This window comes from Musa acuminata, chromosome BXJ1-1, assembly GCF_036884655.1.
Source record: "Musa acuminata AAA Group cultivar baxijiao chromosome BXJ1-1, Cavendish_Baxijiao_AAA, whole genome shotgun sequence".
Taxonomy (NCBI): Eukaryota; Viridiplantae; Streptophyta; class Magnoliopsida; order Zingiberales; family Musaceae; genus Musa; species Musa acuminata.
Window position 1 is genome coordinate 34741862 of NC_088327.1, and position 72089 is coordinate 34813950.

Consider the following 72089-nt stretch of genomic DNA (forward strand, 5'->3'; position numbering starts at 1 on the left):
ATGCTTCTATCTATAGCTTATTGATTTATTATTAGTATCTTATATGTCATCTTTTAGTTTTGTCACAACTCTTGGTGACCTTGGTCTTTTTGGTAGATATCCAATGGATGCATAAGAACCAAGAAACACCATTTACTCAGACCAGATTGGTATGAAATGGACAGCATATTGGCTGGTATGTAGACTGCCTCCATTTTGGGGGGTCCGGATAGACTAATAAAAAAAGAAAAAACAATTTAAGAGGTCTACCTCTTCCTCAACTCAACCTGCTTGTCATTGTTGCTGCTCGTTGTCGTCTTTCATTTCAGGTACTTTCCTGCTCTTTATCCACGACTTCCTCTTTTTTGTTGCTCTTCCTCTTCCTTCTTCCTCTTTCTTCACTGCCTCCTACTCTTCCTTTCTCTTCCTCCTCTTTTCTTTTCCTCCTCCCTCCTCCCCCCTGTTCCTCCACTACATTCTTTTCTTTCCTCTTCCTCTTTCTTCCTTCTCCTTTCTTTTCCTCCTTCCTTTTCCACCACTGCATCCTCCTCTTCTTTCCTCTTCCTCCTCCCCGGTCCTCTTCCTCCACTGCCACATGTTTCTTCTGTCCTACCCCACTGCCATATGTTTCGTTAGTAGGTAGGACCTATGTGCTTGGTCGGTATAACATGGCAAACCTTGTTAAGAACCACATCAATTTTCTACCATGTATAGTTTCAATTATCACAAGGGCATCACATCCCTCGTGTATGTTCTGACTTTTCTTTGCCTTCTTGTGGTTCAAAAGTCGGATTTGATGCAATGAGACTCGTTTGATAGATTACATTTCTATTACCCGATCCAACATCCAAAAGCTCATCTGGATGTGACATGCAGTAGATATCTCCAAATTGAACAAAAGTGATTAATCTAGCTTTATAGATGTTAGAATAAAATTTTTAATTAGCTTTTGCCCCATTCCTTGCTTTTATTTTTTTCATTTATGTTTATTTCTGGTTAATCTGCCAGAAAAGATTGTTTAGTGCGAAATCATATTTATAAGCTTTATGTATCGGATTGACTGCACTAAATATGCTGTTAGTGATCAATATAGATCTTTTGGATTAATTGATGAGGAACAAAATGTGTTGCAAATGGATACCAGGCTTGTGGAGATAAAGAGGCTGAGGTGATGAGAAGTTGTTGCAAGTGAAAAACTAGGCAAGGTGAAATTACTTGTGCATACTTTATTATATTTCTTAAAAGTGTCTTGCAATTTGTGATGACTATAGATATGTTATAACAACGATTAGCATCCCATATTGTTCAACTAGTGATGGCAAAGTAAAGTTACTATCAGTTGAGTTTGTGGTAGATCTCCAATGTTTGTATGTAAATAGCCTTAAGAGGAGGGTGAAATAGATTGCAATGGTATGCTTCTGTTAGACAGTTTCAGTAAATATAAATGTAAGACAACTAAGATGGAGAGAAAGTATGACAAACTCTTCAGGGTGATTCAACTAGATAGAAATTTGGTTTTAGGCGATCAAACTATTTGAAGTTTCCGAAACTCTTGGTGGGATTTGGCAAATAGAAACTAAATATTGTCAGATTCTCATCATGAACCACTGCTATGATAAATGTTGCATTGCATCTCTCGTCTTATGGTATATATTTGGTAATGCAGGTGCAGCAGAAAGCTTTTTAGTCAACTTTCTGGGATACTGAAACCGTGAGAGTTTTTCTATGTTTCGTCCATGAATTGGACCAAAACAAACTCAACCCTGTCCCAATATAGAACATGGGTGACTTGCAAGTATATAGGGACGTTGAGTTCTACGTACAAATGGTTGAACTGAGACATGCATGATCAATTTTCCACCAGTGAAATGGTTGGGCTCTCTTTACAACATAGGAAGCGTGTTTGTAATTTAAGAACATGAAGATGAGAACCGGCGAGGTGGCAAATTCGCTGGAAAAAAAAAAAAAGATAGGCAAAGAAAAGGATACTAAGTCTCTGGAGGGACGGAACTAATTTATCTTTAAACCTGTTGGTGAACTTTTACGCAATGGCCGAGGTGTCAGCACAGCTCGATCCAGTCCTGGATGCGCAAGGTTGCTCATGCGGATGCTTGGGTCATGTTGACGTCGGATCGGGTTAGGTTTATGTATCATCTCCTGAGCGTGGTTCTCTTTCGACGGGTTACTGTTGTTTCGTTGTCAATTCTTGCACAAAGGTAGAGGTCGGGATGAGGATTTCCCGATTTGACCCTTCCGAAGTTCAAGTCAGTGTTGTGGAGTTAAGGGGAGTTGAGTGTCCTCTCTTCCTAATTAAAAGAGGGTTAGCTTTTGTACCTATGATGATGAGTTGATCATACGGGGTCAATTAACTGCGATCGGCTTCTCGGGCGATCGGCTTAAGCTTTTGTGCGAGCGTTGATCGACTTGCACGGATCAGCGTCGCGTGATGTCGCCCCGAGCTTTCGGGGACAACTATACCATGATGATGTTATTCGTACGGAGGGGGCGACGAGCGGCTGCCCGCCATGTGTGTATTATGCACCACATCGGATTTAAAGTTTCACGTCTGCATCGTCGTGGGCGATAACACAATGTGTCCTATCAAAACCCTAGTCTTAGAACAGTGAATATTTGAGGGAGAGGGGACAGGAATTCTACACTATCCTTTCTCTTCTCTCTCGTTCGTCTAAAACAGCACATATTTTTGTTAAAAGAAACAAGTCTACAACTTGGTAAAAATTCTTTTGAAATTTCTTTTTCTACGACAAAGACAGACGACAGCACCAGAAAATGGAGCTAATAACTTGAGAATCTTTTGGATAAGGGAGGGATTCATTTTTCGGATTGTGATCGAAAAGGGGGCGAAGCCATACAATTTCTAAAAGGTAGATGCTTTTTTTTAATGTCATTGTGTTATGTGAGTTTGGATATGCTAACAAACCAATGGTATATTCCCCAGCAGAGTCATGTCTAACAATTATATTTATGAAGCCAACAAGTCCATCATCTTTGCCTCAATTAGCAAGTCAAGTCCTCCCTTTGCTGACTTTTCATTTCTCATTTATAATCTTATCATTAAAATTAAAAAAATAAAATAAAATAAAAATAAAATAAATCCACACATCCTGCCGATTTGCGCCACCCAACGAATTCGCACGTACATTCGACGTGCTTACGAGTGGAAGAATTAAGTGGGGCTCACTTGAGGTGACGAATTATGTTCGTTCGTGAGCCTTACGAGTTCGCGACGGCCATGTCGGCGGAGGAACTGATCTTTTGTGATTGGAAGCTATGGCGGGGACCATGCGGGTAGTCGTGGGCGGCGAAAGATAATTGATTATATTATAAAATAAAAAAACAAATATAATGAGCCAAAACTGGAAAGCTAACAAGAAGATTAAAAATAAATATTTAAATATTAAATAAGGAAACAAATTGAAACAGAGACACTACTAATAAAGACAGATGCTTCGGCTTGCGTATGGTCTCCGCCGCCGCTTCTTCTTTGTCGTCCCGCTTTGGAATCCGGTGTCGGTGTTGACGGCGAACCCTTCCTCCCGCTCTTCCTCTCCTCTGCGCCTCCTCGTCGCCGCTGTTGCTTCTCTCTGTGCCGTCTCCAGTCGCCTTCCCTCCTCCTCTTCTTCTCTCTTCGTTGGTCGCTGGCCCCAAACCCATCACTTCCTCGGACGAATGGAGGTCCCCTTTTTATTAATTTCGTTCTTTCCTTTGCTCATCTTCATTTTCGTGTTAAGTATACAGCGCCTTTTTTGATCTTCTTTTGTATTTCATGGTGTGATGGTTCAAGAGACAAACCGAGAATTGAATTCTCAAGAAAAAAAAGATGGATTCTTGCTAGAGAATACGGGCGATGATTAATCTGTGGTGTTTTATATAGTTTTTGGTTCATCTAAAACAAAAAAAACCTATAATTTGAGAATAGTAACAACAAGCAGATAAGATCGTACTCAGAATCCCTTCTCCAGAATATGCCAGACTTGAATCCTCCCGTTTGTTATTGTTGTTATTTCAAAAACTGAAACCCCAATTTTTTTTTTTTTTTCTATTCACCGTTTCCGTTTCCTTATTTGTTTATTTACTATTTTTTATTATGTCTGATACATTCATTGATAATCTTAATGATTTACTATCATTATTGCTTATCAATCGTTTGGAATAATAATCATCCAAATGGTGGAAGGTCAATGATGTTGGTAAATTTAATAAAATATTAATATTAATTGATGAATGTAATGGTCACGATTAAAGATTGTAAAGAAACATATAAATAAATAGGGAAAGAAAATGATAAATAGAAAAAAATTGGGGATTCTATTTTTAAAATAATAATAATAATAATCTCTCACAAAGCTCAAAAATTGAAAGAAACAAAACTGATCAACAACCTTGGATCCTTGATGCAGTCCTTAAACATTGTTCTTATGCTCTTAGGAAATGTTCTTAAATTCCTAGTGGCTCTAGATGACTTTTCGTCATCTAAGCTCGAGAAGTTTAATGACTTAGGTCTTGCTAGATAAAAAAAACTTGAGGTTTAATTAATGACATTGGACCTTATCAACGTAGTTAAAGCCACCAAGATGTCAAAATGTCCGAGGTGTTAGGAGCTCATGAATATTAAAATTTTAAATATATATTATTATTGAGAAATATGATCATTAAATTAAAACTGACATATCAAATTTTATTTATTTAAGGTATCAAATTATATTGTCCAAATCTAATTACAAAAATAACGAAATAAAACAAAATTAACATCAACGATCGTTAGAATCCACTTAATCATCTTCAACATCGTAAATCTTTTCACCATCCTCCTTTCTAGCTAATTCATATATTTTTGTTCATCTTTATCAGAATAAGATTCCTTCTCTTCGATTCGACAATTACAGGCAATGAACACTTGAGGCATTTGTATTCATGTGAGTTGTCTTATATATGCTCTCATTTCTCAAACATTTGAAACTCTAGCTACATCTCCTTATATCAAACTGTCATCATCAAAGACAAGATTATCTTTATTATTTTACAAGCTCGTAATTTCTCCCATTAACCATATGTTCGAAACATCAATATCACCTAACGTAATGGGATCAATGCTATCTTGCAAATTATAATGAGCCTTGAGTCTTTGATTATATCTTATGTAGAGAAGATGGTGTAATCATTGATGCTTTAACAGAATTTTTTCTTTGTATGAATCTGTCTTGTTAAACGAATTAAACTCCCACCAGCTATTCGTTTGAAACATCAATATCATCTAACAAAATAAGACCAATGGTCTCTCACGAATTATAATGAGCCTGGAACCTTTGATTATATTTTTTATAGACAAGATCTAGCCATTAATTTCTTTTCTTTGTATGTATCTATCATGCCATACGAATTAAAGATGCAATTAATTCTATCAATATTGGTTGAAACTAGATTGTTCTTGATTCTTATGCTAACATTATCAAAACACAAATACTCTAATTGCATTCATAACCCACATCACTACAAGTCAAATTTTGAATCTTGATAGCTAATTGTTGCAACTTGCAAGTTCAGTGTGGAATTTTCAAATAAAATCCACCACTTAGCTGCAAATTATAAACCGTTAGCAATAATATACTTTAAAAATGGATATATGTTTAATTATATGAATTTACGAATACCTGGATACTTAGTATTCCTCGACCAAATTACTATAAGAATTTCAAAGAAGACCAATAGCATTCTTACATAAAGACAATTCATTTGTGATCTTATCTTGAGTTTTAAGATTAGGAACCAATCTTGCAATGCATTGATATAACCCAAAGACAACTATTATATCAAACTCAATGGAGGAGTTATGACCAAAAAAATTAGGTTTAAATAGTGTCTTGTTCCATGTAGCGGATGACGAAGTTGACTGTCTCATCTTTTATGTATGATTGCAAAGATGTCATTACACTTTTCCTCATTCCATATATATATATATATATATATATATATATATTTCCTCATTCCATATATATATATATATATATATATATATATATTTATATATATATCCGCACTTTGTAAGAATAGAGATAAAGGGACAAAACATATGACACCATATTTCACCAATTCCTTATTTGTAAATTCTCTCATTATGTATGATCCTCTAGTACGAGTGTATCTTGCTTCCTTCTTTAAATGAAGTGTGTTGCTTTCCGTGATAGGGTATTTTACATTAAACTTGATGCATTGTCTTCAGATGTTGTCATAGACTACCTTCAACTTTGCAATGAAATATGTGGTTGTGCCTTTTGTTTCTTCAGAAACATTGACTTGTTCTAAGATGTCAAATCAAGCTGTTGGTTTAAACTTCATATATGTCTCATAACTTAGAAGGTCCACTGATAAGTACCACACCTATAAGCCATGTGGGATGCATGTCTGTGTTTGCAATTGGACATATGTCAGAATCTTTAACAATTATTTCAATATCAGACAGTTAAACAATCTGAGTATGATACTTTATGATATTGCGAACTTCTACTATTTCAATACTGTGAATTTCTGATATTTCATGTTCTGATGTGATCACAAATAAGTATTTTATTGAATTTTGTTTTCCTTGCTAGATTAGGCATTTGACTACATGTGTGTATCAAATCTCACGTCTCTATCCATGTAGCACTGGTGTTAAAGGCCTTTCTAGGAGAAGATTAAGTAGACTTAGTTTGGTTAATTCTTGGTATTCAACAATTATTCTTCCAGAAGTTGTGTTTTATAAGCATCTAATAATTTCCTACATCATGAGATCTTAATTCAAGGATTAATATCGACATACATGTTTTTCTAAGCATGTAAGTATTTGATGATGAGCTGCATTGATGTTATTACCATTACAGAGGCTTTGGACTAGTGGATCACTTGGTAGAAACAAAGAACTTGTAGAACGTTTGCAGCTGTATGGAATAATCAAGTCAAAGAAAGTGGCAGAAGTAATGGAGGCAATTGACAGGGGGTTATTTGTACCTCCTGGCAGCGCACCTTATGTTGATACCCCTATTCTGATAGGTTATAATGCAACTATTTCTGCACCTCATATGCATGCAGCTTGTCTAGAGCTACTGAGGGAGCATCTGCAGCCAGGAATGAGAGCTTTGGATGTTGGTTCAGGTCCATCTATATATCTGTTTGTTCTGCTTTGTCACCCTTATTTTGTATATATTTTTTATTTTTTCCCTCACTCATTATTCTCTAACAGGGATGCAAAAAAGAAAAAAAAAACTGGATGTGGATATATGTGGCATCTATAGCTTAAACAATTATCTTTATAATATTTTTGCTGACATTGCATAGCAAGTCCTTAAAATTAGCAAAAGCATTGCCAATCTTTGAATCCAGAGGATCTTTCATTCAGAGCAGTCTTTATTTCTTCCGGTCTAAGTTTTGACTCTTTCGATGATTAAGTTATTATTGTTTTTTGTGTTCTTGGCTCTTGAAATTATTGAAACTTTATTTAATTAACATAGGTTTTGTTTATGCAACATTCATGTAGTCATGTTCTACATTGTTGATGCGTTAATGGAGATTATTTTGTTAGAATTGCAGCTACCACGAGGTTCTTCGAGACTTAGAACAATTATGCTAGTAGTTCTGTTGGAGTTGTCAGTATCCTTCATCCTGTGTTTCTTGATCTTTTGGTTAAAGGGTCCATATTGCAGGTTTTTTATTTTCTGTTAAATTTTATCTAGAAAGAATTGGAATGTCATGTACATAGACATGACATGATAGTCGTACACTTGCACAGTCGATTTTATAAAGTAGTATATGACACAAATTGACATGGCAATTTATGCATATACATTTTCAATATATTATGATAATTTTATACTCTATACAATTTAGAGAATCTATGATCATCATATATTATATCTGTATGAGAATCATAACACTTATATCAGTAGCAAACATTCACAAAGATATGCGAAATGGATATATCTAATGTTAAATTAAATGTCCCAGTGACATAATTGTTGCCAGTATTTGACATAAGGTATTATACCCAACAAGTTTTAATGAACCACAGTGATTTTACAAGGACATAGCACATATTTGAATTGTCCATGCTTCCCAGGTTGTTGTGCACAGAACTATAAAGCCTAATTCATATTGAGTATTTGACATGGATATAGGTATGAATGCTCTTGATTTAACTAGAGTTATTTCTTTTTACATAGCTCAATAGAGGGAAGATTTCTATGTAGGCCATCACTAATAGTTGGGATATCATGACTTGTTGACATGGATGTAGGTTTAGGTTTAACCTTAGTATATTATTTTATAGAAGATGGTTATAGTGTGGTGCATAATGTTTTTAGTTTTCTGAATACAGTTGAAAGTGGACTGTCTGGTTTTTCATAATTTTGTAAAATTTGAAAACAATAATATCCAACTATAATTGCTTGGAGTCTTAAAATAAAGGTTCTACCTTGGCACCATGATCCATGATAAGGTTGTACTTAGTGTAAAGGTCTTGAGTCTTGTAAATAGCATACATGTGTAATAAAAGAAATAAGAGACTTCTTCGTGGCGGTGGCATGATTCATGTCATCGACATGGTAGAAGAAATCATTTTTTCAGGACTCTGCCATTGGTAATTAAATACAGAAAAGAAACCAATGATGATCGATCCAAGTTGTTTAAAATGAAATATACCTTGTAGTTTACTTGCTTTTAAGTGTTAATTATTTCCTTTGACCTATTTAGTACTGGGAAGTAGTAACATGGCATTTTGAGGTGACATTGTCAGTGATAAGGAGGGGAGTTGCTCACAATCAGGGTGAAATATTGAACTCTAGAAGAAATCCCTCAATTTTGTATCCAATATCGCCATTTAATTGATGATTCACTCCTTGTAGATACTAGTTTGGTTATTCCAAGATTGTTCTTTTATAAGCCCAAGCTTCAAGCAAAACCAAATGTTTTGGGCATTGCATCCAAACATTATAAACTCAAATACTTAGTAGGAATTGTTATCTTCAAAGTACCTGACTTAGTTGGGGACTCGAGATGGTAGTAGAACCTGATATCTCGAAAAGCGATCGGGGATGGTTAAACTGATGTGGATTTGAGTAGTTGATGCATAATCGCCACTCTCGAGATGTCAAATGAACATCTATAGAAGATTGATGTTTGGGATTCCCGACTCGATCCATTGGATACTCAAGTCAGTGAGGTGTTCGAAGTGTAGTGGGCTTAGGAGGTGTTGAAGAGAGAGAAATAATAACAGAGAAATACTAATTAATAGTTTGAGATCTCTATCCATTCGTAGTTAGGACAGTTGGAATAGCCATTGAGGGGGCTTGATAATGTGGCCTAATTGCCTCTAAGGTGACACTTTCGATCGCTGAGGTAGCATAATTGTTGTCAAAGTGGCGATGACATGGCCTAACCAATTTTGGGTGGTAGTTCGATCGCTTAGGTCTTATAACGACCACCAAGGCGGTTGATGACATGACCTAAGCACCTCTAGGGTGGTAGTTTGACTATTAAGCTGGCATAACTATCGTTAAATTGTTTGATGATATAGCCTAACACCCTTTGGGGTGGTAGTTCGATTGTTGAGCATAATTTTCGTCGAGGTGGCTGATGACATGGTCATTGAGGTGTCCATGTGTCTACGTTGGGAGGTCATTTTTATCCTCTGAACTAGTCGAAGGAATTAAATCCTAAAAGGCACCAAGGTGGCAAAATCCCCATGGTGCTAAGTGCTCGCCCAAGTGAAACGAGAAGCTCGTAAATATTAAAATTTTAAAAATATAATAAAGAAAAAGAGTAAGGAGGAGGAATTGGATAGGAGCAAGGACGGGGGAGCTGTTGGGGGTCTGGGAAGGCTCACGACTATCAATTGGGAAGGGAGCCATCTGGGAGGAGGGAGGGGGAGGGGGTGATGGTAGACGAGGACAAAGATGGAGTGACGCTGAACTATCTAGCTTTATAAAGGATTTCAGATAAGTTTATTCAAGGCTAAGAAATCATAAAAAAGTCATCAATTAGTTGGCATACAAATTCTAAGAGTTCTATTGAAAAAAAAAAAAAATCTTTTCGTCTTTCTAAGGACTCCTTTGGTATTAAATGCACTCATTTACTATTTAGGTATCCTAGAAGTCACATTTTGGATTTCTAAAACGCATATTAATTCCTTAGGAGATTACTCTTGGGAATCATTTTCATTAATTGTATCAAGGTTCCTAAACCCTTATAAATAATGGAGCTTATCAATAGATCGAGCATTTTCAGATTTGAATGAAAAGAATTGCATCTTCTCTAGTCTTTTACTCTCCTTTCTTATCTCACACATCTCTTTCTTTCTCTTCCTTTCTCTTCCTCTCTCTTTCTCTCTACTTCCTTGCTTTATTCTATATCAGTTTGGTATTAGAGCTCGTCAAGAAACCTATCCTGTTACCCCATTGGGTTTCAACTAGTAGCAAAAACTTTGATTAATACTCAATTATCCTTACACCTCCAACGTCAACCCCTTACATATGGAGTTGGACATTGGGGTGACTAGCCCTATGGAATTGGTGAACCACAGTTCTCGGTGCTGGGTAAATTTTTAAAAACTTTATTAATATAATTTTTTGTCGGAAAGAAAAATTGTATATTTCATTAGACGTGGTTTTTATCGCTTCTCCCCTTGTTTTCTTTGTTTTTTATATGTATCACCCTCTCTCTCCCCTTTAGCTATAACTACAACCTACTAAAATTTGAACCCATGAAAGTTGTCTCAAAAAAAAAAAAAAAAACAAAACAAAACAAAATGTGAGAACCATTTGAAACATTGCATTTTTATCTTATGTATTGCATCAATTAACAATCTTATTACCAAAAGGTAATTTGTTGATAGCATTAGAATTGTGACTTGGCAAGGTGAAAATTAATCCAATCCGGATTCAAACCAACAAAGTGAGGTAGAAACCCTTAAGACCAAACTAGCAGATCATGACAAAATGTTGAACCGATTATATGACCAAATGACCAAAGTCTTAACAGCTCTCCAACATCTTGAAAAACAACTCATGAATGAGGAGGTTGATAAGTTAGTTAGGCAACATGTTTATTCATCACAATCTATGTCTTTAAATTAAGGAATTTTACCTATTTCCTAAGCCTCAATTTGAACAAATCCTAGGTCCATTTATAGGGCACTTGTTCATAATCATGCTCCAACAATTCCTGATGACTAAGCCTTTGACTGTGATGATGAATTCGTAAACCGTACTATAAATCCATAAACCTGAGTAATGGGCGAATAAGTTCGATTGTTGACAATCTGGGGCAAATGGCTAGAAGAGTCAAAGTGGATGTGTCGAACTTTGACAGTAGATTTGACCTAAATGTGTTTGTTGACAGGTTAGATAGCATGGAAGATTACTTTGAGTGGTATGGAATGATTGATATTGAATGTGTACGATTTGCAAAAATAAAATTGATAGGATCTGCTAGGAAATATTGGCAACATGTCCAACGTAGTATCAAACACCTTCGAGAGCCCCTCATTACTTGATGGGAAGTCATTAAATAAAAAATTAAAGAAAAATATTTATCAATTTACTTTCGAAGCCAATTGATTGAACAACTAATAAACCATAAACAATTGAATTCTAGTGTGGTAGAATATTTGGCCCAATTTGAGGAACTTGTACTTAGGTGTGAAGATTTATTAATAGGTTGAGGTTTAATATTTGGCGCAATAGAAGAGGGTCTGAAGATTTATTAATAGGTTGAGGTTTAATATTTAACAAGAAGTCTCCCTTAGTTTCCCTGACACCATGGAGAAAGCTTCCCAATGAGCCCTTGAGATTTAGTAGTACATTAAACTTTATTCAATTTGTCGAGCATCTTCTCAGTCTCTCGACAATAGAACTATTATCCAATCTACCCCAAGTAGTAGCTTTGTCAAGTCAAAAATCCCTACTACTAGTAATAATCCTGGCCTAACTGTGAATCAGTGATTTCAATAGACGCTCGGGCGCTCGCCTAGGCGCTCGGGCGAGGCGAGGCGAGGCGAGGCCCGAGCGCCTCGCTTTATATCCAGGTGCCTCGCTTCAAAGAGGCGCCGCCTGGGCGCTCGCCTGAGCCCAGGCGCCGGGTGCTTCGGGTGAGCGCCTGGGTTAAACCAGGCGACCGAACCAGATTTTTAGGTCTGGTTGGTCTCCGGTGCTTTAGTTAGTTCAATCGAACCAACTAAATCACCAATATCAGGCTCCCTCTCGCGATTTCCCCGACTTCACCAACCCTAACACTTGCGATTTTGCCATTGAGATTTCTTCTCCGCTGTCGCTGCTCTCTGCTGCCGCTGCCATTGTCGCTGATCGCCGCTACTGTCGCTACTTGCCGCTGCCATAATCGCTGCTCGTCGCTGCTGTCGTCGCTCGCCGCTACTGTCGCCGCTCCCGTTGTCGCTTGCCGTTGCCGCTGCTGCTCGTAGCTCCCGCTGTCGCTCGCCGCTCGTCGCTCCCGCTACAGCTGCGGCTGTCGCCTGTTACCGTTGTTGTTGCCTCAGCAGCCTCGGTCTTCTCACTATACTGTTAACAGTATAGTAACAGTATACTGCTAACTGTATACTAATAATAGTATTTTTATTTATTAGATTAATAATATATTATTTTGATTTTAATACTATTAATTTTTATTTATTTAATAGTATATTTTTTATTTAAATAATTAAAAATACTATTATGATTTATTTATTTATTGTGATTTTGTACTCGATTTTCTTAATTTAATAGCATATTTTTTATTTAAATAATTATATTTATTAATTATATTATATATTTTTATATTTTAACGCCTCTCTTCGCTCAGGCGAGCGCCTAATGACTCGGGCGTTTTTGGACCTTGGCGCCTTTTGGCGCCTAGCGTTTTTTAAATCACTGCTATGAATCGTCCAACTCATTCAATTACTGATTTTCAAATTAGTTCGTCTTCAATCCAGTGCATTATTGACATGATAGAGGTTACATTATCTCTCATTGTCCTCCATTTACCCTTATCTTAAAACAAGAACCAGAAGATTCAATTGAGGAAGTAGACCAAGTAGTTGATCCCAAAGCCTACTCAGGTAATGAAAATGAACTAAAAATTGAAGATGCTCATGTTAATGTTGTCTGCATTATTCTCTCTACTTCTAGTGATTCCAATGAATGGAAGAGGACAAGTATCTTCCATACTTTTATTCGAAGCAGGGAAAGAACTTGCAAATTAGTTATTGATAGGGGTACCACTATGAAGGTAGTCTCAAAATCTGCTATCAAGAGACTAAACCTTAAGGTAGAGTCACATCTAAGTCCATTCAAAGTAGCTTAGGCTGACAAAACCACTCTACCCATGATCGAGAGATGTTTAGTACCAATCAAAATGGGTGATTACGAAAATGAGATTTATTGTGACGTCCTAATAATGGACATTGCGCACATTCTTTTAGGTCGGCCTTGGTTGTATGACCTTGATGCTACCAATTACAGAAGAGAAAACACCTATATCTTTCCATACAAGGCAAAAGCATCATCCTGTGACTAGCAAAATTGTTAGAAAAGGACAAATCAAGAATTTTTAAGTCTCCTCCATAAGCCCCAACCACCAAGGGACTCCACTTAATGGGATCCTAAATCTTTTGTAATAGAGAGCCTAGACAACAAATTTTGTGTAGCTATCATTGCTAGAGAAATTCCTAGAACTTGCACTACTCTTGACTTAACTCCTGAGGTCAAGTCTTTATTAGATTAATATTTTGATGTTATACCCTGGAAATTACCTAGTGAGCTGCCACATTTATAGGAAATCCAACGTGTCACTGACCTTGCACTCCTCCTCTGGCTATCGGTGTTCCTATAGGTGATAATCCTCCCAAAGCATTGATTTCTCACAACACAAGGATGACCTAGAGACCATTCTTGGTGATCGCCTTGTCACGCTTGCTATTAGTATTACTCAACACTTTCTTGTTAAGTGGCATGATCGTCCAATTTCCGATGCCACTTGGATTACTTTGGAGGAACTTTGTGACTTTGCACTAGACGTATTAGACCAATACCTTCCATATCACTCTCTGAGTCAAGTTCTTTTCCATCAAGGGAGAATGATGGGGAACCATTTGGCTTTCCAAAAGATTTTACAAAAGTTTATTCTAGGCAAATAAGTCAACAAAAAGTTATCAATTAGTTGGTCTAGAAATTCTAAGAGTTGTGTTGAAAATTAAAAGAAAAAAACTTTTGATCTTTCTAGGGATTCCTTTTGTATTAAGTACACTCATTTACTATTAAGATATCCTAGAAGTCACATTTTGATTTTCTAAAAATCATACTAATTCCTTAGGAGATTACTCTTCAGGATCATTGTCTTCATTAAGTATACTAAGGCTCCTAAGCCCCTATAAATAGTGGAGCTTGTCAATGGATCAAGTATTTTCAGATTTAAATGAAAAGAATTGCATCTTCTCTAGTCTCTTACTCTCCTCTCTTATCTCACACTTCTCTTTCTTTCTCTTCCCCTCTCTTTTTCTCTACTTCCCTGCTTTGTTTTACATTAGGGAGGGGATGGTGAGAGGGAAGGAGAGGGGGAAGAAGTATTGAGGAGTCAAGGCAAGAGGAGGAGGGGGAGAGGGTGATGATAGAGGAGAAAGAGGGAGGGGAAAGTGAGAGGGAAGAAGAGGGTGACAAGTAGAGAGAAGGAGAAGAGGGAGGTGGAGGAATCAGGTAGGAGGAGGATGAGGAGAGAGATGGGGATTGATTGGGTTCAGGGAAGCTCAGCTGAGGGAGGGGAGTCGTTGGGGAGGCTTGACGATGTTCGATGCGACGGAGAAGGGTGAGGAGAGAGAGAGAGAGAGAGAGCAAGGTGGGAAGAAGAGAGAGTTACTGTGAGAAGAAGTTGCTAGAGGGTCGTTGTGTGAGAGGAAGTTGCTCGTTGATCACTGGAGTATCACCTTTGCAGCAGGAGGAAGGTTCGCCATGTCGTGGGAGGAGGAAGCTGTTCTTTGCCACTAGCACAAGGTTTTACAAAGAGGTGGTCATGGTCAATCTCGTGCGTAGGGTGGATGGTGGTTTATGCAATGGGTCATCTGGCTCGATCGAACCAGCATCACTCATCTGATTCGATCAAATCAGTATCAGGTAATGCCCAATTGCAGACACCTGCCCAGCCTACCATCAAGGTGCTCAGGCCTCGCCTCATCTTGCTCGAGCACCTAGGCGAGTGCTCAAGTGGCCGGTGAATTCCCTAGTAGGAACAATATTTGTTATATCTAACCTTCACCACACCTTGAATTAAATGAAGCATTGTGAATTGAGTTATACTTGTTACTTCCTAGAGGACATGTACTGGCAAACACTTGTAAGAATATGGTTTAAGCAGTTTTCAATAATGTCCGTAGTAAGGTGATTATGAGGAAGAAGCTTAGAATATTGGATGCTGATCGATCATATCTGTCTGAAACAACTGCAGACTGAATAGTTTATTTCTATATCGGGTTTATCAATTGATGTTGGCATGTTGCAATCCTGATTGGGTCGATAAATTTGAATCATATTATGAGCAAAAAATATGATCAAGGTAAGCTATTTTCATTTTTGTAGCTTGCTTAGGTGCATAATCATTGCTCATATTAAAAAATAAAAACGTAATAGTTGTTCTTAATGTTTTAAAGGATGTCTTTGTCTTTATCGTCCCATGTCATGGGAGATAAGTAAAAAATGAAGTGCATGATCAGGGACCACAATTTGCAGTAGGGAGAGAGCGACTGGTCATCTGCTTATATTCAGATGAGCGTGATCTATAAGAAAAAAGTGGCTGCACTTATTAGATTTTTGGCAGGCCATTTAAAGTTGGACAAAGATATGCTTTTCTCCTCTTTCTGGGCCTCTGACTATATTTCATTTTTTCCTTGAAAATTACAATTATGTCATAGGGATGACCATAGGAGACTAGTTGACGCATAAGCATGAGAACTTTTCATCTCCTGAATTAAGTCACTTTGTGATTTGTTTGAATAGAGCTGAAGAGTGCTTGGTGTTAATCAGGAGTTGCTTTTTCTGTTTCATTTTTCACTGATTTTAATGGGTTGTGTAGGATTACTTGTTCTTGTATGATTTGACTTCTTGTATTTCCTATAGGATGATGTAAAAAGGGGTCTGACCAAGCTAATACAAACAGGGTAGCATCTGGCTGCAGACTTAGAATTGTTAATTGAGCTTGTGAAGAGAAGAACAGCATATTAGACATGGCAAAGGATGCAATTGCCCTTGCTGTTTTATCATTCTTTTCCATTTGCGATCATTGTTACTTGCTCTGTCCCAAATCATCATTCTCTTGAGATAAGTTTCTGAGAAATATGCAAAACTTTTGATAGGGACAAGATCTGAACTGGATTGAATTAACTTGAAATTTTCATTGTTATGCAAACTACTTGAGACCTTTAAGAGCTGAATAGGATTGTGGTCTTGAACTACATCATCTAGTCTACATCTTCTCACACTTCAACAGGTTGTATTAGCTTCTTGTATGGCAAAAGATGACGTAGCACCAAATAATTATTTTCTAATATGCATCAGACTAAGGACTCTTGCATCATGAGAATAATTTGCAAGATGCATCTATGTTTATTATGCTTATGTTTTTTTATCATAGTTTCATGATGCTTAAATTCTATGGATCTATGAACAGGAAATATAAGGTTTTAGCATGGAAGTTGACATCTTTGCTTGAAAAAGTACCTATTTAACAAATGGTATGAGGTGAAAAAATTATGCCATCTATCCTTTCTGTAGGGACTGGCTACTTAACAGCATGCTTTGCAATGATGCTTGGACCAGAAGGTCGTGCTCTAGGGGTTGAACACATTGCTGAGCTAGTTGATTTCTCAATCAACAACATTAAGAATAGCGCAGCATCATCATTTCTGAAAGAAGGCTCACTGTCTATGCATATTGCTGGTATGCTGAACATAGCCTTTCTTATGGCAAAAACTGAACAAATTTTGTTATGAGAGTACCTATCTTTTAAATTGTACTAAATATATATTTTATGAAAACTCTAGCACATGATTTTGCGGTTTGCATCTTTCTCTATTTCTGTGTTTATCCATTTCTTCATGAAATCTATGCATGACACCTTATGTTCATCTGTATATTCAGTTGTCGGTGACCTTTAACTGTGATTCAAACATAACTATTATTAATTGTAACTTCCTACAGAAGTGAATGCAAGAAAGATTATTTTTTTACATTAGCAATTCGTATCCTCTATCCTCCTGGTACATTAGCACTTTCTTCAAACAGGAATGTTCTTTTTATATCCACATCTTAAAGGATGATTCTATTGCTTGTTTATTTTTCATTTTTTTCACTGGCCAATTCTTGTCAAAAATAAAATAGCTGGTTAGCTTTTCTTCATCATTTTATACTATATAACTAACTAATGCTATCCAAGAATGTTACACTGAAAATAGTTACATGTAAGCAAGAATAGGAATTACAAAATTTTATATGGAGAGTTGGTACTTCACTAATGGTTCTGTGTAAACAAGGGGTTCCTTGATAAATAGCAACTTAAAAATGGTAAAGAAGGGTGAAAAACAATACAGATAAGTCAGAATATGTTTGTTGATGTAGATGACAGGAAAGAGAGCTTCACAAATATACTTGCGCCTGGACGAGTGATTAGTTGAATTATTGTGGTCTTCTAGATTGTTGCATGATAAGTTCAATCTCATCAACAGAGGTTTCTTGTAGGTTTGATGTGTTAAAAATTATGAGTGAATTATCTTGAATGAGGTGGTTGTTTCCTCGATTATAATAGAAGCTTTTCATACATCAGGTATTAGCATCATGTCTTGTGTTGGCAAAATAATTTATGAAGATCAGATTACATCAAATGATGGGGTTGTGTAATGCCACTGATAACTATTAACAATTAGATTGTCGCTTTTTTTTTTAAGGTGAAAAAAAAGCATTTGACTGGTGTATCTGCTGACTGCAGATGGAAGAGAGGGATGGCCAGATCTGGCACCCTATGATGCCATTCATGTTGGTGCTGCTGCACCTGAGATTCCTCAGCCACTGATTGACCAGTTGAAGCCAGGTGGCCGACTGGTGATCCCAGTAGGAACGGTTTTCCAGGATTTGCAGGTGATCGACAAGAAGATGGATGGCTCAGTGAGCATTCGAAGCGAGACATCAGTACGCTATGTTCCGCTGACTAGTAAAGCAGCTCAGTTGCATAGCAACTAATGAAGTTATGATTTTGATGAAAGTATCCTGATGACGAGCTAACCATGTAGCTCAGAAGCATTTGTGAGACTTGGTCAAAATCAAAAGGAATATACGGCAAGACAAGCTGAATAAATTTGTGTATGGGCATTCTTCAGATTGTGCTTCTCCGATTAGATATCTGTTGTGTTTTTTCTCCATAAATAGAAATGGCTTCTTGTTTATATACTGGATGCCTATAATTACTCTTATAAAGTGGCATTTGGTGTACATGACTGCCCATTGGAGTATTCTTTTGCAAAATCCCCTTGGCAGTTATAGCTGGTCATCATTATTTTATGATATGTCCAAGTTTTTTTTTTTTTGGGTCTTGTGATATCTCAGTTTAATCTCATGTTATAAATAAATTACCCTATAAGATAGATGGATTTATTATTATCAATGTAAGTTTAAGTATTTTACATTAGTGATCCAAGTCTATTAATTATCTCATTGGATTGGATTATGATTTTTTCTTTCGGCGAAGAAAAAGATTGTCGCTGACCTCTTAAAACCACAGATGTTGCTGTTGCTGTTGGATCATGTTGCAGGACTGAGTTGCTGTTCAAGCTTCTATCTCAATGATGCTGGAAACGAAATGGCGAAAGCAACGATTTTAAAGGTACACTTTAGCCCATTTGATGTTTTCTTGCATTTCGCGGAATTGTTCTTGGCAGCTCATGCACGCCGCCACTTTTCCACTGCACAATATCTGAGTTAATTCTAAAATTTCAGAATCTATCAGTTTACTTTAACATCTCATCTTTTTCCTTGGCAAGTATTTTAAATGATTGCATTGAGATGGTTGGTTAAGTGGGTAAATGACCAGGCGGTCTATGTTCATGCTACTTTTGCTGGAGTTCATCACAGCACTAATCAATGGGTTGATGAATTCCGAGTGACCTCTGATTCTATTCTGTATGGCTTTTTTTTGTTTTTTTGAAAGAGAATAAATGAATTTATTTTTGAAGGGACAAAAAAAATTCAGCAAACAGAATTTATATAGTGTCTTGAGCTTCCACATTACCATTTACATCTTTGATCCGTAGTTATTGGATTGTTGGACCAGAAAAATTAAGAACTGCACTATCATTGGTTGGTATACTTATTAGATTGGTTTTGATTGAAAAAGGGAATGCACTAGCTAGCCTAGATGGTTTTAAATCACTTACTCAGGTCAAGTCCTGTAGTATGCTCAAAATTACTTATATATCTTTTTTATTATTTATTATCATGAATATTAGGTCAATTTAAAAAATAAAAATATTGGGATGAAGGAAATACTATTTCGTAGAGTTTGTCAAACCAAGTGTCAAACCCAACTCAAAGATTTATCGGGTTAGTATATATCGATTTGTACTAATATATTGACACATGATGCACAGGTAAGTACTAATATTTCAGAGAGAAAAAAAAAAAAGAAAGAAGAGAAAGGGAAGGAGAAAGAAAGATGAAAGAAGAGGAAGCGATGAGAATGCGATCCTAGCTCGGTTCAATAGCCGCCTGTGTGAGCATCGATCGTACCATTGGAGGGAGGCAATTCTCGTGAGCCACGATGCTCGCGAGAGAAATGAGAATTAAGGTTTGCTATTTCTCTTCTACGATAGACCAGATCGAGATGGATTTGTATATCCATCAATATTACATTTTATATTGGTCCAAGCAAAAGGATGTTCCCTCTGCTTTTGATCAAGGTTTGCTATATCCATCGAGGTTTGATCAAGGTTTGCTACATCATATCATATAATGTAAATAAAAGGATGTTCCCTCCTTTGCTTTTGATCAATTTTCTCTCCACCTCTACCTTTCCCTCTCCTTGTTAGGATCAAGAGCACTAAGGGGGGGGGGGGGGGGGGTAAATTAGTGTAGCGGAAAACTTTCGACGACTAAAACAGCGTTCGTACGATTAAAGTGATTTTGATAAGAAAGTCGATTCGTAAATCATTTTAACTTGTGATCAAGCGAGATGTAGTTAAAACAAATATATAGAGGCAGTTTGCAGTTAAGATAGACAACAGAATGTAATAGCAAACTGGAATACGACGTTCGTACGATAAAAGCGATTTCGGTATGAAAGTCGATTCATAAATCACTTGTGATCAAGCGAGATGCAGTTAAAGCAAAGATATAAAAGTAGTTTACAGTTATGATGGAAATCAGAATGTAAGCGCAAACTGAAATATAATGTTCGTACGATAAAATCGATTTCCGTCTTAACGTCGATTCAGAAAATACTTAACTATGAAACACGTTCGTAAATGAGCAGAAGGCAGTAAGCTACTGAGGAGGTTTGCAGTAAAGATAAGATGCTCAAAGTAAATGCAAACCGAGATTTAGAGTGGTTCGGTCAATCTTGACCTACATCCACTTTTGGCTTCTTCCACCAACGAGGTCACCGACGTCCACTAGAGGCCTTCCTTCAATAGGCGAAGGCCAACTACCCTTTTATAGTTTTACTCCTTTTGACGGGCTTAGGAGACAACCCTTACAAAAATTTCTCTCCTCTCTTGAAAGATCAAAACTTGGAAGAAAAGAGGGAGGAGAACTTCTAGCCTTTACAACACTTTTGAGCTCTAAAAATCACAGAGTAAGATTGGATTTTCGGTGCTTTTGGGTTCCCTTTCATACAGGAAAGGGTGGGGTATATATAGGCCCCAAACTGGTTTGAATTTGGAGCTAAAAAATGTCACCTCCCGGATTTCCGAGGTCCTGGCGGTGCTACCTCCTGACTGGGGCGGTACAACCGCCTGGCAGCTCAGAGACTGAGCCTTTGGGTGGTGCCACCGCCTGATAGGGGCGGTTGCACTGCCCAGTCTCGCTCGGAGACTGAACCCAGGCGGTGCCACTGCCTGACTAGGGCGGTTGCATCGCGCAACCGCCCAGTCTCGCTCGGAGATTGAGCCCAGGCGGTGCCACCGCCTGACTGGGGCAGTTGCATTGCCCAGCTTTCCTGGGAGACCATCTCCTGGGCGGTGCCACCGCCGACCCTGGCGGTGCCACCGCTTGGCAGGAATTCTGGTCCAAATGGGTTGATCCATTCGGCCCAATTTGGGTCTATCAAGGGCCCAATTGCCCCCAGATTAAGTTAATGGGATCACCTCCCATTCCTAACTTAATCTACATGCTAACTACGATATTTCTTAAGACATTTACTGCAACTTGCTCCGGTGCGTCGATCGCTTCTTTCGACGAACTTCCGACGAACATCCGACGAACCTTCGGCGATGCTCCGGCGGACTTCCGGCAAACTCCTGGACTTGCGACGATCCACTTGGTGAGTTCCTATGAGCTTCTTTGGCAAGCTCCTGGACTTCTCGGATTTGTTCTCACAGAACCTCCGACGACCGTCCGGACTTCCGTCGAACTCTCGAACCCCCAACGTGATCATAGTCTTGACTCTAGTGCAACTCCTGCTACATGTCTTACTTCCATCGTAGTTAATCCTGCACATGTAAAACAAAACTTCGATCGAGACAATTAATCCTAAGTAATTAACCAAGTTGTCTGGCATGTCATTGGTCCCTTGACGCTTCGTCCGATTCTTCGGCGCATCGTCCTTTCCTAAGGCCTATTACCCAATCGGCCAGTTGACTCTGCAACTCCGATATCCTTGGCACAATACCCACTCTTCTTGGCCTGATGCCCGAGTCCACGGCCCGAAGCCTTCTGTCGATACGTCGACCGATCCACCGGCCCAACGTCCAATCTTCTGACATGTTCCTTCGGCCCAACATGATTTTTTTTGTTTTAATTGTCTCATCTTGATTGAAGCATCCTGCGTTACTCAAAACACAGATTAAAACAGAAACACATATATAGTGGTTTCATCATCAAAATACGAGATTCAACAATCTCCCCCTTTTTGATGATGACAATCACTTGATGACAAAGTTAAACTTAACTCCCGAAGTTTAAACAAACTCCCCCTATCAATATGCCATATTGATAGAACCTTGAATTCAAACTGAATTCAAGTCATTGCAATTTTCATCATGAATATTTGCAACACGTCATCATAAACTTATGCATAACATCATACTTCTCCCCCTTTGTCATCAACAAAAAGGAGAAGTTCCTACTCTTATGTGTTTAGAGATAAAAAGTTCAAATCATTGCATGATAAACATAGTATCAAATTTTATTATTATGCAACCTAGCAATTAAAGATGTGCAAGTTTTAGCATATACAAGCTAGCAAATTCAAAGATATATAAGTTGGCATATTTGCTTTTCTTGAGATAGGCAAATTCAAAGATATATAAGTTGGCATATTTGCTTTTCTTGAGATAGGCACGATAGCACATTTTTGTATTTTCTTGAGATTTCAAGCTAGCAATTCTCGATGATGTTCAAGATAGCAATTTCTCTTTTGAGAAGTGTAATTTTTGCTTTCTTCTTGAATTGTGCAAGCTAGCTATCTTCCCCTTTGTCATTGTCAAAAAGAAGGGAAAACCCTTTCTAAAGAAGGGAAGACCCTTTATGTCAATTTCTAAATCATGACAAAGGTGAGTAATTATTCTTATTTCAAAATTTCATAATTGAGATAAACCTAGAATTCAAATTAAGGTAATTTTAATCATGATTCACATCATATGCAATACATTACATACATCATAATAGAAAGCATAAGTATTGCATGCATCATTTTAGCAACAAATCATAGCATTTCATCATATGGCAAGATATCAGCAAGTAAAATTACGATGCAAGTTCTTGATATCTTAACATGATGCAAACATGGCATATGACAATCATAGCATTTCGATCATCAATTTACCATATATTTCGATACAAGTTTCTTTTGATATCTTAACATAATTCAAATTCAAATATGACACTTATAGCATCAATTCATATATTTCTCGTTCAAATATGATACTCATAGTATCAATTCACATATTTCTCATTCAAATATGACACTCATAGTATCAATTCATATATTTCTCCCCTTTTGTCATCAACAAAAGGAGAAGTAGCTCTAGCTATTTTAAAAGATATGCAAGTTTTTGTAACATGAAGCTAGATTTTCATCACAACATATAAGCACAATAGCATAGCAAGATTCTTAAGTTCAATCATGGTAATTCAACACTTGCTTCTTGTGCAAGATTGCACTTTACTTTTCTTTGTATGTTCTAACTAGCAAAAGTTTTCTCCCCTTTGTTTTTGTCGAAAAGAAGGAGAGGAACCAATGATTTAGACTTTTATATAAACTATGAATTTGCATCAATCAATATTTCAATTTGCAAGATAACAATGCAAAGAAATCATGTCATGAAAGACATCAATTGTTAAACATGATATGATAATAGTCTCAAAAATTTCAATTTGCGATACATGTGATAAATTACGATATACTAAAAAATTTAATACGATGCTTTTAAGGATATCAACCTATTTTTGATACAAAGCATGGCAAGAGCAATTATATTGTAAGTTTTCTAAGTTTTACATTTTTTGCGTCTTTCGAGATAGCAATTCTTTGCTTCTCTTTAGATTGCAAGATTTGTAATTCATTGGTAGTGTTCATGATAGCAAGTTCTTTCAATGAAATGATCGAGCTAGCAAATTTTCCTTCCTTTGAAATATGTAGGCTAGTAAACTAACTCCCCCTTTATCATTATCGAAAAGAAGGGAAGACCCTTATAACAATTTTCAGATTATGACAAAGGTAAGTATCAATCTTATTTGTGCATCATTATATATTCAAATTAAAACATACATAATTTCAAAAATCTTATTTTTCATGCACGATACCGAAAAATAAATCAATCATCATTAATGGGCATATCATATATGATACTCAAATATTAAAATTTTTAAGTATTTATCAACCTGTTGATCATGATACCAAACATTCATCATTTAAAGCATTCATGATACACATCATAAAGCAAATTAATTTTCAATCATCACATAAGGCATTTAAAGAATTTTTGAAACATAGGAGAATGATTAATTTAAGCATGCAATGTTTCAATCAAATTCAAGTCATGAATACCAATACTTTCATATTGTGAGTATCAATTCATGAATACCAAAAGATATTATTTGTGATTCATTTGTATCATTTCATTCGTTCGGAAGATTCTCCTCTTTGGTAAATAAATCCAGGAGAACAAAATGAATTAAGGGAGATGTAACATGATTGAAGCATTGAACATGATTCATATTTAAAATGTGTCTCATGTCATAAGTATGAATCAAGCATTTGTGAAAACTGAAATCATCCTCAAAGTCACATTCAATAAATTCATACATGACAAGCATAGATTTATTGAAAAGACGATCAGATAGAGGATCGCATTTCGTTTTTATAAATTTCTATTCATATGATTTACTTCTTATAAGCATGCCTTTACCTTTAATAAAACAAGTGTCAACATTTAAGATGGAAAGGTAAAAAACAAATCATCAAGCATGATTCTATGATATCATCATTTTAATATCTTGATATTCATCATCAAGTATGATTTCAAAAAGTATGTTCAAGAGAAATCATTAAGACCAAATGCATGATACACTCATTTATTTTCAAAATATTCATCATGTTTATTTTCATGAGATTCACAAGATTAGTAAAATAGATTCATTAATCTCAATAGGATAGAAAATTCATTTCCATTTCATACAATTGATTTCATGTGAGGGTATTCAAGTCTTTTGTGAAAACATATATCATCATTTAAAATCAAAACATAAGTTTCATCATGAAGCCGTCAAGACCAAACACATCATGATATCACATCTATCATCAAAAGACTATCAAGAAATTCATACATAGATGTACATGCACTATGTCATCTTAATATGTCATGAGAATATCATCTTAATTCGTCATAAAAAGACTAGATACACTAAAATGAGAGTTTCAAATCAACATTTCAAAAACTCATGCATGACATAAAATCATCAAGATACACATGCATGGATTAATCCTAAGTATTATCACATATCATATAATTATCATCCCTAATGTTGTATACATCATTCAACATTTCAAAACATAACATGCATGAAACCTTAGCAATATACTTTTCATGATCAAATTTTTAATTTTTCAATGATGCTAAAAAGAAAAATATGATATAATTTTTTAAAAAATAATTTTTTATTTCCTATTATCGAATTCTTATTTGAAAAGAGAACCAACTTAGTTTTATGTGGTCGATTTAGTATTCCTATAATATGTGAAAATTTTATTGTGGAGTGAAAATTCTCACAATTACAATTTATGATTTGAATAATATCTCATTCACCATGTCCAAGAATGTAGTTGATGATCCTCTTCCTACAAGTTAAAAATATTAAAATGTGGATGAATTGATTGTCAACTTGACCGGTTCGAGTCATTTGTTGATTATTTATATTAACAGAATAAAATTTTACAATAAACATTTATAATCTCATGATAATTTAAATCAAAATATGATGTCATCATTTTTTTATTTATGGATAGCAAATCTAAAAATTTGGCAATTATTTATCATCTCATGATAATTTAAATCAAAAATATGATGTTGTCTTTATTTTATTTATGGATAGCAAATCTGAAAATTTGGCAATTATTTATCTTTACTTTTAAGTTAATTATTTTTCTCATATCCTAAAAAAGATAAATTTTAATAATGGATTTTTAGGAGTGAATTAAAAATTTAAAAATATTAAAAATCTAAAATGTCACAATTGTATATAAATTTTACAAAACTTTAGTTTTTCGACTCTAAGATAATAACCACCTAATGTTTTGGATGATTGTATTTTAATGGTTCAATACTAGTTTATCATGTGCAACTAATAAAGTATTGATACTTTCTTTTTATAGGAATGTTTCAACTCAATACCAACCAGTGATTGAAAATTAAAATTTTTTTCTTTCAGCTATCAAGTAAGTTATTCATCATCATAATATAAGTGCTAAGAATATTGTTATATTGTAATGGAGTGAGGATTTTGTTTGTTGATCTACTTTTCTGGTGGAAATTAGAACTCTAACCCACTCAAAAGATTTGTCAATTTATGGAAATAGATTATAAAATTAAATAATATTGAGAAATGATACATCATATTGGAACAATTATGCAATATAATAACATAGCTATATTTTATGTGATAATAGTTATATCAAATCTTTTTTTTGAGAAAACATAGAATCGATTATTATAATAATACTTTTTATTTATGAAAGTTGATTTTTAGAATTTCATTTGGGTTATTTTTTCTGCAAATTTACATTTATCCAGTTAAATTTTATCGATAATATTAGAGAGACATATATATTAATAATTTTTAGTTCATCTAGAAGTAAAATAATGATAACACATAATGCATTATAATATCTTTTTTATGATATTAAGAAAATGAGCCTATTGGGGTATATGGTGTACAGAATTATGTAGATGAGGAATGATAGCAGGTTTTAACTCAAATGATTTGATGTCATCTCTAATGATAGCCTCTTTTATAGCAATGGCTAAAGAATAAAATTAATTCAAGTTAGTAAAATAATTTGAAATAAGATCAAATTTTAACAAGAATACGAAGCAACAAATACTATGGTCTAATATAGCAAAATTAGTGAAAGAAATAAGCTTTTAGGTTGGTATGAAAAGAATTGACAATAACTTTTCACATTATATATTTCCTATATGGTCCACATTGTGTTGAACTTGGTGTTATTTATCATTAGTTTAATATCAAAACTACCATAATATTGGATCATAAGCTATTCTAAATACTATAAACAAATAAATAAAGATTATTACTGACCTATGATTTTTGCCAACTCTTCTAATGCTGAAGATGATGTTGGAGCAATCTCACCAGACGCTACCAAGAAAAATTACATTATCGTAAATAGAAGGAAGACCATCAAGCTAATAAGAAGTTGTCTTAGAAACATTATGGGCTAACACTTGATTATTTGTAAAAAAATTTATAATATTACAGTAATATGTCTTGATAGATGAATTGTTCATCACAACAATAAGTTTCTTTAAAGATTAGGGTCAACTAAATGTTATATATAAGGGTTTAGTCTTTTAAAACTAATCATGGTCATCCAAAAACTGAAATCTTTATTGTATATTGTAACTTTCTTTGTATGCAATAATGTATCTCATGGTAGAAGTGAAATGCATATAAATTAAATAAAGAATTATGACCTTTCATAAATTGTTATATTTGTTAATTAAATATTCTATAGAAATAATGTCATCTTTTAATATAATGCTTATACATTATATAACACTCTAAGATTTTTGTATGGTAAGTTTGAAAAAATCTATTTCATATCCTTCAAGTGCATAAATATAATTGAGGAATAAGCAACTCATTTATGAATTAGCTAGTAATCCTTTAGTCTTATAATACTTTATGCTCTTTTTGGGATCAAGTATACGAGGCATGGTGCTAAACTTTCCACACATAAAAATCTTATTTGAAAATAGAACTAACCTAATTTTTTTTACGATGAATTTTTTATTCATCTAATTTTTGAAAATCTAAACATGGTGCAAAAATTCTCACTCTTAGAATTAATAATTTGAATAATATCTAGTTTACCTTCTCCTTAAACTGAATTGATGATTTTCTATGTACAAATTAAAAATATCAAAATATGGATGAAATTATTATCTATCTGACTTATTCGAGTCCTTTCGTTCATTATTATACATCAAAAGTACAAAACTTTTCAATAAACATCAAGTATGTCATGATAATTTGAGTCATAATATGATGTTATCATGATTGTATACAAGCATGGTAGTGTTAGAAATATTTACAAAAATATATCCTTTGTTTTGTGTTAATTCGTTTGCTCTTTTGCTAAATAATAAAGATGAATTTTAATAATCTATTGTATAAAGGAGAGAACTAAAAAGTTAAATATAATCAAAATCTAAGAAGACAAAATTGATTTTTTATTAAAATATCTTAAATATTTGTTTTGCCTACTTAGATATTACACCCACTTCACTTTCAACATGAGTTTATTCTAATACTCTAAGATTATTTTATCATAAGTAACTTATAATGTATTGATAGTTTTCTTTTAGAAAAATGTTCTGACTTGATACGTACTATTGACTTGAAATGAGAATTTATTTATTTAACTAGCGAATAAGTTAGTCATTATCAAAACCTAAGAGCTAATAATATAATTGTACTTTAATATAGTGAGTGTTATGTACATTAGTTTGCTTTTGTAGAAGAAATTGAAAATCTACCCTTATTACAAGAATTGTTCATTTATAATAATAAACTATATAATTGAATAATATTAATAAAAATATCCATCTTATTGTATAATTTCTGCAATATAATGATACACCTTGATTTCAATTTCTAGAAATAGAAAGAGAGTATTCTTTGATATAATTATATGACTATGGACAATCTATAGTTGCTCAAATTTGATATTTAGAATTTCAATTGGGATATTTTTTCTAAAAGTTAACATTTAACCAAATCGATTTTATCGATAATATTATAGACTTTTTTTTTATCATTTTTTATCCATCACATAGTCTGATATTGATAATGCATAAAGCATTGCAATTTATTTTTTATGTTATTAGATAAATTTGGTCAAGGTGATTTAAGGTGTACTGGATTATAAATAGGAGATATGATTAATGGTTTAATATCAATAGATTTGATTCATCTCCAACTATACCCTCTTTGATAGTAATAACTAAAAAACAAAATTAATTCATGTTAGTAAAATATTTTGAAATAAGATCTAAATTTTAATAATCATAAGATACTATATAAAATGATGAACAATATAGCCAAATTAGTAAAAAAAAAAGCTAGACAAATTTTCACAAACCACTTATCTATATGATCCACATTGAGGTGAACTTAGTGTCATTAATCATAAGTTTTAACATCGAATGATCGTATATTCTTTCAAATATTATAAGTAAGTAAATAATGATTATTCCTAATATATGATTTTAGCCAACTATTCTAATTCTCCAGATTATTTTGGAGTAATCTCTATAGATGCTAGTGCAAAAAATTATATTGTCGTTAAAATAATGAAGATCATTAGGCCAATAAGAATTTACCTTCAATACATGATGGACTAGCCCTTGATTATTCATAAAAATAAATAAATTTTACATTATTGAAGTAATGTCTAGATGGATGAATTATTTATCACAAGAGTGAGGTAAAATAAAGATTATGGTCAATTAAATTTTATACCTATGACTATATTATTTTAAAACAATCTATGTAAACTGAAATCTTCATTCTTTATAGCAGCTTCCTTAGTATGTAATAATTTATAAAGTGGTAGAGGTGAAATGTATAAAAGTTGAATAAAGAATTGTGACCTTATACAATTTATAATATATGCCTATTATATCCATAAAGTAAATATTTTATAAGAACATTATCATCTTATAACATGATACTTATACTTTGTGTGACACTATTAAGATTGTGGTTTGGTAAATTAAAAAAGAATTATTTCATATCTTTCAAGTGCATAAATGTAACTATAAGAGTAATGAGCATCTACTTTGTGAATTTGCAAGTAAAACCATAGTCATTTAATAAGTTATGCTTTTCTTGAGACAAAGTATATAAAGCAGCATGGTGCAAAATTCTTCACGCATAGAATTCTTATTTGAAAAGAGAACCAACTTAGTTTTTTATGTGGTCGATTTAGTATTCCTGAAATATGTGAAAATCTAAATGTGGAGTGAAAATTCTCACTATTACAATTTATGATTTGAATAATATCTCATTCACCATGTCAAGGAATGTAGTTGATGATCCTCTTCCTATAAGTTAAAAATATTAAAATGTGAATGAATTGATTATCAACTTGACCAGTTCGAGTCCTTTGTTGATTATTTTATATCAAGAAAATAAAATTATACAATAAACATTTATCATCTCATCAAAATTTAAATCAAAATATGATATTATCATTATTTTATTTATGGATTGCAAATCTAAAAATTTGGCAATTATTTATCTTTTCTTTTATGTTATTTCTTTTACTCATATCCTAAAAAAGATAAATTTTAATAATGGGTTTTCAAAAGGAGTGAATTAAAAATTTAAACATATTAAAAATCTAAAATGTCACAATTGTATATAAATTTTACATTAATTTATTTTTCTGACTCTAAGATAAAAACCACATAATGTTTTGGATGATTGTATTTTAATGGTTCAATACTAGTTTATCATGGGCAACTAATAAGGTATTGATACTTTCTTTTTAAAATAATGTTTCAACTCAATACCAACTAGTGACTTGGAGTGATCTAACCCACTCTCGTGATTTGTCAATTTATGGTATTATATTATAAAATTAAATAATATTGAGAAACGATACATCATATTGGAACAATTATGCAATATAATAACATAGCTATATTTCATGTGATAATAGTTATATCCAACCTTCTTTTCGAGAAAACATAGAACCGATTGTTATAATAATAACTTTTTATTTATAAAGTTGATTTTTGGAATTTCATTTGGGCTATTTTTTCTGCAAATTCACATTTGTCCATTTCAATTTTATCGATAATATTAGAGAGGCATATATTTTAATAATTTTTCTTTCATCAAGAAGTAAAATAATGACACCACATAATGCATTATAATATTTGTTTTATGATACTAAGAAAATGAGCCTACTAGGGTATTGGGTGTACAGGATTATGTAGAGGAGGAATGATAGCAGGTTTTAACTCGAATGATTTGATGTCATTTCCAGCGATAGCCTCTTTTATAGCAATGGCTAAAAAATAAAATTAATTCAAGTTAGTAAAATAATTTGAAATAATGTCAAAATTTTAACACAAATATGAAGCAACAAAAACTATGGTCTAATATAGCAAAATTAGTGAAAGAAACAAGCTTTTAGGTTGGTATGAAAAGAATTGAAGATAACTTTCACATTACATATTTCCTATATGTTCCACATTGTGTTGAACTTGGTGTTATTTATCATTAGTTTAATATCAAAACTACCATAATGTTGGATCGTATGCTATTCCAAATACTATAAATAAATAAATAATGATTATTACTAACCTATGATTTTTGCCAACTCTTCTAATGCTGAAGACGATGTTGGAGCAATCTCATTAGACGCTACCAGGAAAAATTGCATTGTCGTAAAGTGAAGGAAGACCATCAAAGTAATGAGAAGTTGTCTTAGAAACATTATGGGCTAACACTTGATTATTTGTAAAAAAAAATTATAATATTGAAGTAATATGTCTTATTGGATGAATTGTTCATCACAAGAGTGAGTTGCTTTAAAGATTAGGGTCAACTAAACGTTATACATAATATTTTAGTCTTTTAAAACTGACCATGGTCATCTAGAAACTGAATTCTTTATTGTATGCATATAAATTAAATCAAGAATTATGACCTTATACAACTTGTTATATTTATTAATTAAATATTCTATAGAAATAATGTCATCTTTTAATATAATGCTTATACTTTATATAGCACTCTAAGATTGTTGTATAGTAAGTTTGAAAATATCTATTCCATATCCTTCAAGTGCATAAATATAACTGAGAGAGGAATAAGCAACTCATTTATGAATTTGCTAGTAATCCTTTAGTCATCTAATACTTTATGCTCTTTTTTGTGTTAGGTATACGATGCATTATGCTAAACTTTCCCAACATAGAAATCTTATTTGAACATAGCACAAACTTTATTTTTTTGATGATGAATTTTTTATTCTTGTAATTTCTGAAAATCTAAACATGGTGCAAAAATTCTTACTCTTAAAATTTATAATTTGAATAATATCTTGTTCAACTTCTTCATGAACCTAGTTGATGATCCTCTTCGTATAAGTTAAAAATATTAAAATGTGGATGAAATTATTATCAATTTGACTTTTTCGAGACCTTCGTTCATTATTATATATCAATAGAACCAAACTTTTCAATAAACATCAAGTATATAAGCATGGCTGAGTTAGAAATATTTACAAAAATATATCTTTTGTTTTGTGTTATTTTATTTGCCCTTAAGCTTAATAAGAAAGATGAATTTTAATAATCAATTGTATAAAGGGTAGAACTAAAATTCAAACAAAATCAAAATCTAAGAAGACTAAATTATTATTTTATTAAAATTTCTTAAATATTTGTTTTTCCTACTTCGACATTACAACCACTTTAATTTCAATATAAGTATATTTTAATGCTCTAAGATTATTTTATGATAAGTAACTTATAATGTATTGATAGTTTCCTTTTAGAGGAATGTTTCGACTTGGTACCTGTTAGTGACTTGAAATAAGAATTTGTTCATTTAACTAATGAATAAGTTATTCATTATTGAAACCTAGGAGCTAATAATATAATTATACTTTAATAGAGTGAGTGTTATGTACATTGGTTTGCATTTGTAGAAGAAATTGAAAATCTACCCTTATTACATGAATTGTTTATTTAAAATAATAAACTATATAATTGAATAATATAAAATAATATCCATCTTGTTGTATAATTTCGACAATATAATGATATAACTTGATTTCATGTGCTAATAGTAATGTCAAAACTTGTTTTCTTATAAACTTGTATGTTTCTATTTCTAGAAATAGGAAGAGGGCATTCTTTGATATAATTATACTTGTCATGACCGACAAACTATAGTTGCTCAAAGTTGATATTTAGAATTTAAATTGGGGTATTTTTTCTACAAGTTAGCATTTAACCATATCGATTTTATCGATAATATTAGTGATTTTTATTTTATCATTTTTTATCCATCACATAGTAAGATATTGATAATGCATAAAGCATTACAATTTATTTTTTATGATATTAGATACATTAGCTTAAGGAGATTTAAGGTGTACTGGATTATAAAGAGGAGGTATGATCAATGGTTTAATATCAATAGATCTGATGTCATCTCCAACTATATCCTCTTTGATAGAAATAGCTAAAAAATAAAAGTAATTCATGTTAGTAAAATATTTTGAAACAAGATCTAAATTTTATGAATCATAAGATACTATCTAAAATGTTGAATAATATAGCCAAATTAGTAAAAACAAAAAAAGCTTTCTTGATGGCATTAAAAAAGCTAGACAGATTTTCACAAACCACTTATCTATATGGTCCACATTGATGTGAACTTGGTGTTATTAACCATAAGTTTTAATATTGAAACTACCATAATGCTTGATCGTATATTATTTCAAATATCATAAGCAAGTAAATACTGATTATTACAAATATAATATTTTAGCCAACTATTCTAATTCTCAAGATGATCTTGGAGTAATCTCTATAGATGCTGGAGTAATCTCTATAGATGCTAGTACAAAACATTATATTTCCATTAAGATAATTAAGATCATTAGGCTAATAAGAATTTACCTTCGATACATGATGGACTAGCACTTGATTATTCATAGAAAAAATAAATTTTACATTATTGAAGTAATGTCTAGATGGATGAATTATTTATCACAAGAGTGAGGTAATATAAAGATTATGGTCAATAAATTTTATGCATATGACTATATTATTTTAAAACAATCCATGCAAACTGAAACCTTCATTGTATATAGTGACTTCCTTAGTATGTAATAATTTATAAATTGGTAGAGGTGAAATGTATAAAAGTTGACTAAAGAATTGTGACCATATACAATTTATAATATATGCATTTTATATCCATAAATTAAATATTTTATAAGAACATTATCATCTTTTAACATGATACTTATACCTTGTATAACACTATTAAGATTGTGGTTTGGTAAATTAAAAAATAATTATTTCATATCTTTCAAGTGCATAAATGTAACTAAGAGAGTAATGAGCATCTACTTTATGAATTAGCAAGTAATACCATAGTCATTTAATAAGTTATGCTCTTCTTGAGATAAAGTATACAAAGCAGCATGGTGCAAAACTCTCCACACATAGAATTCTTATTTAAAAAGAGAACCAACTTAGTTTTTATGTTGTCGATTTAGTATTCTTGTAATATGTGAAAATCTAAATGTGGAGTAAAAATTCTCACTATTACAATTTATGATTTGAATAATATCTCATTCACCATGTCTAGGAATGTAGTTGATGATCCTCTTCCTACAAATTAAAAATATTAAAATATGGATGAATCGATTGTCAACTTGACTTGGAGTCCTTTGTTGATTATTTTATATCAAGAGAATAAAATTTTACAATAAACATTTATCATGTAATGATAATTTAAATCAAAATATTATGTTGTCATTATTTTATTGATGGATAGCAAATCTAAAAATTTGGCAATTATTTATCTTTGCTTTTATGTTAATTCTTTTACTCATATTCAAAAAAAGATAAATTTTAATAATAGATTTTTAAAAGGAGTGAATTAAAAATTTAAACATATTAAAAATCTAAAATGTCACAATTGTATATAAATTTTACAAAACTTTAGTTTTCCGACTCTAAGATAATAACCACCTAATGTTTTGGATGATTGTATTTTAATGGTTCAATACTAGTTTATCATGAGCAACTAATATGGTATTGATCATTTCTTTTTATAGGAATGTTTCAACTCAATACCAACTAGTGATTTGAAATTAAAATTTTTTTTATTTAACTATCAAGTAAATTATTCATCATCAAAATATAAGAGCTATGAATATTATTATATTGTAATGGAGTGAGGATTTTGTTTGTTGATCTACTTTTGTGGTGGAAATTGGAAATCTAACCCACTCTCAAGATTTGTCAATTTATGTTAATAGATTATAAAATTAAATAATATTGAGAAACGATACATCATATTGGAACAATTATGCAATATAATAACATAGCTATATTTCATGTGGTAATAGTTATATCCAACCTTCTTTTCGAGAAAACATATAACCGATTGTTATAATAATTCTTTTCATTTATGAAAGTTAATTTTTGGAACTTCATTTGGGTTCTTTTTTCTGCAAATTCACATTTGTTCATTTTAATTTTATCGATAATATTATAGAGACATATATTTTAATAATTTTTAGTTCATCTAGAAGTAAAATAATGACAACACATAATGCATTATAATATATTTTTTATGATATTAATAAAATGAGCCTATTGGGGTATAGGGTGTACAGGATTATGTAGAGGAGGAATGATAGCAGGTTTTAACTCGAATGATTTGATGTCATCTCTAGCGATAGCCTCTTTTATAGCAATTGCTAAAGAATAAAATTAATTCAAGTTAGTAAAATAATTTGAAATACGATCAAATTTTAAAAAGAATGTGAAGCAACAAAAACTATGGTCAAATATACCAAAATTAGTGAAAGAAACAAGATTTTAGGTTGGTATGAAAAGAATTGAAGATAACTTTTCACATTACATATTTCCTATATGGTCCACATTATGTTGAACTTGGTATTATTTATTATTAGATTCATATCAAAACTACCATAATGCTGGATCGTATGATATTCCAAATACTATAAATAAATAAATAATGATTATTACTGACCTATGATTTTTGCCAACTCTTCTAATGCTGAAGATGATGTTGGAGCAATTTCAACATACGCTACCAGGAAAATTTGCATTGTCGTAAAGAGAAGGAAAACCATCATACTAATAAGAAGTTGTCTTAGAAACATTGTGGGCTAACACTTAATTATTTGAAAAAAATTTATAATATCGAAGTAATATGTCTTGATGGATGAATTGTTCATTACAAGAGTGAGTTACTTTAAAGATAAGGGCTAACTAAACGTTATATATAAGGGTTTAGTCTTTTAAAATTGACCATGGTCATCTAGAAACTGAAATCTTTATTGTATATTGTAACTTTCTTTGTATGCAATAATGTATCTCATGTTAGAAGTGAAATGCATATAAATTAAATAAAGAATTATGACCTTATACAACTTGTTATATTTATTAATTAAATATTCTATAAAATAATGTCATCTTTTAATGTAATGCTTATACTTTATATAACACTCTAAGATTGTTGTATGGTATGTTTGAAACAATCTATTCCATATCCTTCAAGTGCATAAATATAACTAAGAGAGGAATAAGCAACTCATTTTTGAATTAGCTAGTAATCCTGTAGTAATCTAATACTTTATTCTCTTTTTGGGATCAAGTATACAAGCCATGGTGCTAAACTTTCCGCACATAGAAATCTTATTTGAAAATAGAACCAACTTAATTTTTTTGATGATAAATTTTTTATTCTTGTAATTTTTGAAAATCTAAAAATGGTGCAAAAATTCTCACTATTAGAATTTATAATTTGAATAATATCTAGTTAACCTTCTTCATGATCTGAGTTAATGATCCTCTTCGTATAAGTTAAAAATATCAAAATGTCGATAAAATTATTGTCAATTTGACTTATTATAGTCCTTTCGTTCGTTATTATAAATCAAAAGCACAAAACGTTATATCATGATTGTATACAAGCATGGTAGAGTTTGAAATATTTAAAAAAATATATCATTTATTTCATGTTAATTTGTTTGCTCTCTTGCTAAATAATAAAGATGAATTTTAATAATCAATTATATAAAGGAGAGAAGTAAAAAGTTAAATATAATCAAAATCTAAGAAGACAAAATTGATATTTTATTAAAATATCTTAAAATTTTGTTTTGCCTACTTTGACATTACAACCACTAAAATTTTAATATGAGTATATTTTAATGCTCTAAGATTATTTTATCATAAGTAAATTATAATGTATTGATAGTTTATTTTTAGAGGAATATTTCGACTTGGTACCTACTAGTGACTTGAAGTGAGAATTTGTTATTTAACTAGTGAATAAGTTATTCACAATCAAAACCTTGGAGCTAATAATATAATTGTACTTTAATAGAGTGAGTGTTATGTATATTGGTTTTCCTTTGTAGAAGAAATTGAAAATCTACCCCTATTACAAGAATTGCTCATTTACAATAATAAACTATATAATATCAATAAAAATATTTATCTTGTTGTATAATTTCTATAATATAATGATATAACTTGATTTCATGTGGTAATAGAAATGTCTAAACTTCCTTTCTTATAAACTTGTATGTTTCTATTTCTAGAATAGTAAGAGAGCATTCTTTGATATAATTATACTTGTCATGACTATGGATAATCTATAGTTGCTCAAAGTAGATATTTAGAATTTCATTTGGAACATTTTTTCTACATGTTAACATCTAACCATATTGATTTTATCGATAATATTAGAGACTTTTATTTTATCATTTTTTATTCATCACATAGTAAGATATTGACAATGCATAAAGCATTACAATTTATTTTTTATGATATTAGATAATTTAGCTCAAGGAGATTTAATGTGTACTAGATTATAAATAGGAGGTATGATCAATTGTTTAATATCAATAGATCTTATGTCATCTTCAACTATATCCTCTTTGACAATAATAGCTAAAAAACAAAAGTAATTCATGTTAGTAAAATATTTTGAAACAAGATCTAAATTTGAAGAATCATAAGATACTATCTAAAATGTTAAATAATATAGCAAAATTAGTATAAAAAAAAAAAAGCTTTCTTGATGGCATTAAAAAAACTAGATAAAATTTCACAAACCACTTATCTATATGGTCCACATTGAGGTAAACTTGGTTTTATTAATCAAAAGTTTTAATATTGAAACTACCATAATGCTTGATCGTATATTATTTCAAATATCATAAGCAAGTGAATATTGATGATTACTAATAATATTGAAAGTTTTTATTTATGAAAGTTGTTTTTTGGAATTTCATTTGGGTTCTTTTTTCTGCAAATTCACATTTGTCCATTTCAATTTTATCGATAATATTAGAGAGACATATATTTTAATAATTTTTAGTTCCTCTTGAATTAAAATAATGACAACACATAATGCATTATAATTTTATTTTTATGATATTAAGAAAATGAGCCCATTGGGGTATAGGGTGTATAGGATTATGTAGAGGAGGAATGATAGTAGATTTTAACTCGAATGATTTGATGTCATCTCCAGCGATAGCCTCTTTTATAGCAATGACTAAAAAACAAAATTAATTCAAGTTAGTAAAATAATTTGAAATAAGATCAAAATTTTAACATGAATATGAAGCAACAAAAACTATGGTCTAATATAGCAAAATTAGTGAAAGAAACAAGATTTTAGGTTGGTACGAAAAGAATTGAAGATAACTTTTCACATTACATATTTTGGTCCACATTGTGTTGAACTTGGTGTTATTTATCAATAGTTTAATATCAAAACTCCCATAATGCTGGATCGTATGATATTCCAAATACTATAAATAAATAAATAATGATTATTACTGACCTATTATTTTTGCCAACTCTTCTAATGCTGAAGATGATGTTGGAGCAATCTTATCAGACACTACCAGGAAAAATTATATTATCGTAAAGAGAAGAAATACCATCAGGCTATTGAGAAGTTGTGTTAGAAACATGATAGGCTAACACTTGATTATTTGTAAAAAAAAAATTATAATATTAAAGTAATATGTCTTAATGGATGAATTGTTAATCACAAGAGTGAGTTGCTTTAAAGATTAGGGTCAACTAAACGTTATACATAAGGTTTTAGTATTTTAAAACTGAACATGGTCATCTAGAAACTAAAGTATTTATTGTATATTATAATTTTCTTTGTATGCAATAATGTATCTCATGGTAGAAGTGAAATGCTTATAAATTAAATAAAAAATTATGACCTTATACAACTTGTTATATTTATTAATTAAATATTATATAGAAATAATGTCATCTTTTAATATAATGCTTATACTTTATATAACACTATAAGATTGTTGTATGTTAAGTTTGAAAAAATCTATTCCATATCCTTCAAATGCATAAATATAATTGAGAGAGGAATAAGCAACTCATTTATGAATTAGCTAGTAATTCTTTAGTCATATAATACTTTATGCACTTTTTTGGATCAAGTATATAAGGCATGGTGCTAAACTTTCCACACATAGAAATTTTATTTAAAAATAGAACCAACTTAATTTTTTTAATGATGAATTTTTTATTATTATAATTTTTAAAAATCTAAATATGGTGCAAAAATTCTAACTCTTAGAATTTATAATTTGAATAATATCTAGTTCACCTTCTCCATGAACCGAGTTGATGATCTTCTTCGTATAAGTTAAAAATATCAAAATGTGAAAGAAATTATTGTCAATTTGACTTATTCTAGTCCTTTCGTTCGTTATTATAAATCAGAAGCATAAAACTTTTCAATAAACATCAAGTATGTAATGATAATTTGAGTCATAATATGATATTATCATAATTGTATACAAGCATGGCAGAGTTAGAAATATTTACAAAAATATATCCTTTATTTTGTGTTAATTCGTTTGCTCTCTTGCTAAATAACAAAGATGAATTTTAATAATCAATTGTATAAAAGAGAGAACTAAAAAGTTAAACATAATCAAAATCTAGGAAGACAAAATTGATATTTTATTAAAATATCTTAAATATTTGTGTTGCCTACTTTGACATTACAACTACTTAAATTTCAAGATAAGTATATTCTAATGCTCTAAGATTATTTTATCATAAGTAACTTATAATGTATTGATAGTTTCCTTTTAGAGGAATGTTTGGACTTGGTACCTTTTAGTTAGTGACTTGAAATAAGAATTTGTTCATTTAACTAGCGAATAAGTTATTCATTATTGAAACCTAAGAGCTAATAATATAATTATACTTTATAGAGTGAGTGTTATGTACATTGGTTTGCATTTGTAGAAGAAATTGAAAATCTACCCCTATTATAAGAATTGCTCATTTACAATAATAAACTATATAATTGAATAATATCAAAAAAAATATCCATCTTGTTGTATAATTTCTGCAATATAATGATATAACTTGATTTCATATGGTAATAGTAATGTCAAAACTTCTTTTCTTATAAACTTGTATGTTTCTATTTCTAGAAATAAAAAGAGAGCATTTTTTGATATAATTATACGTGTCATCACTATGGACAATCTATAGTTGCTCAAAGTTGATATTTAGAATTTTATTTGGGATATTTTTTCTACAAGTTGACATATAACCATATCGATTTTATTGATAATATTAGAGACTTTTATTTTATTATTTTTTATTCATCACATAGTACGATATTGACAATGCATAAAGCATTACAATTTATTTTTTATGATATTAGATAAATTAGTTCAAGGAGATTTAAGATGTACTGGATTATAAAGAAGTCGGTATGATCAATGGTTTAATATCAATAGATATAATGTCATCTCCAATAATATCGTCTTTGATAGCCATAACTAAAAAACAAAAGTAATTCATGTTAGTAAAATATTTTGAAACAAGATTTAAATTTTAAGAATCAAACGATACTATCTAAAATATTGAATAATATAGCCAAATTAGTAAAAGAAAAATAAGCTTTCCTGATAGCATTAAAAAAGGTATACAAATTTTCACAAACTACTTATCTATATGGTCCACATTGAGGTGAACTTGGTGTTATTAATCATAAGTTTCAACATCGAAACTACCATAATGCTTGATCGTATATTATCTCAAATATCATAAGTGAATAATGATTATTACTAATATAAGATTTTAGCCAACTATTCTAATTCTCAAGATGATGTTGGAGTAATCTCTATAGATGCTAGTGCAAAAAATTACTTTGTCATTAAGAGAATGAAGATCGTTAGGCTAATAAGAAGTTGCCTTCGATACATGATGGACTAACACTTGATTATTAATAGAAAAAATAAATTTTGCATTATTGAAGTAATGTCTAGGTGGATGAATTATTCATCACAAGAGTGAGGTAATATAAAAATTAGGGTCAATTAAATTTTATGCATAAGGCTATATTATTTTAAAATAATCCAAGCAAATTGAAATCTTCATTATATATAGCAACTTCCTTAGTAAGTAATAATTTATAAAATGGTAGTGGTGAAATGCATAAAAGTTGAATAAAAAATTGTGACCTTATACAATTTATAATATATACTTATTATATCCATAAAGTAAATATTTTATAAGAATATAATCATCTTTTAACATGATACTTATACCTTATATAACACTATTAAAATTGTGGTTTGTTAAAGTTAAAAAAATTATTTCATATCTTTCAAGTGCATAAATATAACTAAGAGAGTAATGAGCATCTACTTTGTGAATTAACAAATAATACCATAATAATTCAATAAGTTATGCTCTTCTTGAGATGAAGTATACAAAACATGGTGCAAAACTCTCTATGCATAGAATTCTTCTTTGAAAAAAGAACCAACTTAGTTTTTTATGTGGTCGATTTAGGATTCCTGTAATATGTGAAAATCTAAATGTAGATTAAAAATCCTCACTATTACAATTTATGATTTGAATAATATCTCATTCACCATATCTAGGAATGTAGTTGATGATCCTCATCGTATAAGTTAAAAATATTAAAATGTGGTTGAATTGATTGTCAACTTGACTTGTTCGAGTCCTTTATTGATTATTTTATTTCAAAATAATAAAATTTTATAATAAGCATCTATTATCTCTTGATAATTTAAATCAAAATATGATGTTGTCATTATTTTATTTATGGATAGCAAACCTAAAAATTTGGCAATTATTTATCTTTGCTTTTATGTTAATTCTTTTACTTATATTCTAAAAATGATAAATTTTAAGAATAGATTTTTAAAAGGAGTGAACTAAAAATTTAAACATATTAAAAATCTAAAATTTCACAATTGTATATAAATTTTACAAAACTTTAGTTTTGCCTACTCTAAGATAATAACCACCTAATGTTCTGGATGATTGTATTTTAATGGTCAAATACTAGTTTATCATGGGCAACTAATAAGATATTGATACTTTCCTTTTATAGGAATGTTTAATCGCAATACCAACTAGTGACTTGAATTTAAAATTTTTTTATTTAACTATCAAATAAGTTATTCATTATCAAAATATAAGAGCTAAGAATATTGTTATATTGTAATGGAGTGAGGATTTTGTTTGTTGGTCTACTTTTGTGGTGGAAATTGAAACTCTAACTCACTCTAAAGATTTGTCAATTTATGGTAATAGATTATATAATTAAATAAATTTGAGAAACAATATATCATATTGGAACAATTTTACAATATAATGACATAGCTATATTTCATGTGGTAATAGTTATATCCAACCTTCTTTTCGAGAAAATATAGAACCAATTGTTATAATAATGCTTGTCATTTAAGAAAGTTGAATTTTGAAATTTCATTTGGGTTGTTTTTTCTATAAATTCACATTTATCCATTTCAATTTTATCGATAATATTAGATAGACATGTATTTTAATAATTTTTAGTTCATCTTAAAGTAAAATAATGACAACACATAATGCATTACAATTTCTTTTTTATGATATTAAGAAAATGAGCTTATTGGGGTATAGGGTGTAGAGGACTATGTAGAGGAGGAATGATAGCAGGTTTTAACTCGAATGATTTGATGTTATCTCCAGTGATAGTCTCTTTTATAGCAATGGCTAAAGAACAAAATTAATTCAAGTTAATAAAATAATTTGAAATAAGATCAAAATTCTAACAAGAATATAAAGCAATGAAAACTATGGTCTAATATAGCAAAATTAGTGAAAGAAACAAGCTTTTAGGTTGGTACGAAAAGAATTGAAGATAACTTTTCATATTACATATTTCCTATATGGTCCACATTTTGTTGAACTTGGTGTTATTTATCATTAGTTTAATATCAAAACTACCATAATGTTAGATCGTATGATATTCCAAATACTATAAACAAATAAATAATGATTATTACTGACCTAAGATTTTTGCCAACTCTTCTAATGCTGAAGATGATGTTAGAGTAATCTCATCAGAAGCTACCAGGAAAAATTGTATTGTCGTAAAGAGAATGATGACCATCATGCTAATGAGAAGTTGTCTTAGAAACATGATGGGCTAACACTTGATTATTTGTAAAAAAAATTTATAATATTGAAGTAGTATGTCTTATTGGATGAATTGTTAATCACAAGAGTGAGTTGCTTTAAAGATTAGTTTCAACTAAACGTTATACATAAGGTTTTAGTCTTTTAAAACTGACCATGGTCATCTAGAAACTGAAATCTTTATTGTATATTGTAATTTTGTTTTGTATGCAATAACGTGTCTCATGGTAGAAGTGAAATGTATATAAATTAAATCAAGAATTATGACCTTATACAACTTGTTATATTTATTAATTAAATATTCTATAGAAACAATATCATCTTTTAATATAATGCTTATACTTTATATAGCACTCTAAGATTGTTGTATGGTAAGTTTGAAAAAATCTATTCCATATCCTTCATGTGCATAAATATAACTGAGAAAGGAATAAGCAACTCATTTATGAATTAGCTAGTAATCCTTTAGTCATCTAATACTTTATGTTTTTTTGTGTCAGGTATACGAGGCATTATGCTAAACTTTCCCAACATAGAAATCTTATTTGAAAATATCACAAACTTTATTTTTTTGATGATGAATTTTTTATTCTTGTAATTTCTGAAAATCTAAACATGGTGCAAAAATTCTTACTCTTAAAATTTATAATTTGAATAATATCTTGTTCACCTTCTTCATGAACCTAGTTGATGATTCTCTTGGTATAAGTTAAAAATATTAAAATGTGGATGAAATTATTATCAATTTGACTTATTCAAGACCTTCGTTCATTATTATATATCAATAGAACCAAACTTTTCAATAAACATCAAGTATGTCATGATAATTTGAGACATAATATGATATTATCATGATTGTATATAAGCATGGTAGAGTTAGAAATATTTACAAAAATATATCTTTTATTTTGTGTTAATTTGTTAGCCCTCATGCTAAATAACAAAGATGAATTTTAATAATCAATTGTATAAAGAGTAGAACTTAAAATTCAAACAAAATCAAAATCTAAGAAGACAAAATTATTATTTTATTAAAATTTCTTAAATATTTGTTTTGCCTACTTTGACATTACAACCACTTCAATTTCAATATGAGTATATTCTAATGCTCTAAGATTATTTTATCATAAGTAACTTATAATGTTTTGATAGTTTCTTTTTAGCGGAATGTTTTGACTTGGTACTTGCTAGTGACTTGAAATGAGAATTTATTCATTTAACTAGCAAATAAGTTATTGATTATCAAAACCTCAAAGCTAATAATATAATTGTACTTTAATAGAGTGAGTGTTGTGTACAATGGTTTGCATTTGTAGAAGAAATTGAAAATCATCCCCTATTACAAGAATTGCTCATTTACAATAATAAACTATATAATTGAATAATATCAATAAAAATACCCATCTTATTGTAAATTTCTGTAATATAATGATATAATATGATTTCACGTGGTAATAGTAATGTCAAAACTTCTTTTCTTAAAAACTTGGATGTTTCTATTTCTAGAAATAGAAAGAGAATATTTTTTGATATAATTATACTTGTCATGACTATGGACAATCTATAATTGCTCAAATTTGATATTTAGAATTTCATTTGGGACATTTTTTCTATAAGTTGAAATCTAACCATATCGATTTTATCGATTGTATTAGAGACTTTTATTTTATCATTTTTTATTCATCACATAGTAAGATATTGATAATGCATAATGCATTACAATTTATTTTTTATGATATTAGAAAAATTAGCTCAAGGAGATTTAAGGTGTATTGGATTATAAAGAGGAGGTATGATTAAAGGTTTAGTATCAACAGATCTGATGCCATCTCCAACTATATCCTCTTTGATAGCAATGACTAAAAATAAAAGTAATTCATGTTAGTAAAATATTTTATAACAAGATCTAAATTTTAATAATCATACAATACTATCTAAACTGTTGAATAATATAGCTAAATCAGTATAAAAAAAAAAGCTTTCTAGATGGCATTAAAAAAACTAGATAAATTTTTACAAACTACTTATCTATATGGTCCACATTGCGGTGAACTTGGTGTTATTAATCATAAGTTTTAACATCGAAACTATCATAATGCTTGATCATATATTATTCCAAATATCATAAGCAAGTGAATAATGATGATTAATAATATAAGATTTTAGCCAACTATTCGAATTCTCAAGATGATGTTAGAGCAATCTCTTTAGATGCTAGAGCAAAAAATTACATTATTATTGAGAGAAGCGAGATCGTTAGGCTAATAAGAAGATGCCTTTGAAACATGATGGACTAACACTTGATTATTCGTAAAAAAAAAAAAAATTACTTTATTGAAGTAATGTCGAGATGGATGAATTATTCATCATAAGAGTGAGGTAAGCTAAAGATTAGGGTGAATTGAATTTTATACATAAGGCTATATTATTTTTAAACTATCTATGTAAACTGAAATCTTTATTATATATAGCAACTTCCTTAGTATGTAATAATGTATAAAACTAAAGCGTCACGGCAGAACTCACAAAGATAGTTTGATATTTTATTTGAAGGAACTGATTCAACCTGTTAAAACTAAACTGTCACGAAAGAACTTACAAGGGTTTTTTGATATTTTATGTCATAGAAAAATGAATAGTACATTATGACATGGGAGTATCTAATTTGTTACAATATGTTCATATGGATCTTGTTGATGTTATGGTATATTTTTCCATAATGGTGTCTTATATTTTTCAACTCAGTACACTCAATTATGACAGCTCATAAGCATATTCCCTATATAAAGATACAACTATCTCAAGATGTTTTTCTTCGTGACTAAGGAATGCATTAAAGAAGTTGGTTACCAATTGTAAAACATTTAATTTCGAAGTTCTCTATGCATGAAGGGTTGTTTCATACACTAGTACTTATTTTGGTGTTTAGGGATTAGAAAAGACTTTTAGAAACTAATGATATTTTGACAGAAACGCTCTTGGAGTGCTTCCTTAAAACTCTGTATCTCTTGAATGCTTCCTTGAGTGGTGTGTTCTTTATTTTCTAGTTCTATATCTGTATTCTTGTTTAATTTCATTTGGGTGGTGAATTTTTTATGTCCCTTTGTGATTTTAAATTTGGTCATGAGCTATTTTTCGTTTTTATCAAAGTTGCTTCGTTAGTTCGCTCCCTTTTCTATTTGACAAACTGTACATCGGTTTTCTTTCGAATTATATTCTACTATACCTCCCAGTGTGCATCATACCGGTATCACTAAAGGTTTACCAATTGACAACAAACACTATAGAACTTAATGTAGAAGATTTGTAATTAGAAGAAACATAACAAGAAGAATCAAAGTTGATACTATGCAAAGAGAATATGTTGCTTAGGTAGTCACTAATTCGACAAGAGATTTAACAGAAACAATTTGTAATTCAAAAAGGAAAGAGATTGTTTAACAATACCATGCTTACATAACAAATGATACCATCATTCTTGTTATAAATATACTCATATTTCAAACCCCATTAGTTTGAAATGTCACACTAAGACTAAACTAATAGGAAATGTGACCAAATTGGCAAACATAAAACTTAAATGAAATCACACGTTAAAGCTGAAGGGTCACGAGAGATATTTCCTCGTGAACAGAAGATAGTTATGTCAAGAAAAATGATTGAAACTAGGACTCACAAGAAAAGTTAGAACATATAATAGCAAGATAGTTTGACACTTTATACCGAGGAAAAGTGAACAGAAGAAGGACTCACAAGGGTATTTTTGATATTTATGTCAAGAAAAAATGAACCGGATTCAGTTCGTCAGAACTAAAAGGTCACAAAGGTAGTTTGGTATTTTATGTCGAGGAAAAATGATTGAAACAATTCTTTTTTTATTTAGCCAAAAATGATTGAACTGATGGTATAAGGTTATTTTGGTATTTAAACAAATGTGGTGTGAAAAGATAAAAAGGACTCTACGTAAAATAAAAAAAAAGGAAAATCGAGGGGTGTTTTTGGGAATAAAAAATATAGCCTTCCCCAAACCCCAACCCCCCACTCCTGTCGCGCTTGCCGTCTCTGTTATCGATGCTCCGCTCCGCTCCGCCTGTCCCCCTTTCATCAAATCCCAAAAGATATGGTGTTTATTCCTTGACATTGTTTTACGGAGTTGTGCGTGGTCAAAGGGGTCCACTCGCCGCATTGTTGTACATCTTTGTTTCACTTCGGGCCCCTTTTCTGGTTATTTTCTATTTACATTTATTTTTATTTCCACCCTCTAAAAAGATCCCACCCGCAACACAAACAAAAACCCTACTCGCCCGGTATCCCTCTCCGTCCCTCTTCCCCCCAGCAGCCCCCTGCTTCCCGTCCTTCGCTTCAAAGGTACGCCATATGTGTGTTCGCGAGTAGATTTTCAATCGCCTTTTTTCCTGATCTTCTCGGGATTGCTGTTCGTTTTCTTCGTTTTCCTCAAGTTTGAATCTTTCCTGTCTCATCTCATCCCACATGCCGTAGTTATGATCAAAACATGCTCAAAGATGATGTTTTGTTGTTGCTTTACCCGGTTTAGTTGGTCAAGAAAGCTGTTATCTTGGTTGTTGCAGTGATCTCATGGTGGTTCTCGGGGACACGACAGCGACCGGGTTCCTCCGCCTCCAAGCTTCCTCAATTCCTGCGGTAGGCATCCTTGATTTGGGTCTCTGATCCTGTTCCTCCTTCAGTAGGTCTTGCTATGTGTTTGCGAGTGTGTGTTTTAAAGGCTGCCCTTTTGTCTGTTTTAGGGATGGCGAGGGTCTAATGGTGTTCTTTGGCGCATGTATCATCGTCGTATGAAGTGCCATGTGACTCGATGCAGTTTTGATCGTCGGCAGCTCCCTGGATTGGCCACTGGCAGAGGTTTGATGCCAAGGTCACCGCTTTTGTTGAATCCGAGAGCTGTTCGGTCAAAGGGCTTACAGGACCCGGTAGTGGAGGAACCTGATGCATTGGGACTGGCCCCCGAGATCATGCACTTCTACCGTCGCCCTCTGCTTCAGGAAAGTGCTGTGGCGGAGCTGCTGAGGCAGGTTCAAATAAGGGTTTCTGCTGACGTCGTGGACATAGAAACTGAGCAGTGCTTCAACGTTGGTCTGAATGGTATGCTGTCAGGCGAGCAGCTCAGAATACTTAAGTGGCTTCTTCAAGAAACATTTGAGCCTGAGAACTTGCAGGCAGAGAGCTTCCTGGAAAAAGAGGCTTCAAAGAATGTTGGTGCCATGATCGTTGAGGTTGGACCTCGCATGTCCTTTACCACAGCCTGGTCAACGAATGCTGTATCGATCTGCCAGGCTTGCTCTTTGGCAGAAGTGACTCGGATGGAGAGGTCAAGAAGATATCTTCTGCGTGTTAGGACAGGAAGCAAGCCACTGGATGAGAGCCAAATTAATGATTTTGCAGCCATTGTTCATGATAGAATGACAGAGTGTGTTTATTCAAAAAGGCTAGTGACATTCCACTCTAGTGCTGTACCAGAGCCTGTTACGGTAATTCCAGTTATCGAGAGGGGGAGGGAGGCATTGGAAGAAATTAATTTGAAGATGGGACTTGCTTTTGATGAGCAAGATATTCAGTACTACACCCGCCTTTTTAGAGATGACATCAAACGGAATCCAACTACCGTTGAGCTCTTTGACATTGCTCAATCGAACAGTGAGCATAGCAGGCACTGGTTCTTTAATGGGAAACTCATTATAGATGGTGAGCCAATGAGCAAAACATTAATGCAGATTGTGAAGAGCACTTTGAAGGCAAACCCAAAGAATTCTGTTATTGGATTCAAGGACAACTCAAGTGCAATAAAGGGATTTCCAGTAACCCAATTGCGTCCAGCCTCACCTGGCTTGACATCTCCACTATGCAATTTAACGTGTGAGCTTGATGTATTATTTACTGCAGAGACTCATAACTTTCCTTGTGCTGTGGCTCCTTACCCTGGGGCAGAAACAGGTGCTGGAGGCCGCATAAGGGACACACATGCCACAGGAAGGGGATCCTTTGTTGTTGCTTCCACGGCTGGCTATTGTGTTGGCAACCTTCATATTGAAGGGGCCTATGCTCCATGGGAAGATCCATCCTTCACATACCCATCAAATTTGGCTTCTCCTCTGCATATTTTAATTGATGCAAGTGATGGAGCATCTGACTATGGCAACAAGTTCGGAGAGCCTCTTATTCAGGGCTACATGAGGACTTTCGGGATGAGACTTCCAAGCGGTGAGCGGCGTGAATGGCTGAAACCTATTATGTTCAGTGCAGGAATTGGACAGATTGATCATTCACACATATCAAAGGGAGAGCCAGAAGTGGGCATGCTTGTTGTCAAGATTGGAGGTCCAGCTTATCGGATTGGAATGGGAGGTGGCGCGGCCTCAAGCATGGTCAGCGGGCAGAATGATGCAGAGCTAGATTTTAATGCGGTGCAGCGAGGAGATGCTGAGATGGCACAGAAGCTATACCGTGTAGTCCGTGCTTGTGCTGAAATGGGAGACAAAAATCCTATCATTAGCATCCATGATCAGGGAGCTGGGGGAAATTGTAACGTTGTGAAAGAAATTATCTACCCTGAAGGAGCTGAAATTGACATTCGCTCTATAGTAGTCGGTGATCATACCATGTCAGTTTTAGAGATTTGGGGTGCAGAGTACCAAGAACAGGATGCACTGTTAATAAAACCTGAGAGTCGGAGCTTGTTGGAGTCTGTATGTAAGAGGGAAAGGGTCTCCATGGCTGTTATCGGTACCATCAGCGGTAGTGGGCGAATCATGTTGATAGACAGCTCAGCTGTTGAGCATTGCCAGATAAATGGACTCCCTCCCCCACCTCCTGTTGAGAATCTTGAGCTTGAAAAGGTGCTTGGAGACATGCCCCAAAAAAGCTTTGAGTTCAAGCGGGTAACACCTGTGGTTGAGCCGCTTGATATTGCCCCTGGCACTACATTAATGGATTGCCTGAAAAGGATCTTGAAATTACCTTCAGTTTGTTCTAAACGGTTTTTAACAACAAAAGTTGACAGGTGTGTGACTGGACTTGTGGCGCAACAGCAGACTGTGGGTCCCCTCCAACTTCCTCTTTCTGATGTTGCTGTTATCTCTCAGACATACACAGACCTGACTGGTGGTGCTTGTGCAATAGGTGAGCAGCCAATAAAGGGTTTATTAAACCCAAAATCTATGGCAAGGTTGGCTGTTGGGGAAGCATTGACAAATTTAGTCTGGGCGAAGGTTACATCCCTTGGAGATGTGAAGGCTAGCGGTAACTGGATGTATGCTGCCAAGCTAGATGGAGAAGGAGCAGCCATGTATGATGCTGCTGTGGCTCTGTCAGAATCCATGATTCAACTAGGTATAGCCATTGATGGGGGAAAGGATAGTCTTTCTATGGCAGCACATGCTTCCGGTGAGCTTGTTAAGGCTCCCGGTAACCTGGTCATCAGCACATATGTGACTTGCCCTGATATAACACTGACTGTGACTCCTGACTTGAAACTTGGAGATGATGGCGTTCTTCTACACATTGATCTAGCGAAAGGAATTCGTCGCTTAGGTGGTTCTGCACTTGCCCAGGTGTTTGACCAAGTTGGTGATGGGTGCCCTGACCTTGATGATGTTTTATACCTGAAAATTGTGTTTGAGGCTGTTCAGGAGCTACTAAGTGAACGACTAATTTCTGCCGGCCATGACATCAGTGATGGTGGGATTATTGTTTGTATTCTTGAGATGGCATTTGCTGGTAACTGTGGTGTGCAGTTGAACTTGAGTTCCAAGGGCCATAACCTTCTCCAAGAACTGTTTGCAGAAGAGCTAGGTCTCGTTCTTGAGGTCAGCTCGCAGAACATTAACAAAGTTGTGAAAAGGCTTGAAGCAGCTGGAATCTCTGGGGAGATAATTGGAAATGTTACTGCATCACCAACCATAGAGTTGTCTGTTGATGGGATTAACCAACTAAAGGAAGAGACATCCTACCTTAGGGACTTGTGGGAGGAGACAAGTTTTCAGCTGGAGGGTCTTCAAAGGCTGGCTTCTTGTGTCAAATTGGAGAAGGAAGGCTTGAAGAGCAGACACGTACCATTGTGGAGATTATCCTTTACTCCGAGGTTCACTGATGAAAAGCTGATGTCTGCTACCTTAAAACCCAAGGTAGCTGTCATTCGAGAGGAAGGGAGCAATGGTGATAGAGAAATGTCAGCTGCATTCTATGCTGCTGGATTTGAACCTTGGGACATCACCATGTTGGACCTTTTGCATGGACAAATTTCTTTAAATGATTTCAATGGAATTGTATTTGTTGGTGGATTTAGTTATGCTGATGTGCTGGATTCAGCAAAAGGTTGGTCAGCAACAATAAGGTTTAATCAGCCTCTCCTACAACAATTTCAAGATTTCTACAATCGTCCAGACACTTTCAGCCTTGGTGTTTGCAATGGGTGTCAGCTCATGGCTCTTCTTGGATGGGTGCCTGGTGCCAGTGTTGGTGGTTCCCTTGGTAATGGTGGAGATATGTCACAACCTAGGTTCATTCACAATGAATCTGGTCGCTTTGAGTGCCGCTTTACAAGTGTAACGATTGGAGAATCTCCAGCCATAATGTTCAAAGGAATGGAGGGCAGTACATTGGGTGTTTGGGCTGCTCATGGTGAGGGAAGAGCGTACTTCCCTGATGATGGCATTCTAAATAATGTTCTTAAGTCTAGATTGGCCCCTCTACGGTATTGCGATGATGATGGCAGCATAACTGAGATTTATCCTTTCAACCCAAATGGTTCTCCGCTGGGGGTTGCTGCTCTTTGTTCTCCTGATGGAAGGCACCTCGCCATGATGCCACATCCAGAACGATGCTTCATGATGTGGCAATTCCCGTGGTATCCGAAGGAATGGGATGTCGAAAAGAGAGGGCCAAGTCCATGGTTACGCATGTTTCAGAATGCTCGCGAATGGTGTTCTTGAAAGAGGTACATTCACCTTTTGTTTGCCTGAAGTCTTAGATTTTTGCAAACAAATCTGCATTACCAACCACAATCAATATAAAAGCTGACTCTTACTCCTGATCTTTTATCTGCTTTTTGTCCAAATATTTGGTCCTAACTTTTGAAACTTGAGTTTATGCAGAGAAATGGAGTTTCATACTGTCAGTCTTCTGTTTCCTTGGCTATTCTTCACAATATTTAATTATCTGATATGGTACTCGAGAAGTGTCCACCAAAAAGGCATTTCAAGACAATAATGAAGGAACCCATTGATTCCCTGATGAAAATGACTGGGTTACATTGGACTTGTTTTTTTTCGAACTCCATCGGACCTATGCGAAACAAATAATCCAGAATGGCTTTTATTTACTCGTGTTTTGGAACTCCATCTTGTCTGTTTTCTGTTTCATGGATATAAACCACATGAGAACTGGCATCTTTTGGTTACTTATTCCATTTTGCATCTGATTTGTGGAACTAAACAATGAAATTTGAGTAAATAATATGAGGCTTAATCACAAGGATAAATTTAGCTCTCTTTGGATACGTAGAATGGAGGTATCTTCGTTCAGCATTGTTATTGATTTTGAGCGGGGAGATTCTGAGGAAATGTTTTTCTTTGTTGAAACAAGAAAACTATTGACGATGATTAAAATGACTGATATGTCAATTTTTTAATGTGTCCTTGTGGCTGCACACACATTCTAAATATTGTAGATTAAGGACAAATGTCTATTTCTTTTCCTTTTAGTGTTCCAACTCTTCACCTCGGGTGTCATTCATCGGAATGTTTGATGAAAGGTAGTCACTGGTTTAGCCATGGTCATTGTTTGCTTGGCGATGCTTATTATGTTCTAGATGGAGTTGGTCACAAAGTCACTACCAAGTGTATTACTGATATAATAGAAAAGGCAAGTAACATTAACTTTTTATCTTCTATTTTAATCATAATTACAGGTAATTTATAACATTAACCCCCAGTGTGCGTAGTGTGATCTTAAAAATTAAATTTTAATTAGCTAATATAATCCCAACTATTTTTACGCGATATATCTTTTCCATGCCACTTTCAGATTCTTTTCAAGATTGTCAGCATGAGAAAGGGTAGGCGTTTTACAAAACTGAGACAATATGCAGTCTCAACAGACATTTTCTTAATATTAAATTGGATTAATTATATATAACTGTTGGTCTAAACTTATATTTTTATCCAAAAGAAAAAAAAGTAGTTGATATTGAGCCTCAAATTAGAGTTCCAAGTTGGTGATCTCATCAATCGCATGTTTTTTAATTGCATATTATACGTTTAAAGTTTCAAGGGTAAATTCTCTCGGAAAGTTTCTTATTTTGAAAAATTCTCAGTTTGTGTCTTTTTTTTTTGTAAATATTCTTACATAGACCTTTACATTTTCAAAATGATAAAATTAATCCTAAACAATTTTCATTTTTTTTTTATGAGTGACATCCTCTCTCTCTCTCCCCTGTTACAAGTTTATTACATTTGAACCAAATAATTAAATTAAACCAACACGAAACTTGGACTGATTAAAAATATAATATTTTATTAATATTTATCAATTCATATTAAGAAAATAATAATATATAAATATATATAAAATTAAAACATAATAAAATATAAATAATAATTTAAAAATAATGTCATCAACTATAAAGTAAAAAAATAAAAACAATGTTTATTTATTTTTTTAAAATAAATAAATATATAAAATTTTTAAATATTAGAAAATCTACAAAATAAATTTAAAAGGTCTAGATTACCATTATATATTTTAGCCTTTAAAATAGTTCTTTTATTGGTTTTGACCCTTAAATGTATTTTCAACCCATTAACTTTAATAAATTCGTCAAAATTTATCAAAATAACTGAATTTGAAAAAACATTCAGCTTATTAACAAGCTAAATTAACCAGAAAAGTATCATTTAAATTAGGTCTAGACCCAGTTACATTATTTTTTTAAAAAAATAAAAATAATATAATTGGGTCTAAATCTTTATGTTTTTAAACTAAACATTTGGAAAATCATTCAAAACAAATAACAAATGCAAATGTTACAAAATATTTAATATAATGATCAAAATTTATGAAATTTAACTGAACTTAAAAAAAAAAAATCCATCCTATTAACAAGATGAATTATAAAAAAAATATCATTTAAATTCTTAAAAATAGGAATATTATATTTTTCTCTATCTAGGACTCTTTTGCTAACGATTCAAGTAAGCATGGCAATGTTTTGCTAAAGTTTATATCCAATTGCTTTTTTTTTTAAAAGGGGCTTAAAATAATATAAGTGGGTCTAAATCTTGGTGTTTTTGAACCAAACATTTAGAATACCTTTAAAGCCAATTAATAAGTCCAAATGTTACAAAAGATTTAATGGAATCAACAAAATTCTTGCAATTTAGCTGAATTTAAAAAATCAACCTATTAACATGTTGAATTTACCAAGAAATTATCATTCAATTTTTAAAAATTAAAATATTAAAAAATTATCCATATGGGACCATTGCCAAACTTTTCATAAAGTTTGGCCTTGTTTTGTCCGGGTTTAGACCTAACTGTCCTATTTTTTGAACTACACTTTCTAAATACCTTTCAACCAATTAATGAGTCCAAATGTTACAAAATATTTTATGGAAGCATCAAGATTTATAAAATTTAGCTTAATTTAGAATTATTTAGCCAAATTACAAACTAAATTAACTAAAAAATTATCATTTATATTCTTAAATATAAAAAATATGTTTCTTTTCTATTTAGGACCATTGTCAAGGTTTCCATGAAGTTTGGCCTTGTCTTGATCAGGTTAGACTCGATTACACTATTTTTTGAAATTAGACCAAAGTGTTTTTCAATCAAACTTTCAGAATGTATTTCAAACTAATTAAAAAGTCCAAGTATTTACAAAAGAGTGCATAGAAGCATCGAAATCTGTGAAATTTAGTTGAATTTAGAAAAATCAACCTATTCACAAGTGAATTAACCATAAAATGATCATTTCAATTCTCAAAAGGAGAAAATATATATATATTTTTCATTTGGGACCATTGCCAAGGTTTTCCTGAAGTTTGACTATAGCTTGACCAAGTTTAGACCCAGTTACAATGTTTTTTAATAGGGTCCAAAAATAGTATAACTTAATCTAAATCTTGATGTTTTTGATTGAACCAAACTTTCATAATACATTTCCAACCTATTAACAAGTGCAAATGTGACAATATGTTTCATGGACTCATCAAAATTTATAAAAATTAATTGAATTCAAAAAATTAACTTATTAACAAGCTAAATTTACCAAATAATTGTCGTTTAAATTCCTAACAATAGAAAATATTGTATTTTATCTATCTAGGATCATTGCCAAGGTCTCTATAAAGTTTGACCTTGTTTTGATCAGGTTTAGACACAATTATACTGTTTTTGAAAGGGGCTAAAATAGTATAGTTGGATCTAAATCTTGATATCCTTGAACCAAACTTTTAAAATACCTTTCAAACCAATTAACAAGTCCAAATGTTACAGCATATTTCAGGGAAGTATCAAAATTTATGAAATTTAGCTAAATTTGGAAAATTTTAACCTATTAACAAAATAAATTAATCAAAAAATTATCAGTTAAATTCATAAAATTAAAAAAAATATTTTTGTCCATCTGAGACCATTTAAAAGGTTTTCCTGAAAGTTTGGTCTTATATTTTGGCCAGATTTAGATCTAGTTATACTATTTCGAAAAGGGCTAAAAACATAGCACAATTGGGTTTGAATCTAGGAATTTTTGGACCAAACTTTAAGAATACTTTTAAATCACTTAATAAGTAAATGTTACAAAAGAATTAATTAAAGCATCAAAATTTATGAAATTTTGCTGAATTTAAAAAAATTCAACCTATTATCAAGTTGAATTAACCAAAAAATTATTTATTAAATTCTAAAAAATTAGAACATATTGTATTTTTATCCATCAAGGATCATTGCCAAGGTTTCCATGAAATTTTGCCTTGTTTTAACTAGTTTAGACTCAGTTATATTATTTTTTAGAAAGAGTAAAAAATAATATGATTTGACTTAAATCTTAGAGTTTTTAACCAAACTTTCAGAAGACTTATCAAATCAATTAACAAGTTCAAATATTATAAACGATTTCATTATACAAATCCATGAACATTATTATGTAATAGATAATATAAAGTAAAAAAAAATTAAATAAATAAAAAATAAAAAGATTATGTGTCATGTCACATGCGTCATCATTCACATAATTGGCTTGTAGGTGTATGACTAGCATTGATTAGTGGTTAATGATATCAATCAAAATTTGAAGCCATAAGGATATTTCTTGACTATGCATGTTATAAACATTTTAAGTTATTTCAAATGAATGTCAAAACTGATTTTCCTAATGATTTTTTTTCCGAAGAAGTTTACGTTGAGCAACCACTTAGATTTGTTAATGTTTTTTTTTCAAACCATATTTATAAGTTATCTAAGGCTCTTTGTGGGTTGAAGTAAGCCCCAAGGGCATAGTATGAGAGGCTTAGTTCTTTTGTTATTCAAAATAATTTTTTGAAAGACAAGGTCGATACCACATTATTTATTAAATATTTTTAAATTATTATTATTATTATTTAAATTTAGATTAATGATATTATTTTTTGTTCTACAAATGAATCTTTACGTGAATCATTTGCCAAAAGTATAAGTCAAGAATTTGAAATGAGTTTAATGGATGAATTATAATTTTTCTTAGGATTACAAATTAAGCAACTAAGTGATGAAACTTTTATTAATCAAACTAATTATGCTTTGGATCTTCTAAAATGGTTTCATTTAGATAGTGCTAAGGCTATTAACACACCAACGAGTACTTCTATTAAATTAGATATAGACAATAAAAGAGAATGATTTGATCAAAAGACTTATAGAGGTATGATAAATAGCTTGTTATATCTTACTATAACTAGACCTTATTGTTAGGATCCTTTTTCTGAGCTTTTGAATAATATTTATTAAGTCTGTTTAGTTCAATTGTTTATTGAGTCAGTTTGGTTCAGTTAGAGTCAAGTAGAGGTTTATTTAATATTTATTTATTATTAGAGTTCAAGTCTTAATGGACTTTGGGTGGAACTTTATAAATAGGGATGTAATTACTTCTTTTCAGTTGTCTATGAAAAATACTATTCTGTCTTTTGACAAACCCTAGGAGGCCGATCCCCTCGAAGCGATCAAGGAGGGCCGATCCCCTCGAAATGATCATCCCCTTTCTCTTCTTCTTTTTTTACAATAAGACTTTAGGGTCTTATCATTTGGTATCAGAGCGACGATAAGACTTTAGGATCTTATCATTTGGTATCAGAGAAACGATCCTTGGTGTCCTCGCTACATCGTAACTAAAAAAAAAAAAAAAAAAAAAAGAAAGAAAGAAATAAAGAAAGAAAGAAAGAAAGAAAGAGAGAAGAAGAAGCAACAACCGCAGCCACGCACCCCTACTTCCCCTGCTTTCGGCCAGCCCACCCGCCGCTTGTCGCTACTCTCCGGCTAGCAACCGACTTTGCCCCACTTCTGGCCAGAGTCCACCGGCGCCTCCCACCTGAGCCACCACCGCTGCCAGGAGACGATGTTGCCAGCGTCCCACTCTACCGCAACCCTGCTCCTCTTCTCCAGCGCCGCTGCAGGGCAACTCCTTCTCCACCGCCGCTACTGCTTCCCGACCCATCGATTAGCATCGCCCGCCTCCCAGCCATAACCCTAGTCGTGCCCCCCCCGGTTGCCGCAGCCCCTGCTTACCGGCCGCTCGATCACCGCCGCCCGCCTTCCAACCGCAACCCTAGCTGTGCCCCCCCTTGGGTAGCAGTCGCAGCCGTCGGTTGCCGCAGCCCCTCATTGCAACGGTTGCAGAAATAGAGCCACGACCCTCGCTGCCTCCTTCTCCACCGCCGCCGCTGCGCTTCGGCCAGCAACCACCGCTACTGTCAGCCATCGCAGCCTTCACCTCAACCCCCTCGCTCTGCACCATTGCTGCAGCCCCCTTGCTCTACATCACAGCCTTCACCTCAACCCCCCCGCCGGTTGCCACCACTGCAGCCTCAACCCCGACCGCTTCGATGCCACCTCCCTCTTGTTTTGCCTCCGCTGCTGCAGTTGTCGGTTGCCATCACCGCAGCCTCAACCCGGCTGCTCGGCGATTGCTTCCTTGGGTCACAGTAGTCGCAACCATTACCTTTCAGCCTTAGCGCTCTCATCTCATGCAGTGACAAAAACATAGGGCAGTAACTCTTCCTCCGTCACAGCCACCGCATCAGCGAGCCCTTGCCGACGCTGCCCCCAACCACACCACCATCGCTACCTCTCAGCCCTCAGCAACAGCGATCCCTCCACGCAGTGACCACAGCAAGCATCGTTGCCTCCCATGTAGCGAACGCAGCTACATCCCCATATCCTCGCAGCAACCCTTCATTCCAATAGTGCTACCATTGATTGCATCATAACAACAGCACCGAGTAGGGCAGTGATTTATGCCCTAGTCTTGACACCAGAAACAGGAGTTGAGATTATAGATTTGCAGTCTTACAAAATGGCCACTGATAACTCAATGAAAGCACAAATGGAAGCATTGGAAATCAGAATTAAGTACTGGCTGTAAGAAACACTTAATGATTAAAAAAAAAAGCCTACTAGAGAGCCTCAGCAAATTTCAACAAGATGGGAGCTCAAGTTCTATGTTACACAGATATGAAAATACTGGAAAAGGGACTCAAGATTGTGACACAATCTGCTCATACATGAAGGTGGATGGACAACTTGCCAAAATTTGTCAGACTTCTATAGTGTTGGAATATCATAGTATGTTTAAAAGATTATCAAATCAAGCTAGAGATTGGTCGGAATGATAACTTCTGGATATAATTATTGAAGGGCTTATTCTAGAGATCCGGTGTGAAGTTAAGGCTCGTTAACCCCGCACTATGATAGCTGCGATCTCATTTGCACATCTACATGAGAAAAAAATCAACAGGAAAAATCATGGAAACAGAAGTGACAACCACTAGATGATCAGTAAGCCACCCACCATATCTATTCCCAACCAAAGCCTTGATACCCGAGGACTAACCCAAGAAGAACTCAAGAAAAATTCAGCAAAGGGTTTGTACTATGATGAAAAGTGGAGTATGGAGTACCAATATAAACAAGGGCAACATATGATGATTGAGCTAATTGAAGAGGAACCGAAAGTAGAAGAGTTGGACTCCGATCATGAAGGTATAAATTCTAATAAAGACATTGAACCTACCGTACATACAATGCATACATTAGCCGACTACTCTAACCCGCAAACTATGAAAGTTACCGGAACTCTAGAGCATCAGCCTATTATAGTTTTGATTGATACTGGTAGCACTAACAATTTTATGGATAGTGAGACTATTGACCGATTGGCTCACCACGTTGAAGACTATGACAGATTCGAAGTAAAGATCGTTGATGGATGGATTTTCACTTGTGATAGCAAAGGTTCAAAGATAAAATTGATTATACAGGGCCAGAAGTTTCATGCAACAATTACTACACTGAAAGACCGACCTGTTGCTTACACTATCAAAAAGTGTAGACCATACTTACTTGATCAATGGGTTGTGATGCGTTGCAGATAGTCTATGGCTAAAGTGCTGAAAGAGAAGCTCCTTGAGATTGATGCTGCTCAGCCTTGAGGACAAGGCTGATTTGAAGAGAGAGGAACTATTAGGACCCTTTTTCTGAGCTTTTGAATAATGTTTATTGAGTCGGTTTGGTTCAGTTAGAGTCAAGTAGAGGTTTATTTAATATTTATTTATTATTAGAGTTCAAGTCCTGATGGACTCTAGGTGGAACTCTATAAATAGGGATGTAACTACTTCTTTTCAGTTATTTATGAAAAATACTATTCTGTCTTTTGACAAACCCTAGAAGCCGATCCCCTCGAAGCGATCAAGGAGGCCGATCCCCTCGAAATGATCATCCCCTTTTTCTTCTTCTTTTTTAACGATAAGACTTTAGGGTCTTATCATTTGGTATCAGAGCGACGATAAGACTTTAGGATCTTATCACTGATATAATGTTTAGTGTTAGGTTTTATGAAAGATTTCAATCAAATTCTAAATAATCTCCTTATAAAGTAGTTAAAAGGATTTTTATATACTTATACTTAAAAGAAACTTCTGATTTAGGATTATGGTATCCTAAATCTAATAACTTTGACTTGAATGCTTATATTGATACTGACTTTGGAAGATGTAAAATAGATAGAAAAAGTACCTCTGAAACAAGTCAACTTCTAGGTCATGCACTTGTTTCTTAGTTTTCCAAGAAACAAAATTCTATTGCATTATCTACAACTGAGGCTAAATATATAGTGACACGTGCATGCTGTGCACAAGTAATTTGGATGAAAAACTCTTTACAAGATTATGGACTATGCCTAAAAAACATTTCTATAAAGTGTGATAATGCTAGTGTAATTTTCTTATCAAAGAATCCTATTAAGCATTCACGAACCAAACACATTGATATTAGACATCATTTTATTAGACATCATTTGAATCATATGAATTATTCTGATATGATTTTTTTCAAATGGATTATTATCTTGATTTCTCACAATTTAAATTGATCTCTCATTATTTAAATTTATCTTTGATATTAATATCTTTTATTTTATAATTAGAATATTAATGTAAAGGGAGAAAAATTGCACCATTGTATTCTTCCCTAGTATTTGATAGTGACAAAAGGGGAAAGAGAAATAGTAACTTACATTTCAAATAGAAGCAAAAACTTGCTAGTTTGCATATTTAAAAGAGAAGCAAAAATTTGCTAGCTTGCATATTTCAAAGAGAGGTAAAAATTTATACATTTCTCCTTTTTGTTGATGATATAGGGGGAGAAGTTGACTATACTATTTGATAATTTAAAATTTTGATGATTTGAAATTTTACATGCAATGATATTTTAACTCATACTTTGATATTATGATACATGTAATGATATTTTAACTATACATATGAAGTGTAAAATAAAATGACATTTGAAAGAAAGTCACTATTGATAGGGGAATCACCATGAAAGTCAACGGGGACACGGACCATGACCCCAGCCATCCCAGGGCGGGACAGTAGAAAAGACTCCCCTCAGGGAGTGATGACGACGCAACATGTCACGCCATCCTCCGCGCGCAGGCCGCACCCTGTCCGAGTGTACGGGCATTAATGTCGACCCGACGTCTCCAACGTCACCCCCTCAGCCAGCGACTCCCTCGCCCATACCCTGCGATCGGATGATCCGACACGCCACCCTAATGGCAACGTCAAATCCAGTTAGAGGCACGACCCCGTTCTGACAAGCAGGAACACCAGGTAATATCAGACCGAAACTATAAGAGTCCGGGGCCAAAAAGGCCAGGGAGGGGAGGAACCCCTTTTGATTCACTAACAAGACCGTCGGAGGGGTCGGGCCCAGAAGACGGTCCGACCTTTGTGCAGGTACTCGGCGACCACGTTGCCAGGGGATTGCAGCTGACCACCTCGGGGGATCACCCGCGGATCGACCGGCCGTGATCGCCCACCCCGAAGACACCAGGAGGCTCTACGCGCGATCTTCGGCATCCGGACCCCTGAACCAAGCCGTAACGTCCCGAGGTCACGGCTTAAACAGGTGCAGACGGCATCAGATTGGCGCTAGAAGGAGGGCCCGGAATGTCGGTACGTTAGCCTTCTCCTTGGTTGCTTCAATGCAACCGACCTGCACCAGTAGCAGCGACTTCTTGGGCTGGTCTCGGCTCCTCGGCCCCACGCGCGCGACCAGCCCGCGCGTGTCGACCCCTCGGCCCCGTGCGTAGCAACACGCTGCAGCCAACACGCTGCACGCTGCCGCGGCTCCTCAGCCTCATGCGGAGCAAGTAGCGCGCTGCCTTGCTACCTCGCTGCCTCGGCTCCTCGGCCTCACGCGCAGCCAGCAAGCAGCCTCGCTGCCTCGGCCACTCGGCCTCGTGCGCAGCCAACACGCTGCTACCTCGGCCTCATGCGCAGCCAACACGCTGCCTCGGCCACTCGGCCCCGTGCGCAGCAACACGCTGCCTCGGCCCCTCGGCCCCGTGCGCAGCAACACGCTGCAGCCAACACGCTGCACGCTGCCTCGGCTCCTCGGCCCCATGCGCGGCAGCAGCCACGCTGCCTCGGCCCCTCGGCCCCGTGCGCAGCCAACACGCTGCCTCGGCCCCTCGGCCCCGTGCGCAGCAACACGTTGCACGCTGCCGCGGCTCCTCAGCCTCATGCGCAGCAAGTAGCACGCTGCCTTGCTACCTCGCTGCCTCGGCTCCTCGGCCTCACGCGCAGCCAGCAAGCAGCCTCGCTGCCTCGGCCACTCGGCCTCGTGCGCAGCCAGCAAGCAGCCTCGCTGCCTCGGCCACTCGGCCTCGTGCGCAGCCAGCAAGCAGCCTCGGCCACTCGGCCTCATGCGCAGCCAACACGCTGCACGCTGCCTCGGCTCCTCGGCCCCATGCGCAGCAAAGCAGTCCGCTGCCTCAGCACCTCGGCAACATCCTGCCGAGCCCCCCCTTAGAGCGGCCTGCCTGCGCCGAGCTTCTCGACCATGCACTACCGAGCTCCTCTCAGGGCGACCTATCCGCCTGCGTCGCGTCACTCGGCCGCATGGCCCTCGCGACCACGCCTGCGCGGTCAGCCCGACGCACGTCGTGCTACTCGGCCGCATGGCCCTTGCGACCACACCTGCGCGGTCAGCCCGACGCACATCGTGCCACTCGGCCGCATGGCCCTCGCGACCATGCCTGCGCGGTCTGCCCGCCTGCATCGTGCTCCTCGGCTCTTCGGCTTTACGCCACCCGAGACCACACCTGCGCGGCCCCAGCCCGCCTGCGCCATGTTCCTTGGCCCCATGTTCCCGAGACAGACCTGCGCGGTCTGCCCGCCTGCGTCGTGCTCCTTGGCCCCATGTTCCCGAGACAGACCTGCGCGATCTGCCCGCCTGCGTCGTGTTCCTTGGCCCCATGTTCCCGAGACACACCGACGCGGTCGGCCCTCTTGCGCCGAGCCCCTCAGCCATACACCGCCAAGCCCCCCTCAGAGCGGCTTGCCCGCGCGTCTCGACTCCTCGGCCCCACGTGCGGCCGCCTGCCTCAGCTTGCTCGGCTGACGGCGCAGCTTGCTGCCTCAGCCCCTTGCGCGGCCAGCCCGCATCAACAGCTTGCTGACGACGCAGCTTGCTGACTCGGCCCCATGCGCGGCCAGCCTGCGTCAACAGCTCGGCTGACGGCGCAGCCCGCTGCGCCGAGCTTCTCGGCCATACACCGCCGAGTTCACCTCAGCGCGGCCTGCCCGCCCGCGTCATACCCCTCGGCAACGTGTTGCCTGAGACCACCTCTGATCGGCTTGCCCAACGGAGTTGTGCTCCTCGGCTGTGTGTCGATCGAGACACGCCCACACGGCCTGCCCGCCTGTCGTGCTCCTCGCCGGCTTAGCTCATAGCCCGAGTCGCTCCAGTTCGACCACCGACTGGCGACTCGCCGCCCCGGCCCATAACCCGAGACACGCCTACACGGTCCGCCCGCTTGGTCGTCCTCCTCGATCGCACGCCAGCCGAGACCACGACCTCTGCTCGGCTTCCCGATTGAGATGTGCTCATCGGTCGCACATTGCCAATGACCCAAGACACCCGCGCGGCCTGCCCGCCTGCGTCATGCTCCTCGGCTCTTCGACTTTACGCCACCCGAGACCACACCTGCGCGGCCCCAGCCCGCCTGCGCCGTGTTCCTTGGCCCCATGTTCCCGAGACAGACCTGCGCGGTCTGCCCGCTTGATCGTGCTCGTCGCCCGCACGTTGTCCAAGATCATGACCTCTGCTCGGCTTCCCGATTGAGATGAGCTCATCGGTCGCACGTCGCCCATAACCCAAGACACCCGCGCGGCCTCCCCGTCTGCGTCGTGCTCTTTGGTGCATATCCCGAGCCGCTCCAGTTCATTTCCCGACTCGCGGCTCGGCGATCCAGTCATGTTACGAGTCGCTCCAGTTCGCTTCACGACTTGCGACTCGCCAGTCTAAAAGCTATCCCGAGCTGCTCCAGTTCATTTCTCGACTCGCGGCTCGGCGATCCAGTCATGTTACGAGTCGCTCCAGTTCGCTTCACGACTTGCGACTCGCTAGTCCAAAAGCTATCCCGAGCTGCTCCAGTCCAGTTCCCGACCCTCGACTCGTCGAGCCAGTCATTACGAATCGCTCCAGTCCAGTTCCCGACCCTCGACTCGTCGAGCCAGTCATTACGAGTCGCTCCAGTTCGCTTCACGACTTACGACTCGCCAGTCCAAAAGCTATCCCGAGCCGCTCCAGTTCATTTCCCGACTCACGGCTCGGCGATCCAGTCATGTTACGAGTCGCTCCAGTTCGATCTTCGACTTGAGATTCGCCGGCTCAGACCATAACCCGAGTCGCTCCAGTTCGATCTTCGACTTGCAACTCGCCGCCTCGGCCCATAACCCGAGACACGCCTACGCGGTCTGCTCGCTCCAGTTCGATCTCCGACTTGCGACTCGCCGACTCAATTCATAGCCCAAGTCGCTCCAGTTCGATCTCCGACTTGCGACTTGTCGGCCCAACCTGTCCAATAGCCTTATGCTCCTCGGCTCCATTCTCCCCAAAATTGCGACCGCACGGCCAGCCCACCTGAAGACAAGAGCCATGCATCGGACTCCCCTTGCGTGACAACCGACGCATAGCTCCTTTCAAGGGGGGGAATATGATGAGGGAAATAATGGCGACAAGACGGGCTGACGTCACCTGTCCCATCACGCCTCAGCACTTGGTCAAACTGATCAGAACGCTGACCGAGGCACATTAATGTCCTGCAAAAGCCAAGTCCAACACACTAACCAAGGCACATTAATATCCTGCAAAAGCCAGGTCCAACACGCTGACCGAGGTACATACTGCAGAATACTCCCCTATAAATACCCTCGCATGCTAAAGAGAAGGGGACTCCCACTTCAGAGGACACACTCACACTCCACACTTGTATGGAGGCATCTCTTCCTCCAAAACCCCCTCCACATCGCTAACTTAGCCGTCGGAGGGGTCGGGCCGAGCGCCTCGGCCCGACCTTTGTGCAGGTACCAGACGGTCGACTCTTCCAGGTGCTGTGGCCGACCTGCCGACCCAAGCTGCGGCCGACTTGCCGACCCGACGTCCCGACCCGAACCACCGCGCGCGGCCGCCGGAAGACCCCGACGGACGCCGCTAGAGACCCCCGACTTCCGGACCCAGAACCGAGCCGCGACGGCCCCGAGGCCACGGCTTAAACAGATGCCTTGCCGCATCAGATTGGCGCCGGGCGGAACTTCCCCCCGCTTTTAAGGACTCGCCCCCCGGGGACAAATGCCTGACCCCGGGGCCCTCAGAAGAAGAGGTGGAGGATGAGGAAGAGGAGGAAGACGAAGACATCCTAAGGACTCGCCCCCCGGGGACAAATGCCTAACCCCGGGGCCCTCAGAAGAAGAGGTGGAGGATGAGGAAGAGGAGGAAGACGAAGACATCCTAACCTCAGAAACGATGTAGAAGGCCTGAGTCGAAGGACAAGGTGAACGAGGGACAGCAGCAACCCAACGGAGCGACAGCAGCTAAACGACGATCAGCGAAACCCCTTTAAGGAAGGCTTATATAAAATGAGCCAGAGGTAACGGTCGAGCTTCCCGAGAAAGGGGAAATCAATCACAGCCGGCAGCGCGCCTCAGCGCCCCAGATCTGCCGATCCCGCGCGACCGCGCCTGATCCCTAGAAACGGCGCCACCCCCCCCCAAAGCGCCACGTGGCGCATGACGCCGCACGATCCACTCAAGACGCCCGCGTTCCCGCCAGTAGGAAACAGCGGGGCGGTATGTCCCAAGCAATAAAGGTCCGCACCTCGAACGCAGCGCCAACGCGTGACAGCACGCAATCAGTTTCCGACCGACGACTCGACGACCTCGCCGTCCCGAATCGTTCCAGTTTAGTTCCCGACCCGCGACCCCTCGATCCAGTCATTTCGAGTCGTTTCAGTTCAGGTTCCGACCTGCGACTCGACGATCCAGTCATTTCGAGTCGCTCCAGTGCCGTTTCCGACCGACGACTCGACGACCTCGCCGTCCCGAATCGCTCCGGTTCAGTTCCCGACCCGCGACCCCTCGATCCAGTCATTTCGAGTCGTTTCAGTTCAGGTTCCGACCTGCGACTCGACGATCCAGTCATTTCGAGTCGCTCCAGTGCCGTTTCCGACCAACGACTCGACAAACTCGCCGTCCCGAATCGTTCCAGTTCAGTTCCCGTCCCGCGACCCCTCGATCCAGTCATTTCGAGTCGTCCCAGTTCAGGTTCCGACCTGCGACTCGACGATCCAGTCATTTCGAGTCGCTCCAGTGCCGTTTCCGACCAACGACTCGATGACCTCGCCGTCCCGAATCGCTCCAGTTCAGTTCCCGACCCTCGACCCCTCGATCCAGTCATTCCGAGTCGCTCGGACTTATGGTTTCCCTGTCCAAACGCACGAGGGCGCCCTCCGTCCGCGAAACTCAAAAGACCAATGCAGCAAACCTCCGCCTGGGGGGGGGGGGGAAGTGATAGGGGAATCACCATGAAAGTCAACGGGGACACGGACCATGACCCCAGCCATCCCAGGGCGGGACAGTAGAAAAGACTCCCCTCAGGGAGTGATGACGACACAACATGTCACGCCATCCTCCGCGCGCAGGCCGCACCCTGTCCGAGTGTACGGGCATTAATGTCGACCCGACGTCTCCAACGTCACCCCCTCAGCCAGCGACTCCCTCGCCCATACCCTGCGATCAGATGATCCGACACGCCACCCTAATGGCAACGTCAAATCCAGTCAGAGGCACGACCCCGTTCTGACAAGTAGGAACACCAGGTAATATCAGACCGAAACTATAAGAGTCCGGGGCCAAAAAGGCCAGGGAGGGGAGGAACCCCTTTTGATTCACTAACAAGACCGTCGGAGGGGTCGGGCCCAGAAGACGGTCCGACCTTTGTGCAGGTACTCGGCGACCACGTTGCCAGGGGATTGCAGCTGACCACCTCGGGGGATCACCCGCGGATCGACCGGCCGTGATCGCCCACCCCGAAGACACCAGGAGGCTCTACGCGCGATCTTCGGCATCCGGACCCCTGAACCAAGCCGTAACGTCCCGAGGTCACGGCTTAAACAGGTGCAGACGGCATCAACTATCATTCTAAATTCAAGTTTATTTCAATATGACATATAAAAAGGAGGAGTTTAGTTAAAATTCTATCATCAATTTATTACTGATATGACAAAAAATGGCAGACCCAGCACAGCCGGACGAGACAAAAGCGGGTAACGGTTGAAGCTCGCCCATACCCTGCGATCCCCCGGTCTCCCACGCAACCCCCTGAGCGACACGCTGCCCGAGGCTCTCCATACCCTGCAGCAGCTCGGCCTCCCACGCGACCCCAGCGGTAACATCAAACCTCCTCTATAAATACCCCTGAGTCCTAAGCAAAAAGGAAAAAAACTCACTGAGACAGAGAACACTGAGAGGCTCTTCTTCTGCCTCATCCCCAACACCCTCCACATCCTTCTCTAACTTGATCGTCGGAGGGGTCGGGCCGAGCTCCCGGCCCGACCTGTGTGCAGGTGCGAGACGGTGTCGCCTCTTCCCGAAGCTGCGACGGAGCTGCCTCCCGACCCGAGCCGCCGACCCGAACCGCCGACCCGACCTGCCGAACCGGCCTCCCGACCCGAACCACCGAGCTCGGCCGCCGGGAGACCTCGAGGAGCGCCCCCACGGAGATCACCGCCTTCCGGACCCGAACCAAGCCGCGACGGCCCCGAGGCCACGGCTAAAAAAAGTTACTTACCGTAACAATTACCATCATAAAAAAGGGGGAGATTATTGAATCCCATATTTTGATGATGAAATCAATTGATGAGTCTATGAACTAATGAGCATGGGAGAAAAGTGATATAGGACAAATTTTTATCATGGAAAGATAAATCAATTGAAGTAGAAGAATCAAATATTGGGTCGGAGTTTATCATGTCAAAGATTGTGCATCAGGCCAGAAGGAGCGAGCATTGTGCCAAGAAGATCAGATATTGCGGGAGGTCAATATATTGATGAATCAAGCAATACGCCGAAGGAAAGGACGATGCATCGGAAGTTCGAATGAAGTATTGGATGAACTAATGACATGCCAGACAATATAGGCTTCATGATTGTAATTGTTATGTCTTGATCGAAGTAGTTTAGAGTCTAATTGAGTTAGTTTTAAATGTAACCATGCCAACTTAATTAGGAGCTCATTGGGCTTAAATTAAGGTTGAATTGGGCCTATTAGAAGGCAAATTCAGTGACCTAAGGTTAGGCTAAGTGGTGGTACTACTTGTGAGCTAGAAAATACGAATTATACTTTTTCAAAAAGCCTGATAGTAGTACTACCAAGGTTAGCGATAGTACCACCCATTGTTTGGCAGTAGTATTGCCTAATTAGGTGGTGGTACCGTTATAACACAATCTCTAAGCTGTGTTAGGCAGTGGTATCGCCCATGCAAGTAGTGGCACTACTAGTGCTAAGGCTGTCAAGTGGTAGTACCACCTAGTGCAGATGGTGGTACTACTAGTACCTCAAAAATATGGAATCTTAAATTTTTGGCTTCATTTCTGAAGTCATTTGGGGCCTATAAATACTCCACTCATGCTTACCTGACAAAATAATGAAAAGCTTATGATTAAAAGTGTTGTAAACTCTTGAAAAGTGTTAAGTCTCTTCCTCCTTGAGTTTAAAAATTATTCTATAGGAGGTGTGAGGTCTTTCATAGAAGAGTGGTGTAAGGGTTCTCTCCTAAGCCTATGAAAAGAAGAAAAAGTTGTAACAAGGGTAGTTGACCTTCGCCCATTGAAAGAAGATCAGTAGTGAAAGCCGATGGTCTTGAGAGAAGAGAAATCAGGAGTGGACATGGGTTGGGACAACTGAACTACTATAAATATAATTGGTATTTCTCCTTATGCTTTTCCTTCCTATTACTAACTGCTTTAGTTGCTCGCTACCTTTACTTACGTTCTAAGTTAAACGCATTTCTAATACGTATTTTTATTAATTGAACTTTCGAATCAAAATTTTTCGAAAGCACTAATTCACCCCCCCCTCTTAGTACCTTTAGATCCTAACACCTACTACTTAGTTCATAAATAAAATGTCTAAAATGGTCAATGTAACAACAACAATTAGCTATGTATTGTGGAGGAGGTGACGTGGTAGTTAAGAAAATACATAGTGGTAAATGAAGGATGACCCAAGAGGGGGTGAAGATGGTGTTAGGATCGAGTGGGCAATAAGAGAGAGGGTGGGGGGGGGGGTGGGTATGTGAATTAGTGCTTATGATAAAAATAACGTCGGTTCTGAAAATCTTCATTTCGATAAAAATCGATATCAGAAAGATGAGTTTAACTTGAGTTTAACTTGAAAGCTCGTTCATAAGCATAGTGAAAGAAGTAAGCAAGTAAGGTAGTTTATAGTAAAGATAAATAGCAAGAATAGAAATGCAAACCAAGTTTTATAGTGGTTTGGTCATCGTGACCTACATCCACTCCCGATTCCTCTTCACTCAAGGCCATCAACTTCCACTACCAATTTTCTTTTAATGGACGAAGATCAACTACCCTTATAACTCGATTCTTATTTTGATAGGTTCAAGAGAGAACCTTTACACCCTCAATATCTCCTCTCTTAAACTTCCCCAACACTTAGAGCTTGAGAGGAGTTCTCATAAGATTATAACAACATTTTTCTTTCTTTTTGCTCTTAGTTCTTATGTAATCTATGTAGGGATAAGAGGGGTATTTATATGGCCTAAGTGGATTCAAACTTGAAGCCAAAAAGTATCTCATCCTTGATTTTCAGGATACTGGCGGTATCATCGCCTATGCTGGGCGGTACCATCGTTTGCAGCACTAACACTGGGTAGTACCACCATCCTGTCTGATGGTACCACCGCTTGACATAGTTTGGGAGACTGTGTCCTGCCCAGATTGACGGTACCACCGCTTGACACTAGGTGGTACCACCGCTCAATCTAACAGTATTGCCACCTGACACACTGACACAATCTTCGAGATTGAGCCATTGGCGGTGCCATTGCTTGACCCAACTTTTGGGTCACTGAATGAGCCTTTTTCTTGGCCCAAAATAGCCCCACTTTAGGCCCAATTGGTCCATAATTGAGTTAGTCTAATTATATTCTAAATCGACTCAATTAGACTCAAAACTAACTCGATCTAAACATAATCGATTACAAGCGAATCCTATGTTGTCCAGCATGTCATTGGTTCATCTAGCGCTTCGTCCAATCCTTTGGTGTATCGTCCTCTCCTTCGGCATATTACTCAATCAGTATGTTGACTCCTGCAACTTCCGATCTCCTTGGAGCAATATCCGATCCTTCGGCCTGATGCCCGAATTCATGGAACGAAGCCTTCTACCGATACGTTGACCGATCCTCTGGCTTGCTATTCAATCTTCTGACATGTTTCCTCCGGCCCAACGTCTAATTCTTCCTGCTTTAATCGATTTGCCTTTTCTGATCATAGCTAGTCCTGCATCACTTTAACACACATTAGATGATAAACATATCAATTGATTTCATCATCAAAATCCGAGATTCAACAATCTTCCCCTTTTTGATAATGACAACCAATTGATGATGGAGTTTAAACTAAACTCCCTCTATTAGTATGTCGTATTGATAGAATATTTGAATTCAAAAAATTATGTAATATTTTAAAATATAAAAATACATCATATCACACATGATTCAAATCGTCATCATTACTTCTTCCCCTTTGTCATCAACAAAAAGGAGAAGTGCATCTAGCAAGTTTTTGATATATGCAAGTTTTACAACATACAAGCTAGCAACAATTTTAAATTGTGCAAGTTTACAAATTTAACTTCTTTTTGATATATGTAAGTTTACAAGTTTTGCTTCTTGAGATAGGCAAAATAGCACTTTTGTTTATCTTGAGATTGCAAGCTAGCAATTCTTAGTGATGTTCAAGATAGCAAGTTCTTTCTTCTCTTTTGAGAAGTGTAAGCTAGCAATTTTATCTTCTCCTTTGTCATTGTCAAAAAGAAGGGAAGAATACAATGTTGTAATTCTTTTCCCTTTATATTAATTTTCAAATCATGATAAGGATAAATTATCAATCTTATTTCAATATGGCATATTGAAATAAGGTATCATTTCATAAAATGATAGTTGTTGACTTTCATATCGTTTCATCAAAAAAATCATAAGTATTGCATGCATTATTCCAAATCATAAATATTTTAAATCATGATGGAATCAAAATGTCAAATTACATTACATCCTATCATTCATGATAATAACTTCTTATATGTATGCATCAACATAATATCATGAGTATTTCATGTATAATTTCATATCATCACATGAAGAATATCAAGAAAAATTAATTGGGTGATGAGATATACACTTCATGAATACAAGGGAGTCATGAACCAAATTTCAAATTGTGAATATCGAAAAATCAAGAGAAAGATTATGATTCTTTTTGGACGACTCAAATAGCGAAAAGAAGAATCATAGTAAATGATCTTGGTTCATAAAAATCTCATGTTATAATTCTAAAAAAAATCAAAATCTTGTTATAGATACGACTCATTCAAATTCAAATCGTCAAATCATCAAAATCACTTTTAAGAGATTCAAAATGAAATAAATAGATTTATCAATTTCTTATTAAAAATCGAT

General features: G+C 35.7%; 2 protein-coding genes across 2 annotated transcripts; both read left to right on the plus strand.

Moving 5' to 3' along the window:
* The first annotated feature begins 3429 nt into the window (after positions 1 to 3429).
* On the plus strand, positions 3430 to 18491 carry LOC135581029 (protein-L-isoaspartate O-methyltransferase-like). Its single transcript, XM_065190492.1, has 4 exons — positions 3430 to 3675; positions 6861 to 7131; positions 16782 to 16946; positions 17992 to 18491. Exons 1-4 carry the CDS (start codon positions 3445 to 3447, stop codon positions 18240 to 18242), a joined length of 918 nt encoding a protein of 305 aa, XP_065046564.1. The 5' UTR covers positions 3430 to 3444; the 3' UTR covers positions 18243 to 18491.
* A 28899-nt stretch (positions 18492 to 47390) lies between these two features.
* Positions 47391 to 52691, plus strand: LOC104000109 (probable phosphoribosylformylglycinamidine synthase, chloroplastic/mitochondrial). The gene is made up of 4 exons (XM_009422063.3): positions 47391 to 47626; positions 47848 to 47920; positions 48025 to 52229; positions 52387 to 52691. The coding sequence occupies exons 2-3, from the start codon at positions 47855 to 47857 to the stop codon at positions 52222 to 52224; spliced, it is 4266 nt and encodes a 1421-aa protein (XP_009420338.2). The 5' UTR covers positions 47391 to 47626; positions 47848 to 47854; the 3' UTR covers positions 52225 to 52229; positions 52387 to 52691.
* The last annotated feature ends 19398 nt before the right edge of the window (positions 52692 to 72089 follow it).

Bases quoted from the DNA above. Each gene is read 5' to 3' on its own strand.
- LOC135581029 (XM_065190492.1), top strand. From the start codon at position 3,445: ATGCTTCGGCTTGCGTATGGTCTCCGCCGCCGCTTCTTCTTTGTCGTC. The intron at 3,676-6,860 runs GTCCCCTTTTTA...TTACCATTACAG, and splicing joins ACTTCCTCGGACGAATGGAG to AGGCTTTGGACTAGTGGATC. The intron at 16,947-17,991 runs GTATGCTGAACA...TGCTGACTGCAG, and splicing joins ACTGTCTATGCATATTGCTG to ATGGAAGAGAGGGATGGCCA.
- LOC104000109 (XM_009422063.3), top strand. From the start codon at position 47,855: ATGGTGGTTCTCGGGGACACGACAGCGACCGGGTTCCTCCGCCTCCAA. The intron at 47,921-48,024 runs GTAGGCATCCTT...TGTCTGTTTTAG, and splicing joins AAGCTTCCTCAATTCCTGCG to GGATGGCGAGGGTCTAATGG.